At 39.3% G+C, this 72089-nt stretch overlaps 1 protein-coding gene across 1 annotated transcript; it reads right to left on the bottom strand.

Moving 5' to 3' along the window:
- Positions 1-33327: 33327 nt before the first annotated feature.
- On the bottom strand, positions 33328-60383 carry LOC128588614 (dehydrogenase/reductase SDR family member 2, mitochondrial-like). Its single transcript, XM_053595513.1, has 7 exons — positions 60120-60383; positions 40531-40724; positions 39663-39843; positions 38595-38696; positions 37849-37919; positions 33877-33922; positions 33328-33576 (listed from the first exon to the last, which is right to left on the bottom strand). The coding sequence occupies exons 1-7, from the start codon at positions 60381-60383 to the stop codon at positions 33328-33330; spliced, it is 1107 nt and encodes a 368-aa protein (XP_053451488.1).
- Between the last annotated feature and the right edge of the window lie 11706 nt (positions 60384-72089).

Here is a 72089-nt window from a genome sequence, read left to right as displayed (position 1 = left end):
TCTTGGGACTGTAGAGAGTTTATACCAACCAGAAGCTCTCAATAGATGCAGCCCTTGACCTTAGACTTCTCAGCCTCCATAACTGTAAGACACAAATTCCTTTTCTTTATAAGTTACTCAGTACCTGCCATTAGCACCAGAAAGTAAAGGAAGACAGAGTAACAGCTTATTTCTCATCAAAGACAATGAAAGAACCTATCCAGAGTCCTGAAAGGAAAAATAATGGCTATCAAGCTAGAGTTTTTATTCCGTAAAAATATTCTTAAAAATTGATGGTGGAATGAAGACATTCAGATAATCAAAAGCTGAGACAATTCATCACTAGGAAATTTGTACAATAAGAAATGGTAAGGGAAAGTTTGGCTGAAGGCAAATGATATGTGATGGAAACTTTGAACTACAGGAAGAAATGTAGAACATTGGAAATTATGGATACGTGAACAAATATAAAATATTATTTTTCTTACTTTTATTCAGTTCTTTATGAACTAGTTGACTGCTTTAAGTAAAAATAGCAATATATTATTGGGTTTATAATTTTATAAAAGTAAATATATGATGACAATTGCACAAAGAGTAGGAATATGGGTTCAATAAAATTAAACAGTTGGAATCTTTTAATATTACATACATGAGAAGTGTTACAATATTATATCAGGTTAGACAATAGTAAGTTGATGGTGTAACATTATATAAAAGAAAGATTTAGCTAAAAGGCCAATAGAAGAGAGAGAATGAAAGAGTTAAAATACAGGAATGTCAACATTACTTAATAAATATTTGTAAGTAAGTGTTAATAATGTAAAAATGAAAATAGAGATTATAAATTTCATTAAAAGATTATTTTATTTCTTGTACTTTAGAGTAAAAAAATTTTTCATTTTTAAAAAATAGTAGCTTTAATGAGGCTTAAGGTCTATGGTCATATGCTTTTTGTCAAAATATCAAAACTAACATACTCTAAAATATGATTTATCTAACAGAAGTTTGTGCTATTGTCTTCAAAACTCTATTTCTTTTAGAGTTATTGATTTGACTTGTCTACCTAAAAGTAAGGTGTTAATAATGAAGTTAGTTTTGCATTTTGTTTTTTTGTTCCAGTTTCTTTTTTTTTTTTGGTCAGGGTTTGAACCCAACACCTCCGGTGTATGGGGCCAGTGCCCTACTCCTGGAGCCACAGGCACCACCCATTAGTTTTGCATTGTGAAGTATTTAAAGCTGTTTTGTCATTTTTTTGATGAGAAGATAATTAAGTGATTTGGCAAGTGATAGCATTTGAGGATGTCTATAGCTTTGTGGCTTTTTTTTATTGTTTAGTGTATATTTCAAAAGTAACAATACATTTTCATGGTCCAGTTTTTTTTTTTTTTTTTGAGACAGAGTCTCACTCTGTCGCCCTTGGTAGAATACTGTGTCATCACAGCTCACAGCAACCTCCAGCTCTTGGGCTTAGGTGATTCTTTTGCCTCAGCCTCCCAAGTAGCTGGCACTACAGGAGCCTGCCACAATACCTGGCTATTTTTTGTTGCAGTTTGGCCAGGGCCAGGTTCGAACCTGCCACCCTCAGTATATGGGGCTGGCACCCTACACACTGAACTACAGGTGCCGCCCCTCAGTTTTTTTTTTAATGCCATGTAGTTAGTTGTATTCATTAAGATTTTTATCACAAATAAATTTTTAAAAGGTAGCAAATTTCTCATTACATAGAAAAATATAATAAATTTTATTAACAAAGTAATATTTTGGTTAAAAAAATACCTGACTAACCCAAAAGAAGGCAGGAACAGAGGAAGGAACAGAGAGGACAAGCAGTAGCAAGATGGTGGATTTGAAATAAGTCATACCTGTAAGTGTATGTATTACATTAAATGTCCTTGGATTGAACATACCATTTAAAAAGTCGAGATAGTCAGATGGATAAAAGCAAGAAAGAACTATATGCTGTTTATAAAAGATAATTTAAATATAAAGTCACTGATAGGCTGAAAGAAAGAGATCTATTTTGAACATGCTAAGTCTAAGAAAGTTGGTGTGGCCCAAAACATGAATGGATTAATAAAGTGTGTTATATAAGGCCAGGCATTGTGGCTCACACCATCCACTCTCATGAATGAATTAATGTCACTATAAACAAGGGCTTTCAGAAGTGAGTTTGCCGCTTCTGCCCTCTGCTATGTGAGAACATAGTGTTCCTCCTCTCCAGAGGACACAGAAACAAGGGGTCACCTTGAAACCAGAGACTGAACCTGCCAGCACCTTGATCTTGGCCTTCCAAGGTTCCAGTGAGAAATAAATCTGTCTTCTTTATAAATTACCCAGTCAGGGGTATTCTGTTATAGCAGCACAAAATGGCTGGAACCCAGGGGCTGGACCAGATGCTGGTGTTGACACTCTCATAACTATTATGGGACATGGTTAACACTGAGTGCAATGAATAACTTTGAAGAGATGTGTATAAATTTAAAAAGGAGGTACACTATCAATACAAGCATATGTTATGCTTTAGTCTTCTTTTTTCCTCCATTCATTCTCTTATCCCTGGGGACCCTGTGAAGCAAAGACCTCCTGCCATTTGGGCTTATGACTTTCAATGACCATTTCTGAGATGATTAGCTTCTTTCTAACTAGCTATCTGTAGTGTTCACATGAGCAAAAATCCTCATGTCATTCCAGCTACAATGTAATACTAAATCAAGAAAAATTTTTTTCTCACTTTTCCTTACGTTTTCTTGAGTCTGCAGCTCCTTTAGTTATGTGGCATAAATATGTTTCTGAAAATGTGGCAACTTGTGAATCTTTTCTTTAGATATATAGAAATGTAGGGAGAATGTACAAATACAGAAATGTGAACTGAAGTGGAGAATGAGCAATTCACAGAAGAAGACACTGAAATAGTAAATAAAAATATAAATGACCAAACTGCTAGTGATCGTGGAAAATAAAATTAAAACTAATTTTTTTTTTTTTTGTGGTTTTTGGCCGGGGCTGGGTTTGAACCCACCACCTCCGGCACATGGGACAAGCACCCTACTCCTTGAGCCACAGGCGCCGCCCAAATTAAAACTAATTTATGTATCTTTTTCCACTAATCAGAATGACAAAAATTTAAAACCTTGCTACTTTAAATGTTGATAAAATATAGCAATTATGGGCTACAAATTCATAAAGTATTTTAGGACAAAAATTGACATCAATTAAAATTTTTAATGTTCCCACCCTTTAATCCTCAGCAGAAATTATGCATTCCACAGTTTCTATTTGCTTCTTATCCAAATCAGAACTTTCTTGAAGGACTGCTGTCTCTCCTCTCTCAATTTCTGTGACATACTTCAGGCCCACAGTACTTGACAACACTATTCCTCACCAGTTTCTGCCCTTGCCTAAAGCCTTGGAAAGCATAAACTTTTTCTGACCTTTTAACCCACATGCAAAACACTTTTTGTCTGCAAGACTGCCATTTCCTAATAGCTTGGGAGACTTCTGATGTTTGCTACTCAGAATAAGGCCTGAGTTCACTCTTTTTTTTTTTTTTAATACTTCAGTTAGACTTTATTATTTTCTTCATAAATTTTTTTTATTATTTTTTATTAAATCATAAATGCATAGACCATTATACATTAATGCATTTATAGGGTACAATGTGCTGATTTCATATAGAATTAGGAGCATTTCCATCACACTGGTCAATATATACCTCATCTCATTTACTTAGTTATTGTGTTAAGACATTTATACTTTGTACTTAATAGATCCCACATGTACCCTTACATTATACACCATAGATGTGATCCCACGATTCATCCTCCCTCTATCTGACCTACTGACCCTCCCCTCCTGTCCCCACTCCTCCGTCCTTCATCCTGGACCATAGTTGTGATTTATTCTTCATATGATAGTGTGAGTGATTGTAAATTGGTTTCATAATTGTACTGAGAACATTGGATATTTTTTCTTCCATTCTTGAGATACTTTACTAAGTGGGATATGTTCCAGCTCCCTGAGTTCACTTTTATCAGGCCTTACTTAAGGGGAATTTTATCAGGCCTTTAGCTACCCTAGCTCCAGGCTAGGAAAGGGCAGGGGATTTTTGCCACTAGAACTCTGCATCTCCACTCCAAATTCTTTTCTTTCGTCAGTTTAGAGGAATTTTATTTTGGCTTACCTTTTTTCCCTAATTTTGTTGTTGTTGTTGTTGTCTAAGACCTGTATCATGCCTCTTGAACCTAGAGGCTAAAAAGGTGATGTATTATTTACTGAACCATCCCAGCTACTTTCTCACAGGGTGCTATGGTTTTAAAATATGTTTCCAATGTCACTGACACACCTTCAAGTAGTAGAACCAAATTCCTATCCCTTAGAGTGTGGCCTGGGCTGAGTATTTTGCTTCCAATGACTAGAATAAAGAGGAAGTGGCATTGTACAACTTGGGAGATGCTGTAGTCTGCTTTGATTTACTATAATAGAATGCCCGAGACTGGGTAATTTATAAAGAACAGAAATTTATTTCTCACAGTTCTAGAGGCTGGGCAGTTAAGACACCAGTAGGTTTGGTGTCTCTTAAGGGCCCAGTGCCTGCTTCCAAGATGGCACATTGAAAGCTTCATCCTCTGGAGGGAAGGAATGCTGTTCCTCACATGGCAGAACAGAAAAGTGAAGGAGAGAGAACTTCTACAAGCCCTTTTAAGAGCAGCATTAATCCGGCTTAGTGTCTGTAACTTAGCAGCTAGGGCACTAGCCACGTACACTGGAGTTGTCAGGTTTGAATCCAGCCCAGGCCTGCCAAACAACAATGACAACTACAATCAAAATATAGCCAGGTGTTGTGGCAGGCGCCTGTAGTCCCAGGTACTTGGGAGGCTGAGGCAAAAGAATCACTTAAGCCCAAGAGTTTGAGGTTGCTGTGAGCTGTGATACCATAGCACTCTACTGAGGGTGGCCATAGTGAGATTCTGTCTCAAAAAAAAGAAAGAAAGAAAGAAAAGAGCAGCATTAATCCATTCATGAGCATGGGGCCTTCATGACCCAAACACCTCCCAAAAGGCCTCATCTACCAACACTGTTGCCTTAGAAATGAAATATCCATACATGAATTTGAGGGGACATATTCAAACTATAGCAGGAGAGTAGGTCATAAAAAGTACTGCAAGTCCCACTTTCCTTTGGATCATTCATGCTGGACCAAGCCAGCATATATAGCTTGAAGTCACCCAAGCAGAATATGGTAAGGCCTATAAGATGAGGAACTGAGATCCACTGCCAACAGGCAAGTGAGTGAGCCATCGGGAGGCAGTTCCTCCAACCACTCAGCCCTGGATGATGTCTTGATTGTAACAATGTGAGAGACTCTGAGCTAGAACAACTCACATGGTGGGTGGCAGTGTCAGTAACCAGTCCCACCACGGAGATTGCAGTTCCCAGTTTGTGGGGAAACTAGGTATTGTGTGGAAGGATTGGTGAAGTGTGGACTCCTGAGTCGAATTTAGGCGGCCAGAGCAGAGTGCCGTCTGGTGCGGCACCACTGCTGTTAGGTGGTGGGAGAGAGACTCAGAAGGGAAAGATCCCAGATAGAGGCCATTGTTCTGGAATTTGGGAGATGGTGGTCACCCCAGCCAGGCACAGCAATTTGAGTCTCACCTGCAGATAGTCATCCCACACTCAAAACTGGCCAAGGATATCCTGCACTTCACAGGAACTGTTGCAGTGAGAATTTGAGAAACATGCCTATGAAGATTTTTTGAGATGGGTGGAATCATCAGTTTGGCCCGATCTAGGTGCCAAGTGGGTAATCAGGCAACACCAAGAACAATTTAACCTGGGAGATAGGTATGAGCCTGGAACCACTCACGGTGCCACCTGGTGTCCAGAAAGTATATTGCAACATAAATATATTCCTACTAAAGTTGATCCCTACAGCATATATATAGTTCTATGTATATGCATATATTATTGTATAAAGTTGATCCCTACAGCATATATATAGTTCTATGTATATGTATATATATATGTATATGTGTATATGTATATATATATAATTTTGTTGCCTTTTTTCTGTCTGTGCTCATTCTTTTTGCTTTTTTTCCTTTCTTCTTCCCTGTAGGAGTTATTGTTAATTTTTTTTTTTTAAACAGAGTCTCACTATGTTGCTTTTGGTGGAGTGCTGTGGCATCACAGCTCATGGCAACCTCTAACTCTCTTGGGTGGAGCGGTTCTCTTGCCTCAACTTCGCAGGGGGCTGGGGCTGCAGGGACCCACCATAGTGGGTTTTTGGTTGTGGTTGTTGTCATTAGGCAGGCCCTGGGCCAGGTTGGAGCCCGCCAGCTCTGGTGTGTGTGGCTGGTGCCCTGGCTGCTAGGCTATGGGGCACCGAGCCCTCTCCTTCCTCTTATGGTTGCTGAGATTGCTTACATCAGGCTATTCAATTTTTTTCCTGTTTTTGTTTTTAATTGTGTGTCTGATTGTTTGTTCATTTTGTTTCAATGTGCCTTGTGTTCTGCTAAAACCTCAGGTTGGCTATTTTCCCTAACTCCAATTTTTATATTTAACAAGAGCAAAGGGGGCAGGGGATGATAGCCAACTGAAGCCAGCTTTCAACAGAAGCTCCTGTCCAGAGGGAGAGATAATGGCCAGAAAGAACCCAACAAAGCTGAAGGATGGGAGCTAAGCTGAGAGAAGAGATTGATAATTGCACATCTTCTCTGCTGAGGCAAGCTGCAACTCCAAGGAAACAAATTTCAGGTACAAAATCCATCCCAAAGAGGGCACATGTTTGTCCCCTCTCCCAAGAGAGTTGCTTGCATGCTTACTGTGAGATCTCTACTAGTGAGCAGTGAACAGTGGTCCTCTTCTCTCACCCCACAAGACCGAGTTGCTGGAAGCTGGGACTCCTTCTCCAGAGAGTCACTGCTGTGAGCCTGGGCATTCTCTTGTCTGGCATGAAGGTTGAACAAATATTTTCCCTGCCACTTTGAACTCCCAGTCTACCCTCCCTCCTGGCCTGATGGTCTAGAAGCTCAACCCTTGCAGCTGAGAGCAGAATGTTTGAGGTTCTTTGTTAAGACTGGGTATTGCATGGTCTGAGGTAGTGCAGCTACTATGAATCCAGTAACAGTGCAGAAAGGCATGGAGGGAACGTGGCTGGCTTGGTTCTGAGAAAGAGCAACTCAGCAGCAGGCAGAGGCTTGGGTCTCTTTACGATGGGTGGAGGCTCTGACTCTAGCAGGCCCAAATCCCTGACACATTTGCTCGTTGGAGGGAACTGGGCCACAGCCCCATGGGGCTACCAGTGCCTGGGTAAGACAGAGGTGCAAGGTGGGGAAGGAGGTACTAGCCCCCTTGGACTATTTTGCTGGGCGGGCCTTTCTGACTGAGTTACATTTGATCTGCCAGTGGACCCCTGCTGCCTAGATGCTGAAGACCTTTTGAACTCTCCCACCTGATCAGTGTTTGTGTTGACCAGGACAATTGGTTTGGAACTCTTGACCTGGGCTGATGACCCAGGGACCCACCATGGTTGTACCCTGGTTGTGTTATTGTTGGAGTGTGAGATTCTCCCCTTCCAGGTGTCACCTTTGGGGATGGGGTGGGTGTCTTGCTTACATATCTCCACAGCTGAGATTTGAGCCCAAAGCCACTGATTCACTAGGATTGGACAGAGAATAGCTGAATATAGGTCAGAGCCCTCTAGGCCCACCACACCAAGCAGGTTCCCAGAGTTTCAGGCTGTAGTACTGAATGGGACCTTTGTAAAGCTCTAAGGGAAAAGTCGCAATCACCAGTACCAGTTCTCTGGTAAAGGGCTGGTTAATTACAACTCCAAGAGCCCTCAATTCAATTATGCCTTGTCAGCTTCTCTAGCCAAAAGGTGAAAAATAATCATGGGGCAGAATCAGTTGAATAATCAGAGTAGATCAACTCCCCCAAGGAATGACAAAGGAGACACAATAGAAAATCCCATTCATAAACAAATGGCTGAGATGTCAGAAATGGAATTCAGAATTTTGATTGCAAATAAGATTAACAGAATGGAGGTAAAGATGGAATTAGAAATTCAAGGAGCAATTCAAAAGTTGTCTCAAGAATTCAATGAATTCACAGACAAAATCACCAAAGATTTTGACACATTGAGGCAAGAACTTGCAGCCCTCAAAGATCTGAGAAATACAGTAGAATCCCTCAGTAACAGAATGGAGCAGGCAGAAGAAAGGATCTCTGACATTGAAGACAAAGCTTTTGGATGCTCCCAAACACTCAAAGAGGAAGAGAAGTGGAGAGCAAAAATAGATCATTCCCTGAGAGAATTGTGGGACCACTCCAAAAGATCAAACATTCGCCTCATAAGAATCCTTGAAGGAGAAGAGGATGATCCAAATGGCACAGATACTCTACTCCAAAAGATAATTGAGGAGAACTTCCCAAGCATGGAAAGAGATACTGAAATTCAGATAGCAGACAGTTTCACAACCCCAGCATGACTCAACACAAATAAAGCATCTTCTAGACACATTGTAATTAACTTCACCAAAGTTAATATGAAGGAGAAAATCCTGCAAGCAGCCAGATGTAAGAAAATCATAACTTACAAGGGGAAGAATATTAGAATGACGGAGATCTCTCGGCTGAAACTTCAAGCCAGAAGAGGATGGTCATTGACCTTAAATCTCCTAAAACAAAATAACTTTCAGCCCAGGATCCTGTATCCAGGTAAATTGACCTTCATTTACGGCAGAGAAGTGAAATATTTAATGACATACACATGTTGAAGAAATTTGCCAAACCCAAACCAGTTCTTCAGGATATCCTCAGACCCACCCTCCATAATGACCAGCACAATGCTCTACCCCAAAGTAAACTCATTCTGAAATTCTTTTTCTTTTTTTTTGAAGGTGTTTGCCTTATTTTTATTATTATTTTTTTTTATTGTTGGGGATTCATTGAGGGTACAATAAGCCAGGTTACACTGATTGCAATTGTTAGGTAAAGTCCCTCTTGCAATCATGTCTTGCACCCATAAAGTGTAACACACACCAAGGCCCCACCCACCTCCCTCCTTCCCTCTTTCTGTCCCCCCATAACCATAATTGTCATTAATTGTCCTCATATCAAAATTGAGTACATAGGATTCATGCTTCTCCATTCTTGTGATGCTTTACTAAGAATAATGTCTTCCACGTCCATCCAGGTTAATACGAAGGATGTAAAGTCTCCATATTTTTTTTAATGGCTGAATAGTATTCCATGGTATACATATACCACAGCTTGTTAATCCATTCCTGGGTTGGTGGGCATTTAGGCTGTTTCCACATTTTGGCGATTGTAAATTGAGCTGCAATAAACAGTACAAGTGTCCTTAGGATAAAAGGATTTCTTTCCTTCTGGGTAGATGCCCAGTAATGGGATTGCAGGATCAAATGGGAGGTCTAGCTTGAATGCTTTGAGGTTTCTCCATACTTCCTTCCAGAAAGGTTGTACTAGTTTGCAGTCCCACCAGCAGTGTAAAAGTATTCCCTTCTCTCCACATCCATGCCAGCATTTGCAGTTTTGAGATTTTGTGGTGTGGGCCATTCTCACTGGGGTTAGATAATATATCAGGGTTGTTTTGATTTGCATTTCTCTAATATATAGAGATGATGAACATTTTTTCATGTGTTTGTTACCCATTCGTCTGTCATCTTTAGAGAAAGTTCTATTCATGTCTCTTGCCCATTGATATAAGGGATTGTTGGCTTTTTTCATGTGGATTAATTTGAGTTCTCTATAGATCCTAGTTATCAAGCTTTTGTCTGATTGAAAATATGCAAATATCCTTTCCCATTGTGTAGGTTGTCTCTTTGCTTTGGTTATTGTCTCCTTAGCTGTACAGAAGCTTTTCAGTTTAATGAAGTCCCATTTGTTTATTTTTGTTGTTGTTGCAATTGCCATGGCAGTCTTCTTCATGAAGTCTTTCTCCAGGCCAATATCTTCCAGTGTTTTTCCTATGCTTTCTTTGAGGATTTTTATTGTTTCATGCCTTAAATTTAAGTCCTTTATCCATCTTGAATCAATTTTTGTGAGTGGGGAAAGGTGTGGGTCCAGTTTCAGTCTTTTACATGTAGACATCCAGTTCTCCCAACACCATTTATTGAATAGGGAGTCTTTCCCCCAAGGTATGTTCTTGTTTGGTTTATCAAAGCTTAGGTGGTTGTAAAATGTTAGTTTCATTTCTTGGTTTTCAATTCGATTCCAACTGTCTATGTCTCTGTTTTTGTGCCAGTACCATGCTGTCTTGAGCACTATGGCTTTGTAGTACAGACTGAAATCTGGTATGCTGATACCCCCAGCTTTATTTTTGTTACAGAGAACTGCCTTAGCTATACGGGGTTTTTTCTGGTTCCATACAAAATGCAGAATCATTTTTTCCAAATCTTGAAAGTACGATGTTGGTATTTTGATAGGAATGGCATTGAATAGGTAGATTGCTTTGGGAAGTATAGAGATTTTAACAATGTTGATTCTTCCCATCCATGAGCATGGTATGTTCTTCCATTTGTTAATATCCTCTGCTATTTCCTTTCTGAGGATTTCATAGTTTTCTTTATAGAGGTCCTTCACCTCCTTCGTTAGGTATATTCCTAGGTATTTCATTTTCTTTGAAACTATGGTGAAGGGAGTTGTGTCCTTATAGCTTCTCATCTTGACTGTTATTGGTGTATACAAAGGCTACTGACTTGTGGACAATGATTTTATATCCTGAAACATTACTGTATTTTTTGATGACTTCTAGGAGTCTTGTGGTTGAGTCTTTGGGGTTCTCTAAGTATAAGATCATGTCGTCAGCAAAGAGGGAGAGTTTGACCTCCTCTGCTCTCATTTGGATTCCCTTTATTTCCTTGTCTTGCCTAATTGTATTGGCTAGAACTTCCAGCACTACGTTGAATAGTAAAGGTGACAGAGGACAACCTTGTCTGGTTCCAGTTCTAAGAGGAAAAGCTTTGAGTTTTACTCCATTCAGTAAAATATTGGCTGTGGGTTTGTCATAGATAGCTTCAATCAGTTTTAGAAATGTGCCACCTATGCCTATACTCTTCAGTGTTCTAATTAGAAAAGGATGCTGGATTTTATCAAATGCTTTTTCTGCATCTATTGAGAGGATCATGTGATCTTTATTTTTGCCTCTGTTAATATGGTGGATAACGTTTATGGACTTGCGTATGTTAAACCAGCCTTGCATACCTGGGTTGAAGCCTACTTGATCATGATGAATGACTTTTTTGATGATAAGCTGTAATCTACTGGCTAGGATTTTGTTGAGAATTTTTGCATCTATATTCATGAGTGAGATTGGTCTGAAATTCTCCTTTTTATTTGGGTCTTTTCCTGGTTTTGGTATCAGGGTGATGTTTGCTTCATAGAATGTGTTGGGGAAGATTCCTTCTTCCTCAATTTTTTGGAATAATTTCTGCAGTACAGGAATAAGCTCTTCCTTGAAGGTTTGATAGAATTCTGGAGTGAAGCCATCTGGACCAGGGCATTTTTTGGTTGGAAGCTTTTTTATTGTTTCTTTGATCTCAGTGCTTGAAATTGGTCTGTTCAGGAGCTCTATTTCTTCCTGGCTGAGTCTAGGGAGAGGGTGTGATTCCAAATATTGATCCATTTCTTTCACATTGTCAAATTTCTGGGCATAGAGTTTCTGGTAGTATTCAGAAATGATCTCTTGTATCTCTGTGGGATCAGTTGTTATTTCCCCTTTATCATTTCTGATTGAGGTTACTAGAGATTTTACTTTTCCATTCCTTGTTAGTCTGGCCAATGGTTTATCTATTTTATTTATTTTTTCAAAAAACCAACTCCTTATTTCATTAATTATCTGAATGATTCTTTTGTTTTCAATGTCATTGATCTCTGATTTGATTTTGGATATTTCTTTTCTTCTACTGAGTTTAGGCTTAGATTGTTCTTCTTTTTCCAATTCCATAAGATCTCTTGTGAGATTGTTGATGTGCTCTCTTTCTGTTTTTCGAATGTAGGCATCTAAAGTGATGAATTTTCCTCTCAAAACTGCTTTTGCAGTATCCCACAGGTTTTGGTAGCTTGTGTCTTCATTGTTGCTATGCTCAAGGAAGTTAATGATTTCCTGTTTTATTTCTTCCTGCACCCATCTGTTATTGAACAGAAAATTGTTTAATTTCCATGCCTTTGGGTGGGGTCGAGCATTTTTGTTAGAGTAGAGTTCCACCTTTAGTGCCTTATGGTCTGAGAAGATACAAGGTAAAATTTCAATTCTTTTGATTTTGTTGATATTTGTTTTGTGTCCCAGGATATGATCAATTTTGGAGAATGTTCCATGGGGTGATGAGAAGAATGTATATTCTTTATCTTTGGGATGGAGTGTTCTATATGCGTCTATCAAGCACAGTTGTTCTAGGGTCTCATTTAAATCTCTTATATCCTTGTTTAATTTCTGTTTAGAGGATCTGTCCGGCTCTGTAAGAGGAGTGCTAAGGTCCCCTGTTATTATGGTATTATCAGATATCATATTGCTCAGACTGAGTAAGGTCTGTTTCAAGAATCTGGGAGCATTTAAATTGGGTGCATAGATATTTAGAATTGAAATGTCTTCTTGTTGTATTTTTCCCTTGACCAATATAAAGTGACCATCTTTGTCTTTTTTGACTTTAGTTGCTTTAAATCCACATGTATCTGAAAATAAGATTGCAACTCCTCTTTTCTTCTGAATTCCATTTGTCCGAAAAATTGTCTTCCAACCTTTGACTCGGAGCTTTAATTTGTCTTTTGAAGCCAGGTGTGTTTCTTGCAGACAGCAAATGGATGGCTTGTGTTTTTTAATCCAGTGAACCAATCTATGTCTCTTCAGTGGGAAATTCAAGCCATTAACATTTATTGAGATAATTGATAAGTGTGGTAGTATTCTATTCGTCTTATTTGGTGACAGTCCATTGCTTAGTTTTATCTTTTGCATCAGTGTGGAGGTTAGGTTCTGTCCTTTAATTTCTGAGTTCTTACTTTGCTGCTGATCCATTGTGGTGGTCAGTGTGCAGAACAGGTTGAAGTATTTCCTGTAGAGCTGGTCTTGTTGTGGCGAATTTTCTCAATGTTTGTATATCCGTAAATGATTTGATTTCTCCGTCAATTTTGAAGCTTAGCTTAGCAGGGTACAGAATTCTGGGCTGGAAATTGTTCTGTTTAAGTAGATTAAAGGTAGATGACCATTGTCTCCTTGCTTGGAAAGTTTCATTAGAGAAGTCTGCGGTCACTCTGATGGATTTGCCCCTGTAGGTCAACTGGCGCTTACTCCTGGCAGCTTGCAGAATCTTTTCTTTGGTCTTGACTTTGGACAGGTTCATCACAATGTGTCTTGGAGAAGCTCGGTTAGAGTTGAGGTGACCTGGGGTCCGATATCCCTCTGAAAGCAGTGTGTCAGAATCTTTGGTGATATTTGGGAAATTTTCTTTTATAATATTCTCTAGTATGGCTTCCATTCCTCTGGGGCATTCTTCTTCCCCTTCTGGAATTCCTATAACTCGTAAGTTGGAACGCTTCATAAAGTCCCATAATTCTGACAGTGAACATTCTGCTTTCTCTCTCTTCTTTTCTGCCTCTTTAACTATCTGAGTTATCTCAAAAACTTTGTCTTCTACCTCTGAAATTCTTTCTTCTGCATGGTCTAACCTGTTGCTGATACTTTCCATTGCATCTTTAAGTTCCCTGATGGACTGTTTCATTTCCTTCAGCTCTGCTATATCCTTTTTATATTCTTCATATCGTTCATCTCTTATTTGATTCTGTTTTTGAATTTCCTTTTGGTTATTTTCCACTTTATTAGCAGTTTCCTTCATTGTTTCCATCATTTCTTTCATTGTTTTCCACATATGTATTCTAAATTCCCTCTCTGTCATTCCTAACATTTCTGTATAGGTGGACTCCTCTGCAGTAGCTACCTCATGGTCCCTTGGCGGGGTTGTTCTGGACTGGTTCTTCACGTTGCCTGGAGTTTTCTGCTGATTCTTCCTCATGAGTGATTTCTTTTATCTGTTTCCTTGCCCTAATTTTCCTTTCACTTCCTCTTGCTCTTTGAGTTCTCGTGCCTGTGGACTAAGGATTACAGGACCAGAAGGGTGAGAAGGTTGAAGAGCAAAAAAGGGATGAAAGAAAGGAGGACCAAGTGATAAGAAAAAAAAAAAAAGAAAAATAAAGAAAGGAGAGGGGGTGGGTAAAAGGAATATTGACAAAAAGAAGAGAGGCACAGAAAGAGGGAGACAGAGCAATATAGGTGTAAGTAGGGTACTTTGATACAACCTTAAAAAACAAACCACCTTCTGGGGGTGCCCAGTTGGGTGGTTCCCTTGAGGTCAGCAGCTCTTTGCTAACCTGATCAGACACAGTACCCCACTTCCACCAAGTAGAGAGGGAAGACAAAAATGCTATAAATCAAACCAAAACAAGCAAACAGAAAACTTTACGGGATAAAATTGGGTGGAAAACCAAATAATAGCGGTAGAAACACTAACAAAAATGAAGTTCTAATTATTGAAATAAGCAGCAATGGGAAATTATAATTAAACTAGAAAAATTGAGAAAGAAAAAGGATCTGTATGGAAAAGGTTGAACTTAAAAAACAAAACAATAATCCACAAGATCAAAATAAAGAAAAAAAACAACCAAGCCAAAAAAAAGAAAAAAAAAAAACACAACCAAAAACAAAGCAGTATGTATACGTTATTGAATACTGTCTGGGCAACACGTGGTCTTCTGGGGTATGAGATGTTAATCACGGTTCTGATACGACGGGAGGCTGCTAGTTTCTCAAACCCCAGCAGGTAGACACCCTAAATCTCTCTTCAGCCCACTTAAAAGGCACTTTGAGCTTGTTCACTTGCTGAGCAGAAGCTTTCCCAGGGAAGTGCTTGTCGCTGGAATCACTGCTGAAGTGGCTATCCACTTACTCTGTGTGCCAAAACTGGTCTCCCTCTGCCCCCGAGGGTTAGGGCTGCAAGGCGGCTCAGACCCCGCCCTGAGGCTACTTGGTCACTGAGTTACCAGCTCCCACCCAATTCCAGCTCTTCGACCCTGAGGGCAGAGCTTGCCAGGGCAGATCGCTCACAATGTCTGCCTGTGACCCAGAGCCAAACACTATTAGCTCTGTCTGGCTCAGTGGGTCAGACTGGGGCCCTAGACAAAGGCCAAAGTTCTTCACACTCCCACTCAGGCTCTCCCCAAGGCAGTTCAGCTGAGTGCCAAGTCCAAAGACACCAAAACAGTTCACAGGTAAGGCCTTTCCGGTTTGCAGTCTTGCTGCTACTGAACTTACAGTTGCGGGCAGGTTTAGACGGATTGAACACACGCGACCACTTGCCGATTTTCCACTGTTTTAGTCCTCCTCTTGGGGTCCAGAAATCTCTCGCTGACTTCCTGTATCCTCTTAGGGGTGATGATAGGCAGATCCCACCAGCCAGAGATGCCTGGAGTCCTATCTCCCCAGACTCATGGTGCCCAGATGCAAGGAAGCTGTTACTCGGCTGCCATCTTGCTCCGCCTCCCTCAATGGAGAGATATTCTGATTGGTGTTTGTGTCAACTGGGACAATTGGTTTGGAACTCTTGACCTCGGCCGATCGCCTGGAGACCCAACAAGGTTATACCTTCGTTGTGTTATTGTGGGAGGGTGGAATTCTCCCCTTCCAGTTGTCACCATCTTGGAACGTCAAGAGGCCTCAGACCAGCTACTAGGGGCTCCCTTGGGAGGAAAGGACTCCTGGTTGCGGAGGCGAGGTGCCAGGGTTGCCCATTCTGAAATTCTTGACCAAAACCAAATTTCCACAGTGGTGAAAAGATTCAAAATGTCCACTGGACTTTTGAAAAATTTGGCACCCAAAGTATTACCAGGCTTATCCATACTCTCAATTAATGCAAACAGCTTAAACAGTCCTCTTAAAAGGCGCAGGTTGTCTGACTGGATACAAAAATTCAGGCCAGATATCTGCTGCATACAAGAGTCTCATCTTACCTTAAAGGATAAATATAGACTCGGGGTGAAGAGATGGACATCTGTAATCCAGGCAAAGGAAAATCAGAAAAAAAGCAGGGATGGCAATTTTACTTTCAGATACACTAGTTTAAACCAACAAAAGTGAGGAAAGACGAGGATGGTCACTTCAGATTTGTTAAGGGAAACACTCAACATGATGAGATGTCAATTATTAACATTTATCCACCCAACCAAAATGCTCCTCAATTTTAAGGGAGACCCTAACAGACATGAGCAATTTAATATCTTCCAGCACCACATTAGTTGGAGAATTTAACACCCCTTTGGCAGTGTAGGATAGATCCTCCAATAAGAAACTAAGCAAAGCAATTTTGGATGTAAACTTCACCATACAACAATTGGATTTAATAGACATCTACAGAACATTTCATCCTAACAAAACTGAATACACATTCTTCTCATCAGCCCATGGAACATCCTCCAAAATTGATCACATCTTAGGTCACAAGTCTAACCTCAGCAAATTTAAAAGCATTGAAATTATTCCTTGTATTTTCTCGGATCATCACACAATAAAAGTTGAACTCACCAATAACAGGTATCTGCATACTCATACAAAGACATGGAAACCTTATGCTGAATGATAGCTGGGTCATACATGAGATTAAGAAGGAAATTGCCAAATTTTTGGAACAAAACAATAATGAAGACACAAGTTATCAGATCCTGTGGGGTACTGCAAAGGCAGTCCTAAGAGTGAAATTTACAGCATTGCAAGCCTTCCTCAAGAGAATAGAAAGAGAGGAAGTCAATAGCATAATGGGACATCTTAAGCAACTGGAAAAGGAAGAAGATTCCAACCCCAAACTCAGCAGAAGAAAAGAAATAACTAAAATTAGAGCAGAATTAAATGAAATTGAAAACAAAAGAATTACTCAAATTATCCAATGAATCAAAAAGTTGGGTTTTTGAAAAATTCAACAAAATTGATAAACCTTTGGCCAACCTAACCAAAAAGAAAAAATTAAAGTCCTTAATATCAATCAGAAATGACAAAGGTGAAATAACAACAGACACCTCAGAAATTCAAAGAATCCTTAATGAATAGTACAAAAACCTTTATTCTCAGAAATATGAAAATCTGAAAGAAATTGACCAATACTTGGGAGCACACCAACTTCCTAGACTTAATCAGAAAGAATTGGAAATGCTGAACAGACCTATTTCAAGTACTGAAATAGAATCAACTATATGAAATCTCCCAAAAAAGAAGAGCCCAGGACCAGATGGCTTCACATCAGAAGTCTACCAAACCTTTAAAGAGGAACTAATACTTATATTACTTAACTTTTTCCAAAACATCAAAAACAAAGGAATACTTCCCAACACATTCTATGAAGCAAATATCACCCTAATCCCCAAACCAGGAAAAGACTCAACAAGAAAAGAAAACTATAGACCAATATCTTTAATGAACATAGATGCAAAAATATTCATAGTATCCTAGCACACAAAATCCAGCAACACATCAAACAAATTATACACCATGACCAAGTGGGTTTCATCCCAGGGTCTCAAGGTTGGTTCAATATACATAAATCTATAAATATAATACATCACATAAACAAAATAAAAAACAAAGACCATATGATTCTCTCAATAGATGCAAAAAAGGCTTTTGACAATATCCAGCATCCTTTCATAATCAGAACATTTAAGAAAATAGATATAGAAGGGACTTTTCTTAAACTGATAGAGGCCATCTACAGCAAAACCATGGCCAATATCATGTTGAATGGAGTAAAATTGAAAAATTTCCACTCAGATCAGGAACCAGACAAGGTTGCCCATTGTCTCCACAGCTTTTTAACATTGTAATGGAAGTCCTAGCCATCACAATCAGGTAAGAGAAGGCGATCAAGGGCATACAAATAGGGTTAGAGGAGATCAAACTTTCACTCTTCACAGATGATATGATTTTATACCTGGAAAACCCCAGGGACTCACCCACAAAACTCTTAGAAGTGATCAAGGAATATAGTCATGTCTAAGGATACAAAATCAATACTCACAAATCAGTAGTTTTTATATATACCAATAATGGTCAAGCTGAAAAAACAGTCGAGGAAAGAAGAAGATGAAATATTTGGGAATTTACCTAACAAAGAATGTGAATGATCTCTATAAAGAGAATTATGAAACTCTGAGAAAAGAAATAGCTGAAGATGTTAACAAATGGAAAAACATACCATGCTTATGGCTAAGAAGAATCAACATTGTTAAAATGTCCATATTACCCAAAGCAATTTACATATTTAATGCAATCCCCATCAAAGTACCACCATCATACTTTAAAGATCTGGAAAAAATAGTATTTCATTTTATATGGAACCAGAAAAAGCCTCTAATAGCCAAGACATTACTCAGAAATAAAAACAAATCAGGAGGAATCATGCTACCAGACTTCAAACTGTACTATAAATCTATAGTGATCAAAACAGCATGGTATTGGCACAAAAATAGAGAGTTAGATGTATGAAAAAGAATTGAGAACCAAGTGATGAACCCAGACACTTATTGCCATTTGATCTTTGATAAGCCCATCAAAAATTGGGGGAAAGATTCCCTATTTAAGAAATTTTAAGATTCCCTATTCCCTATTTAAGAAATGGTGCTGGGAGAATTGGCTGGCAACTTGTAGAAGACTGAAACTGGACCCACACCTTTCACCATTAACAAAAATTGACTCTAACTGGATAAAAGATTTAAATTTAAGACATGAAACTATAAAGATTCTTGGAGAGAGTGCAGGAGAAACACTTGAAGAAATTGGCTTGGGAGAATACTTTATGAGGAGGACCCCGGGCAATTGAAGCAACACCAAAAATATATTATAGGGATGTGATCAAACTAAAAAGTTTCTGCACAGCCAAGAACACAGTAAGTAAAGCAAGCAGACAGCCCTCAGAATGGGAGAGGATATTTGTAGATTATGCTTCTGACAAGGGTTTGGTAACCGTAATCCACAGAGAACTCAAACTTATTAATAAGAAAAGAACAAGTAATCCCATTTCATTGTGGGCAAGGGACTTGAAGAGAAACTTCTCTGAAGAAAAAATGCTCATCACAAGGGTATATGTGAAACTTAGTAATGTAGAATGTAAATGTTTTAACACAATAACTAAGAAAATGCCAGGAAGGCTATGTTAACCAGAGTGGTGAAAATGTGTCAAACGGTCTATAAAACCAGTGTATGGTGCCCCATGATCGCATTAATGTACACAGCTATGATTTACTAATTAAAAAAAAAAAAGAAAAAATGCTCATCATCTTTAATCATCAGAGAAATGCAAATCAAAACCACTTTGAGATATCAGCTAACTCCAGTAAGAGTGGCTCACATAACAAAATCCCCAAACTACAGATGCTGGTGTGGATGTGGAGAAAAGGGAACACTTTTGCACTGCTGGTGGGAGTGCAAGCTAATACGTCCCTTTTGGAAAGAAGTATGGAGAATACTCAGAGATCTAAAAGTAGACCTGCCATTTGATCCTGCAATTCCTCTACTAGGTGTATATCCAAAAGACCAAAAATCACTTTATAACAAAGATATTTGCACCAGATTGTTCATTGCAGCTCAGTTCATAATAGCCAAGTCATGGAAGAAGCCCAAGTGCCCATAGACCTATGAATGTATTAATAAATTGTGGAATATCATGGAATATTATGCAGCCTTAAAAAAAGATGGAGACTTTACCTCTTTTACATTTACATGGATGGAGCTGGAACATATCCTACTTAGTAAAGTATCTCAAGAATGGAAGAAAAAATATCCAATGTACTCAGTACTATTACGAAACCAATTTACAATCACTCACACTCTCATATGAAGAATAGATCAACAAGTATGGCCCAAGATGGAGGGAGGAGTGGGGATGGGCAGGGAGGGGGAGATCAGATTGAGGGATGGTGAATGGTGGGATCATATCTATGGTGCATAATGCAAGGGTACATGTCAGATCTATTTGTATAGAGTATAATGTCTTAACACAATAATTAAGTAAACAAGATGAAGTATATATTACCAGTGTGATGTAAGCGTTCCTCATTCTATATGAAATCAGCACATTGTACCCCATAAATGCATTAATATATACATCATCTATGCGGTTTATGATTTAATAAAAATAAATAAATAAAAAAATAGAACTACTCACATAAGCTAACATATAGCAACAGTGAACTAATAAATCTTTGTTGTTTAAGCCCCTAAGTTTGGGGATAACTTATTATACAGAAATAAGCAGATAATTTCAAAAAAAAGAAAAAAACAGATCATGCCAAATCTTATAGACAATTGAAAAAGAAGAAATACTTCAAAATTATTCTACTTAATCTGGATACACCTGATATTAATATTGGAGAAAATATATTATTATAAAGAGGAAATTAATTACAAATATATTTCACTTATAAATGAGGATGCAATATCTTTTACTTTTATTTATAAATATTAGTTGTCTATTTTTTGAGACTTTGGGGAAAAAATAATAAGAAGAAGTTAACTGATGACTCCATGCCGAACCTCAGAGTCAAAGCATTCTATAATAGACATACTCTTATTTGACAATGTGAATGTTACTTTCTTTGCATTATTATTATTATTATTATTCTTGCTTAATACTTCAATGCACCAATCATCTGATTTCTTTTCTGAATGTATTTATCTTCATTCGTTCTTTACGAGGTTTTTGTTTCTAGTCCTTATCTTAAACATTGTTATTGTTATTAAATTTTAAGCCTTTTTAATTTTGTGAAGGCAAAAAGTGAAAACATAATAAAAACATGTATATGTAAAAAAAAAAAACTGGAGGAAAGAAATAAGCAGATACTATATTAAGTGAATTGGTAACATCTTGTCTCACAACCAGAAAGGGGGCAGCCAAAGAGAGAAGGAAAAGACACCCAGATTAATCTTTGCTAGGGACTGAATTGTGTCCCCACAAAATTGATGTGTTGAAGTCCTAATCCCTGGTACCTCATAATGTTATTGTATTTAGAGATAAAGTTTTTTAAAAGATAATTAAGATTAAATGTGGTCATTGGTGGTGGGGCCTACTCCAAAATGGCTGATGTCTTTGTAAGAAGAAATTAGGACATAGGAACAGAGGGAAGACCATGGGAAGACACAGGGAGAAGGTAGCCATGTATAAGCAAAGGAAAGAGACCCTCAGAGCAAAACCAAACCTTGATCTTGGACTTCTAGCCTCCAGAACTGTGAGGAAATAAATTTTTATCATTTAAGCCACCCAGTCTATGGTATTTGTTATGGTGGACCTAGCAAACTAATTTATTTCAAATTGTTATTGTATCACATTTTCCCTTTAACAAAGATTTGTCTTCCAGTCCAGTGAACATACTCTTATATTCTTATATAGATCCAAACTCTGAATTTTAAGATAGTCCCAGAAGGAGATTAGAAATAGTGTGGTGCTGAAAATAAAAGCTCAAAGAAATAATGTCAAAAAAATTCACAATTCAACCAAAGTCATAAATTTAGAGATTCAAGAAAGTGAGAAAATCCACAACAAAAACAGACATATACCCAAGCACATCAGAAGCCAATTGCTGTAAACTAAAGACAAAGAAACCACCTTGAAATCGGTCAGAAGAAAATAATCCCTCATTACTTAGAGGAGACAATTCAAGACAGAATCTGTGGCACCAGAAGGAAGTGACATAAGCATTTTTAAAGTGCTAAAGAAAAAAACTATCAACCTAGAAGTCTATATTCAGTAAAAATATTCCTTGGCAATGAAGGTGAAATAAAGATAGTCTCCGATGAAGGAAAAGTAAAAGAATTTAGAGGCAGTAGATGTGTTCTAAGAGAACTGCTAAAAGAAGTCCTTCTGGCAGAAAAGAAATGATACAAAAAGGAGACTTGAAATAACAGGAATGAAGTAAGGGCAACAGAAATAATTAATGCTAGGTAAATTTAACAGACCATTTTTCTTTTAAGTTCTTCAAAATATGTTTGATAATTGAAAGCATAGGTCATAATACTGGTGGAATTTTCAATGTGTGTACAAATACTTATGACAATTATAGCATAAAGTTGGGAGGGTAAGGGATCTGATATAATGGTTAAGTTTTCTATATTCCATTTAAGGTGGTAAAATAATGATTCTAAGCAGACAGTGAAAAATTGTGTATTTTTTAATCCCTAGAGCAACCACCAGAGAAAAATTATACAAAGAGATAAATCAAAATCACTATTGGTAAATTAAAATGTAACTTTTAAAAAATATTCAAATGACTCAAAAGAAGGCAGGAAAGGAAAAACAGGAGCAAAGCACAGAGGGAACACACAAAAACAAATTTATAAAGTGGTATACCTAAAGCCAAATATGCCAGGACTGTAATTATATTAAAAAGAATGAGCTCTATCAATATGCACTAATGTAGAAAAATCTTTGTGACATATTGTTATGTAAAAAGCAAGTTACAGAACAAAATATCCATTACAATAATAGCTAAGTTTAAATTTATTTTTGCATGTTCATGTACACTTGATTTCCAGCTTGGTATAAATACATTAGGAAAAATCTGGAAGTATACTTAAAGATAAAATAGTTCCTGAAATGTCACTGAAATTAGAAAGAAGAAACAGTGTCAAGAGGAACTTTTTTCTGTATGATTTTCATTTTTACGACAAGAATGTATTTTGTGTATTACTTTGTCATCAAAAATAAGTGAAATCAAGCCGGGCGTTGTGGTGGGCGCCTGTAGTCCCAGCTGCTTGGGAGGCTGAGGCAAGAGAATCGAGTAAGCCCAAGAGTGAGAGGTTGCTGTGAGCCGTGTGACGCCACCGCACTCTACCCGAGGGCGGTATAGTGAGACTCTGTCTCTCCAAAAAAAAAAAAAAAAAATTAAGTGAAATCAAAGTTCTTTTACAAGAACATATTGTTCAGAATGTGCTGGTGATACTACCATCTGGGAATTAGACATTTTTAGGTCCCCTGACTCAAGCCTGTACCCAACTCTTTTCAGCAGAATTTGTTAAATGAAGTTATTAGTGTTTCAATTGGTTTCCTATCTGTCTCATTTATCTTCTATTCCCATTTTTCTTCCCCTTCCCAAATTTAAATCCTCAGGTTTGGAGTCCTTTAATGCCACAGGTTATGGATCTGATCTCTTTCCTTTACCTACCCCATGTTGTACTACTTTTTGAGAATTTAATATTTGTTAAACTTTTTTTTTTTTTTTAGACAGGAGTCTCATCTGTGGCCTTGGGTAGAGTGCTGTGGTGTTGAAGCTCACAGCAACCTCAGACTCTTGGGCTCAAGTGACCCTCTTTCCTGAGCCTTCCAAATAGCTGGGACTACAGGAGCCACAATGCCCAGCTAGTTCCTTTTTCTAGTAGAGACAGGGCTCTCCCTCTTGCTTGAGGCCTGACCTCAAGCAACCCACCAGCCTCAGTCTCCCAGAGTGCTAGGATTACAGGATAGGGTGACTGTGCCCAGCCTTAAAACTTTTAAATATTCCCAGGTATAACTTTTATGTTAAATACATTAAACAGTTTGCTACCATTTGAAAAAGTAGCTTTGGAGTAATGTTTTTCAACCTGTAGTGTTTAATTGTTAGTAGATCATAAAACTAATGTAGTGGATCTCAACTTACATTTTTTCTTAATGTGTTCTAAGCATTTTTTAAAAAATAAAGACTTTTTTTTCAGAGCAGTTTCAGATTCAAAGCAAAATTGAGAGAAAGGTGCAGAGATTTCCCATAAACTCCCAGGCCTCACACGCATAGATTCTCCCATTATTGACATCCTCCATCAGAGATATATTTAGGAGTGTGCCCAACTGTTTTCAGCATAACTTGTCAAACACAGTTATTAGTGTTTCAATCTGTTTCCTCTCTGTACCATTTATCTTCTGCTCTCGTTTTTTTCTCTTGCTCCAAATTTAATATCCTAAAGTCTATAGTTTACATTAGGGTTCATTCTTGGGGTGGTATGTTCCATGGATTTCCTAAGTGTGTAGCAACGTGTATTCATCATTGAAGTTCTGGCAAACCTTGCTTTACTTACTGCTCTTCCCTTTTTTGTTCTTTGCAGATATTATATTTTTCACAAATTGAAGTTTTGTGGCAACCCTGCATCTAGCAAATTTATTGGCACCATTTTTTCCAATGGCATGCACTCACTCTGTGTCTCTGTGTCACATTTTGGTAATTTTCACAATAGTTCAAAATTTTTCATTATTATTATATCTGTTACTGTGATCTGTGAAGAGTGATCTTTTATGTTATTATTGTGATTATTTTGAGGCACCACAAATCACCCATAAGACAGCAAACTGCATCAATAAATGTTGTATATGTTCTGACTGCTCCACTGATTGGCCAGTCCCCTGTCTCCTTCCCCTCAGACCTCCCTATTCCCTGAGACACAATAATATTGAAATTAGGCCAGTTAATAACCCTGCAATGGCCTCTAAGTGTTGAAGTGAAAGGAAGAGTCAACACTTTAAATCAAAAGCTAGAAATGAACTAGCTTAGTTAGAAAGGCATGTCAAAAGGCAAGACAGCCTAAAAGGTAGACCTCTTGTTGCCAAATAGTTAGCCAAGTTGTAAATGCAGAGAAAAAGTTCTTTTCCTTTAGAGAGAATTGAAAATGCTACCCCAGGGAACACACAAATTATGAGTAAATGAAACAGCCATATTATCAATAGGGAGAAAGTTTGAGTGGTCTGGACAGAAGATCAAAGCAGGCACAACATCCTTAAGCCAAAAGCTAATCCAGATAAATGTCCTAACTCTGTTCAATTCTGTGACAACTCAGAGAGGTGAGGAAACTGCAGAAGAAAAGTTGGAAGCTAGCAGATGTTGGTTCATAAGGTTTAAGAAAAAACTTCTCTGTAACATACACATGCAAGGTGAAGCAGTAAGTTCTGATGTAAAAGCTACCTCAAGTTATCCAGAAACCTAGTTAAGATGAAGGTGGCAACACCAAAAAAAAACCCAAAAAAACAAACAAAGCAGAATTTCAATAAGAACATTTGTGATTCATGGGAAAAGGTCAAAAATATCAACATTAACAGGAGTTTGGAAGAAGTGATTCCAATCCACATGGATGACTTTGAGGGGTTAAAAACTTTGATGAAGAGACATAACTGCTATTATGGTGGGAAAAGTAAGAGAACAAGAATTAGAGCCTAAAGATATGACTGAATTGCTGTAATTTTACAATGACACTTCAACAGATGAGCAGTTGCTTCTTATGGATGAGCAGAGAAAGTGTTATCTTGTGATGGAATGTACTCCAGGTGAAGATGCTATGAACATCATTGAAATGCAACAGAGGAGTTAGAATATTAGAAACTTGGATTGGAGAGAATTTACTCCAATTTTGTTTTTTTATTTCAAATTAATATGAGAGTACAAATTTTTATATTACATTGTTCTCACTTCCAGGGTAATGTTCCTGTTATAGAAGAGCCCCTCATCCAGGGGATGTGTTATACACCCTCACGATGTGCACAATAGGTGAGACCCCACCACATGCCCTCCCTCCTTCTGCCAATCATCCTCCCCCTTCTCCCTTTTCTCCTCCTTCCTCCCCCTGTCCTCATACTAGACTATATTTGTGTTTTATTGTTCATATGAGCATGTAATTGTTTATATATTAGTTTCATATTAGTTTTGAGTACACTGGATATTTATTTTACCATTCTTGCAACACTTTACTAAGAAGAATGTGTTTCAGCTCTATCTAGGTCAATGTAAAAGATGTAAAGTCTCCATCTTTTTTAATGGCTGTATAATATTCCATGGTATCCATATACCACAGTTTGTTGATCCATTCATGAGTGGATGGGCATTTGGGTTGCTTCCATGACTTGACAATTATGAATTGAGCCACAGTAAACATTCTGGTGCAAATGTCTTTCTGGTAAAATGATCTTTGTTCTTCTGAGTAGATACCTAGTAATGGGATTGCAGGATCAAATGGAAGGTCTACTTTACGTTCTTTGAGGATTCTCCATACTTCTTTCCAAAGATTTACTCCAATTTTGGAAGAAGTTATATTGAGGGCAAAATGCTATCAAAGAACATCACATGCTACAGAGGAATCTTTCATGAAAGGAAGAGTTAATCAATGTGACAAACTTCATCATTGTCTTGTTTGAAGAAATTGTCATAGCCACCCCAACCTTCAGCAAACACCACTGTTGTCAGTCAGCAGCCATCAACATTGAGGCAAGACTCTCCACCAGCAAAGATTATGACTTAGTGAAGTCTCAGATGATCATTAGCATTTTTTAGCACTAAATTATTATTATTATTTTATTTTTATTACTATTATTTTTTTTTGAGACAAAGCCTCAAGCTGTTGCCCTGGGTAGAGTGCCGTGGCATCACAGCTCACAGCAACCTCCAACTCCTGGGCTCAAGCGATTCTCCTGCCTCCGCCTCCCAAGTAGCTGGGACTACAGGCGCCCACCACAAAGCCCAGCTATTTTTTGGTTGCAGCCACCATTGTTTGGCAGGCCTGGGATGGATTCGAACCTGTCAGCTCAGATGTATGTGGCTGGCGCCTTAGCCACTTGAGCCACAGGTGCCAAGCCAACACTAAATTATTTTTTAATCAAGGTATGTACATTGTCTTTTTAGAACATAGTGCTATTTCACATTTGACAGACTATATTATAGTGTAAATATAACTTTTATATGCACATATGCACTGGGAGACCAAAAAATTCATGGGACTTTCTTTATTGTGATATTTGCTTTATTGCAGTGAAGCTGCACAGCCAATATCTCTGAGGTATACTTGTACACACACTGTGACTTTGCTTCACTGTTCTTTGCTCCTGTCATGCTTGACAGAGTAATGTGTGCGGTATTTTGAAGATTTCCTTTACATTTTGGACAATTTTGTTCTAAAAAAGTTTTATTCCTAGAAAGTCATTTAGGAGATATTGCATCTACAGACAACTAAGATAAAAGTAGTTTTTTTTGTTTGTTGTTTCAGGAGAACAGAGTATGCCTATAAATTTGGCAGGTGGTAGGTATATGGGCTCTGCTTTTCTGCCAGCATAACGCTGCTTAAAAGCAGTTTTGGTTCATTTCACCCATTTTGAATTACTTCAGTATTCTGGCTCTTGTTCTGATCTGATCCTTGAGATTGTTCTGACATTTCCTGCAAGTTAATCCTTATATTCGTCTCTGGATGAGAAACCTAAATAAAGAATCAGAGACTTCTTGGTGTGGAAGGTGTGGATCATTTACTTAAAACCCTATCTGACTTTCATTCTCTCTTGAAAAGATCTGGTATGGGAATCCCTCTTGCTATGGTTGTATATTTCCTCTTTGGGTGTTTGTGAACTTTGTAAAAGCAGAAACCTATCTCTCCCCTACAGCTTCTATCTATTGGTCTTAGGTGCATCTCTTGGACTTGCACCATTGAGCGTTGTTGAGCAAATCAATTCTCTCTTTCCTATGATGGCCCTTCAACTATAAACAAGGTTATATTGTCTCCGCCTATCCCAGTTTTACCTGGCCTTCCCTCTGCTAAACATTTCCAGTTCCTTCTCAGTCACTTTTAGTCTCAATTTTATGCAAAGTGCCTTACAAATATAGTTTAAAGCCCCTCCACACCAGAGCAGTGTGCAGCTCCCAAACTAGCCCTGATATTTGTACCAGAATGTTTATTGCAGCCCAATTCATAATTGCTAAGTCATGGAAAAAGCCCAAGTGCCCATTGATCCACAAATGGATTAATAAATTGTGGTATATGTACACCATGGAATATTATGCAGCCTTAAAAAAGATGGAGACTTTACCTCTTTCATGTTTACATGGATGGAGCTGGAACATATTCTTCTTAGTAAAGTGTCTCAAGAATGGAAGAAAAAGTACCCAATGTACTCACCCTTATTATGAAACTAATGTAGGACCCTCGCATGAAAGCTATAACCCAGTTACAACCTAAGAATAGGGAGAAGGGGGAAAGGGAGGGGAGGGAGGGGGGAGGAAGGTGGAGGGAGGGGAATTAATGGGATTACACTTGCGGTGCATCTTACAAGGGTATAGGTGAATCCTAGTAAATGTGGAATGTAAAGGTCTTAGCTAAATAACTAAGAAAATGCTATGAAAGCTATGCTAACTAGTGTGATGAAAATGTGTCAAATGATCTATGAACCAAGTGTATGGTGCCCCATGATCATATTAATGTACACAGCTATGATTTAATAAAAATAAAAAAAAAGAAGAAAAAAAAAAAAAACTAGCCCTGAATACAAACTCTGGAGCCACTGGTGAGAATCTATGTATTGTCTAGAACTTTACTAGATTCTTCATGCAATTATTACTAATAAAGGTAAACTTGTTGAATGCTTAACATGTGTCAGTCACATCATATCATTAAATCCTCAGTTTTACAGATAAGGAAAAAAATGGGGACTTTATCCCATTTGATCCTGCAATCCCATTACTGGGCATCTATCCAGAAGGAAAAAAAAACCTTTTATTATAAAGACACTTGTACTAGGCTGTTTATCGCAGCCCAATTTATAATCACCAAAATGTGGAAACAACCTAAATGTCCTTCAACCCAGGAATGGATGGGCAAGCTGTGGTATATGTATACAATGGAATATTATTCAGCCATAAAAAATGGAGATTTTTCAGTATTTGTACTAACCCGGATGGAGGTGGAACACATTATTATTAGTGAAGCATCACAGGAGTGGAGAAGTATGAATTCTATGTACTCAATTTTGATTTGAAGACAATTAATGACAATTAATGACATGGTGGAGCATGGGGGAAGGGGAGAGCAGACAGAGAAAGAGGGAAGGGCTGAGGGAGAGGAAAAGAAAAAAAAGAAAATAGTGACTGATTTTCACATAAATTGGTTTTGATTTTGATCAAAGTATATTACTTAAACATTAATTCTTAACTCACCATGTTAATATGTTGTTTAGGATATTGTATCCTCATTTGTAAGTGACATATGTTTGTAATTTCTCCTGTATAATAATATATTTTCTCCAACTTTAATATCAAGTGTACCTATATCAAGTAGAATGATTTTTGATGTATTTCTTCTTTTTCTATTGTCTATAAAATTTAGCATGATCTGTTTTTTGAAATTATTTTTTACTTTTATTTATTTATTTATTTATTTATTAAATCATAGCTGTGTACATTAATGTGATCATGGGGCACCATACACTGGTTTTATAGACCATTTGACACATTTTCATCATACTGGTTAACATAGCCTTCCTGGCATTTTCTTAGTTATTGTGTTAAGACATTTACATTCTACATTTGATACCTAAAAAATAATAAGAAGAAGTTAACTGATGACTCCATACTGAATCTCAGAGTCAAAGCATTCCATAATAGACATACTCTTATTTGACAATGTGAATGTTACTTTCTTTGCATTATTATTATTATTGCTCAATATTTCGATGAAGCAACTGTCTGATTCCTTTTCTGAATTTATTTAGGTTCCTTCGTTCTTTACAAGGTTTTTGTTTCTAATCCTTATCTTAAACATTGTTATTGTTATTAAATTTTAAGTCTTTTTAATTTTGTGAAGGCAAAAAATGAAAACCTAATTAACACATGTATATGTAAAAATAAAAATTAAAAAAAATGGGGACTTTAACTTTCCCAAAGTTGCTCACACAGAAAGCAGAGAGAGAAGATCCAACTCCAAGCCACCAATTTCAAAGCCCATGTTCTTAATTATTAAGCTACACTCCAAGTTGAGGCATGGCTTCTGTTTTTGTTTGTTTGTTTTTTAGGTGAGATACAGCCTCATGCCCTCCCTTGTTCTTCCTCTCCCCCCTCTCCCCTTCCAGGCTCCTGTTGTTCTCATTTTTTTAAAATCCTGTTCCTTTCTAAATTTTGTATGCCTCCAGTATCCACAATGACAAAGTTGATATTTTTTATTTCTTTTCTTTTCTTTTTCTAGACAGAGTCTCACTCTATTGCCCAGTTACAGTGCAATGGAATCAGCCTAGCACATAGTAACCTCAAACTCTTGGGTTCAGGTGATCCTTCTGCCTCAGCCTTCCAAGTAGCTGGGACTACAGGTACCTGCTGCAACACCCAGCTGCAGATTTTTAATTTTTAGTAGAGACAGTCTCACTGTTGCTCAGGTTGGTCTCAAACCCCTTATCTCAAGCAATCCTCCCGTCTCAACATCCTTGAGTGCTAGAGTTATAGGCATGAGCCACTGCATCCAGTCAGATGGTTTCTCTTTCAAAACCTAATTCCAGATTCTACCCAACTCCAGTCACTGTCAGATGGTTAACAAACCATTATGGTCCCACAACCTCAGCTGGGCCAGGAAGTATCTTCATCTGAAAGGAGCAGCAAGCTATAGCTCACTGCCTTTCTAGTGAAGTTGGCTCTGACCCTTACAGAAAAACATGAGTGATAAGAGAACAAAAAGAAAATGGGTAAATAAGAAGAAAGGTCAGCAAAGGAAGAAATCAGGGCTCAGGACAAGAGTGTGTGGAGACCACACCTGAAAGGGGAAACGAATTGCACAAACTAAATCTCAGAAAACACCTATCCCCAAATGCTAAACCGCAGAGTGGGCCTGCTGGTATGAAATTTTTAAAGGATCAGAGAGTGCATTAGTTGCCTTTGATCCCTGGAAGGCCTCAAAGGATACTCCCTTTGCTACAGGAATAAGAAATTCACTAGTGAGGGGAGACTTACATCATTGAAAAGCTCAAGGGTCTTTGTAATCAAAGAATGACAAAAGGGAAAGCACGTCTGAATCTTGAGTCTTAATGTCTGTATGGTAATAGAAACCTAAAACAGTAAGGCCAGATAGATGTAATTATTCTATGCAGCAGCAAAGCTAGAATGGTAGCCCAGGGACGCTGAATTACTGGGATATATGGCAATGGTTAATGGACTATGGTATTAAGAATAATAGGATAGCTAATTGGAAGGGTGATGTCAGCTAAGAAAATGAAAAATAACAATTCTTTACTCACCTTGCTTATTTCCTCCCTATGCCTAGAATCAGACATGTTTCTAAGAACTTTGGGGTCTTGCAGAGGGAAATGGTCTTCTAAGAGCTCAATCTGGATATCTGGATGCTAAGTGTGCAACCCCTTTGAGTTGGTTGTTCCGCACTTTTTCAGTGAACAAAACTGACAAAAAAAAAAAATACATGTACAATGAGCTCAATGACTTTTTAGTCAAATTTAGAACCACGCAAAGCTCTGAGGAATATAATACTATCCTTTTACCAATATTTCTGAAAACAGCTTAAATTTTTTGAATATGCCATCTTCGAACTTCCCTCGTTTTTAATAGTTGTGCTGTCTCTACACAAACAAGTCATATAGCCATTGCCTTGAACCTGTGGCTCAAGGAGTAGGGCACCGGCCCCATATACTGGAGGTGGTAGGTTCAAACTTTGCCTGGCCAAAAAAAAGAAAAACCCAACAAAACCCTGCATATAGCCATTGCACCTCAGCCATATAGTTGTGCTATATCTATACCATCAAAGCAGAAAGCCATGACATTTCATACCACCATCCTTTGGTGATAATTTTCACCATCAGTCTCTGTGTCAATGTCCCTCTAGTTATGATGATTGCCCAAAGCTTGTCCTCTAGGGGATTTCTTAGGAAGGGCTTATGACAGCAACAGTCTCCTGTTCTTACATGTTTTTCTGGTTTCTGCCCTTTTGTACAAGCATAACCTCCCTCTGGGAGAGGGGCACAGGGCTGGAGGAAGGAAGCCTTCCATGGGTATGGGGATTGTCTACCAAAGATGCCTGTGACTCCAATGTGGGCCAAGCAGATACAAGCAGGCGGGCGCTCACAGGGTGCCAAAGGTTAAATTCATTGCATGAGAGATAGTTACTTGTCTGGCCCTGTCTGTGGAGGTTGAGTTGTGTGAATGCAGGTGAACCAGCTGCAGTCTTTCAGGGCAGGGATCTGAGGGAAGAATGAGGAGCTGGGGGACTGGCCTTTCCCCACAGACATGGGTTCCATGCTGATGCCTCTCTGTTATACAAACTGGGCTTCAATTTCTGCTCACAGACTTGCTATGTGCCCTCATGTTCCTTTCCTCAACTATAGAATTCAAGATTAAAACATCAGGCTCCCAGAGATGTTTAGGAGACAAACCATGTGAGAGCATTTAGTAGCATGTCCAAAAAGCCATTTTCCTTTCTTTCCTTCCCACCGACTCCCTGCCTAACTTTACCTCCTTCCTTTTGTCTAAGATACCCAATCACACATTTTGTCTTATGGCGGAGCTGACCTTATTTTGGCTGGTTTTAGTGATAGTTTCATAGCACAAGCCCTCTTTTCTGATATTCTTTATTATTTCTGATAGTGAAGGTTTTGAACCAAAGTGTATATTTGGAGCACAGACTCTTTCTCAATAATGTATGGCAGCATGGTGGCCCCAGGGACACACAGGGCTCCCGTACGGAGAGGCAAGCCCGGGCTCTGCCTTCAGTGATGTAGCTGGCATCTGGAGAGCACAGGAAGGACATGAAGCCCGCACACTCCTCAGGACAAGCTACTCTGCAGGGAAAGAAGAGGTGGGGCTGAGACTGATGGTGCTTTCCCCATAAGCCCTGGGCTCTGTGGGACACTGGAAAGTCAAGACCCCTGTAGGGATATGTGAAGAGTTGCAAGGAAAGAGGTGTGGTTTTGGCTCGGTGCCTATAGCACAGTGATTATGGCACCAACCACATACACCAAGGCTGGCAGGTTCGAACCCAGCCAGGACCAGCTAAAAAACAATGACAGCTGCAAAAAAAAAAATAGCTGGGCATTGTGGCAGGTGCCTGTGGTCCTAGCTGTTTGGGAGGCTGAGGCAAGAGAATCGCTTAAGCCCAAGAGTTTGAGATTGCTGTGAGCTGTGACACTACAGCACTCTACCAAGAGTAACATAATGAGACTGTCTCAAAAAAAGAAAAAAAGAGGTGTGGGCCTTAGCAGACCATCAGATCCCAGAAAGGGGAATGAGTAACAGCCTGCGAGTGATAGTGTACAATCTTTTATCCACCATGAAGGTTCTGAGGTCATGTTATTCCAGATCCACAAGGGACATTGCCTCACCACAACTTACCTCTGTGCTCCGTAGAGTCTCTTCACATGGTCCCCAAAGGCTGTTTCCTGAATGAGCTAAAGGAAAGGCCAAAGGTTAGTGCTGCTCATACACATGAAGTCACACGGGCTCTACATGGCACAAGGTGTGTCTTTGTGGAAGGGCTGCTGGTGGACACTCTGGGCTGACCCCTGACAGAGGATGGATTCTGACTCCAATGGTCATGGGCCATCAGAGCATCAGAGCATCAGACCTCAGGTCCAGGTCTCTGTGGAGCATGGCTTGGAAGGAGAAGGTAGCCCAGTGCTCAGTTGGGTAGGAGCGGGAGCTGCCCTTCATCCTTACCACTTGGCTGAATTTTGTGTTGATCATTCCTGGTACTGAGCAGTTCACTCGAATGTTCTTTGGTGCCAGCGCCACGGCAAGGGTCTTAGTGAGGCCCAGCAGGGCTGTTTTACTAACGTTATAGACCCCCAGATTCTGTGGAAAGAATGAGAGATACGTTAATAGACTAAAATTGGGGACAAGGGAGAATCACTTGGATTTCCTGGTTCTGTCCAGGAAATCCATCCCAATAACACGCCCAGATCAAGTCTGAAAGACAATGCCTGAAAAACATGGCAAGAAGCTCCCACCAAGTGCATTTATGTGCAAGGCACATGAGTTAGCCCGAGAGAGGAATTGTCAAATCTTGCATATTTCCATGGACCCAGTTTTCCAGATGAAATGGGAGTTCCCTCATACCTAACCTGGATCCAGAGACAGTCATACTTACACTACTGGAATATAGGCTGCAACTGACGGCACCAGGACCACTGAACCTTGCCTGGGAGGATAAAGAGGACGTGGTGTGTGAGAGCTGAAGACAGTTATCTTAAGTGTGTACGGGAGAAGGGTGGGCCCTCTGTGCAAGTGAATGAAAATAGCTTGGGCCTGGTGAAAGTATTCATCCCCATTTTCTTTTCTTTCTTTCTTTTTTTTTTTTTTTTGGTTGCAATTCAGCCAGGGCCGGGTTTGAACCTGCCACCCTCAGTATATGGGGCCGGCGCCCTAACGACTGAGCCACAGGTGCCGCCCATCCCCATTTTCTTTCAGGCATTCAATTATATTTCTCAAATTATATTGCCAGAGAAGCCATCTGTGTTTGGATTTTGTTTTTGTTGGATAAATTCTGACTACAGACTACATTTATTCGATAGTTATTGGGGTGGTGAGTCAAATTTTTAAAAATTTGTCCATTTCATTGCAATTTCAGTACAAACATAAGTTTGGCATAAGATTTTCTCTTTGGGATTATGATTCTCTTACTGCCTTTTTATTGTCTTCAGGACATCTTTTTTTTTTTTTTTTTTTGTAGAGACAGAGTCTCACTATACTGCCCTGGGGTAAAGTGCCGTGGCTCACACGGCTCACAGCAACCTCTAACTCTTGGGCTTACGCGATTCTCTTGCCTCAGCCTCCCAAGCAGCTGGGACTACAGGCGCCCGCCACAACGCCTGGCTATTTTTTGTTGCAGTTTGGCCGGGGCTGGGTTTGAACCCGCCACCCTCGGCATATGGGGCCGGCGCCCTACTCACTGAGCCACAGGCGCATCTTTTGTTTTTATTTCTGATATTGGTTATTTGTGCCTTTCCTCTTTTTTTCTTGATCAGTCCCACCAGAAATTTGCCAAAAGCCTTAATGGTTTTTTTTTGTTTGTTTTTTTTTTTTTTAATAAAAGCTTGGTTTTCTTCATCTTTTGTATCTATTTTTCTTCCCCCTTTCCATTGATTTCCCTTCTGCATTATTTTCTTTCTTCTTTCTGTGAGTTTACTTCTTCCCCTCCACATTACAGTTTTGGCTTTTATTTAATTTTGACAAAATAATACTCTGGTAAGTACTATTGTTATATTCCAGAAAGATATGCTTTTACTTCAACTGTCTAAAAAGGAGGATTGAAATGTGCATTTGAAATGCAGTAGATGAGCTGAGTACATTTTGTATAATGTGCTGAGGTTTATCTGTCCTACTTCAAGTCCTTGATTCCTAGACTGTCCTAGAACTAGAACTTTCTTAGAACTATTTCTGTAAATAAATTTGTATGAACTCAGTTAACAAAAATGAAAAACTTGATAAAACATGTCATTACTGTCTAAATAATCAGATTTAAAATTTTTAACTTGATTAAAAGTCCTAGCTTGACAGTCTTTATATTTGAACTGCAATTACAGATATACTAGGATTAATGTCTAATATCCAATTTTATGCTTTTAAAAAATTCTTTGCTTTCTTTCCTGTCCTTTCTCACTTTCTTTTGGATTTTTTATTTCTTCTTCCCTCTCTATTAGTTTGAAACTATACTGAATTCTCTGTGGTCATTCTTATAGCTGTTCACGCTAGAAAGTAAAATAGGGCTGTTTAACTTATCAAAGTTCAAAATTAATGTTTTTACCCTCTCTCTAACAAACATGAAAACCTTACAACATAACTTCGTTTCTATATTCCTGACTTTAATCTTTTACAGTTTTTAATTTTTTAATTCCACAAAATGTCATTATTGCTTTTTCCTATATGTATTTACATTTATTCATATTACTATATTCTGTGTTTTCCATTCTTACTTTCATCTTAGATTTTCCATGTAAGATAATTTTTTCCTTTTTTCTAGAATACATCACTTAGAATTCCCTTTACTGAAGGTCTTCTGGTAGCAAACCCTGTTTTTATTTGTCTGAAAATATTATAGATTAGCCTTAACTTTTGAAAAATATATTTAGTAAGTATAAAATTCTAGGTCAATAGTTATTTTCTTTCAGCACATGGGAACCTCCATTTAAATTGAGTTGCGAAGGGATTTTGGCAAATAGATAAGAATGAACAGAAACAATTGAAGTGCTTGCTCAATTTTACTGGCACAGCTTCCGTAACTAATAATGGTAGTAGTAATAAAACATTAATAATGTTTATTATAAATGTTAAAATTGATTTAATTATTATTACATTATATTTATATTACTTATATGATAATTTGTGCTATGGATAATATTAATTTTCAAATGTTTATTATTTACTCTAATAAACAGATATATTATAAATAGTCTTTACTATGTGCACTTTGCTTGATAATCAATCTATTTCATCATACCAATTAATATTCAGAATAGGTCTGCTGAGCATCATTATTCCTACTTCATAGGTAAGGAAATGAAGGCCCAGAAAATTCAACTGCCAAGGATCTGTAGCTAGTGACTGAGTAGGGATCTAAAGGTATGTCTATCTGACTCCCAAGCCTATGCTGTCTTCATTGCACTGGTAATTTACAGCCAGTTTTGTGAAGCCTGACTCTGCAGGGTTGATCAGGCCCAGCAACAGGGGATTAGGCAGAGACCAAAAGGTTGAGCACCTGGTCCACATTTCAATATAGGCACCTCTAATTTTGTCTGTTTTATATATTGGGCTCTCATGGAGGTTATTCTTTGCTGTTTAAAAAAAAAAGTCTGAAACCATTGTATTGGATCAAGCCACATAGAGTACTTTGGCCATTTTCTACCTATAAAAACTACTTTTTTTGGTAAGTGGTGTTCAATTTAATACCACATCATGCCTGTGTTAGGGCTGGAAGAGGCCTTCGAAGTCATTATCAGTTAGAAATCCTGGTTGTGTTTCACAGATGGTCACATGGTCCAGAAAAGCGGCCGGGCCTATACTAGGAGCTCGGTATGTGGTTGTTGAATTCAGCAGTTCCAGAATAACAACACAGAAAGAACAGAAGGGAAGTAGTCCAGCTGGAAGAGGTGCCTTACAGCTATGTCTGCAAAGCACTTTACCTGAGTTTGAGAACACCTCCACTGACCATTTTAATGAGAGAGCGGAACTGAGTGGCTCTGACCTTCAGGCATTATTAAGCAGGAGGGAGGCCTGAAGGGCTGGGATATGCCCAGAGGGATCTCTTTTGGAACAGGAATGAGGCTGGCCTGGTCAGACAGCTGGAATGGGGATGGCTAGAGTACCTTCAGGAGAAGGTGTGTTCTGGTGATCAGACAGTGGAACCTTCTAGTAATTGGGCCTGAAGTTCAATTAGTGAAAAGAAGCTCCCTGGACTATGGACAGGCTGTTCTTCCTCCAAGCCAAATACTGATCACCAGGAGACTATCTGGGAGTATCCCAAGTCTTTGAGATGTGGGAAATAAGGCGCAAGAGATAGCCCCAGGTGAGGATGGGGCTGGTCAGGCAGCGTCTACCAGGGAATGTGGAGAAAAGCAGGGAAGCCAGCTTTATAATTTGGAAATTGATTGGCAGGGTCTTGGGAAAGGTAAGGAAGAACAGGGCCAGCGAAATAGGAAGTAGAAGGGACAACGATTGAATGGGACTGAGAAACATGTTGCTCTGGTTATGGGCAGACTTTAGGGTGCCCACAGGGTAATTAGTCTGGGCCCCTGTGGCCTGATGTCCTGCAGCCCAAAGGAGGACACTTGCATTGTGAGGTCTCTAAAACCTTCTGTTTGTGAATCCCTCCTTCTTCCAATAAAGTTATTGCCAGACTCCCTGAGTACTCTAGATATGAGAGAATGAGACTAATAGATAAAAATCTTTTGATTTTTTTTTTTTTTTTTTTAGTTCACCCAGAGTCTGAAAGTCAAGCTGTCAAATTATGAGTTCAGCTAAGCCTGTTTTCCAGTGTAAAGGTCTAACTCAAATCTGGCCTCTCTCACTCTAGTTCCCTTGCTCCCTGTTTGATATCAATCACCTACCTTCCCCCCGCCCCACCCTCACCCACTCTTCTCCAAGTGGGGCAGCAGCTGGCTCAGGAGCAGGGCTGGGGCCTTCACATTCACACCTAGAATCTGAAATCAGAGCAAATGAGGAACAGAGGAGGAAAGACAAAGTTAGTTCAGTTTTCCCTCATTGTATTAGAATATGTACCACATTAGGATGTGGGTGTGATGACCTCTGACAAGGGAAGTGGCAGAGTGTGGGCTTTCTTGGGCATGCATGGAAATGGATACCCAGGAAAGATTCAGAAATAAAGGCTGAGGACTCTTCAGGCAGAAGACCCTAGAGTCTGCATAATGTCTTATCGTGTCTCCTAGGCCATCAGTTCCATCTGGAACAGAGGAAGCACCAACAGCTGAATCTGGGGAAGACTGGAAGTGCCAGTATTGGGAATTAAGCATCCCTGGACAAGGAAGGAAGTCATTCTCTTCTTCAAGCCCCATGTTTTTTATGACTGTTCGGTTTTATGTTGGAGACTTCCTGCACACTGGGAGCTCCTGAACATTGGAGATAGCAGACCAGAACTGCAATTTAGACATTCTTAATCTTCATCTCACAGATGGGGAAATTGAAGCTTAGCAAGTTCAGGCACATGACCTCACTCTGTACAGTGAATTTGTGATGGTAGAGTGAATGTGTGGGAGGTAAGAACCATCTCTGGGTGTGTGAGCTGAGATGAAGAGAAGGTTACACAGAAGGTAAGCATGAAGTTCAACCTGTCCATTACTGGCTCCCCTGGATCTCACCTTGTCCCAAACTTGTTCACTGCTCTCCAAGGTACTTCCTACCAAAGGATTGACCCCTGCCACACACACCAGGAAATCCACACTCCCACAGTGCTCCAGGGCCTGTGGGTAAGAAGGGTCATAGAAGACCAGGTTCAGGGAGTGAAAGAAGATCCCTTATGCAGTGGGAGATGTCCCCTGTTTGATGTCCCTGGGGGCTATGCCTGCATAATTTCAGAGAACAGGAGGATACTGTGTGAGAATGAAGAACCATTTTTTCTCTTTTAGGAACAAAGCACTGAACTTCTGGACAAAAGCGGGTAGACTGTCACCCCAGTTACTTACTCATTTTTTTTTTTTTTTGAGACAGAGTCTCACTATGTCGCCCTCAGTAGAGTGCCATGGCATCACAGATCACAGCAACCTCAAACTCTTGGGCTTAAGCTAAGCTATCCTCTTGCCTTAGCCTCCCAAGTAGCTGGGACTACGGGTGCCTACCACAACACCCGGCTATTTTTTGGTTGTAGTTGTCATTGTTGTTTGGCAGGCCTGTGCTGGGTTCAACCCCACCAGCTCTGATGTAGTGGCAGATGCCCTAGCCTCTGAGCTACAGGCGTGGAGTCTGCAGTTACTCTTTCATGTCCTCCTTCTAGTCCCAAGTACTATTGTTTAATAGTCTTTAAACACTTTTCTCACCTGCATTGTTACCTAAAATTTCGCTATCCCTTTATCCTTGCCCTGAACACTGTATGTCTGACTATATAATCAGGATTTCCTTCTCTACCTCTCTGTCCCCTCAGATCCCTCTTCAGGGATTTTCCAGGCTGATAGTCAATATGGAGAGGGTGAAGAAGTAGACTTCTCCTTTCTCACCAGAATATTTCCAGCCCCAGCATCTACATGAATCCTGGGCTATATGCACTCAACAGGCATATCCTTTCTCTGCCCAGGTCTATTCAGGAGAGCCTGGGCCTCCTGGGCAAGATTTGAGTGACCCAAATTGAATTGACTGGATTTGCATGATGGTGGCTTTAGCCCTCTCCCCTAGAGTGGGTCATTGCAGCAGAATCCTTCAGTCTCTGTTTGCACCTCCTTGGCCACCAGTCGCTCCTGGTCCTCTTCTTTCCCCACTTGGCAGACTGTACCCATCACACTCAGCCCCTCCCTCTGCAGCATGGCCACAGCCTGGTCCACGTTCTCCTGCTTCTGGCTACTGACCACCACGTGGGCCCCATCCTGGGCCAGGCGCCGAGCAATGGCAAAGCTGATCCTTAGAGCAGAAGTGTAGAAGATGTGACAATTCAGCCTTGGACTGACTGAGCCCTTTCTTGCTGCATTTCTCATCCTGAGGCACCAAATGAATTCTTTCCACTAACCCAGAACAGTTAACCTCATGCCCTACTTATGGCAGAAGTAAAGAGGAAATCCCCTCAGTCTGCAGGTGTATATATATTGAACCTCCTACGTCCACACTAGATCTTCTTGGTCTCACCTCCTACTAGAACTACTACTGTGACAAACTGTTCTTGGGTCATTGAGGATTTGGTTTGCTTTGCAGCTGCAACCTTCATGTTCCCTGTCTTGGCCTACCAAACCACTGAATGCTCACAAACATGCAACTTGGAAGTGTGTGGCATTGACCTATATAGAGAGAGCAACTCTGGACCAGTTGAGGAGGATGAAGTGGAAGAATTCCCTCTGTCTTCTTCTGATGGATGCCTCTGAGATACTACAGGTTTTCTAGAGGAGTTGTTGAACTTATCACCCAGTGGCCTATAGTGGGCCAACATTATAGGACATGCTGTACCAGTTTTGTTCCCTTTCCTAATTTCCTCTCCTGTTCCTTTTTGGTTTTCCTTAGGATCACATTCTAAAAAAACTACTAGCACTTGAGCTTAGTAGACTTTACTTTGTGGGGATGAATTCAGTTCCCAAATTCCCAAAGAGTTGTTCTTACCCGTTAGTGGATCCTGTGATCACAGCAACTTTGTTGGCTAGTTTGAGCCTATCCTTGGTGCCACTTCTGGCACTTCTCATGGAGAATGGAACCACAGGGAATAGGAGGTCCTTCCAATTCCTGGTCAAGAGCCTCAACATGTTGTTTTCTGTTTGATCTTCCCCTTGGTGAGCTTGTTCTAGGGAAGGAGGCCTCTAGAAAGACAATCACAATTCCAACAAGCAGTTCTCACAAGCAGAGAGATGATCATTTCCTTTGTTGAATTAGAACTGGGCTGATATAAGAATCTCTCCTGGAGCTCAGGCTAGAGCCTGCTTTTCTCTCATGGTTTTAGAAACACAGAATTTTCTATATTAAATCTCTTCTCTTTAAACTAACTAAAGTGGTTTTTGTTATCTGGAATCAATTCCTGACATGTACACATATAGTTTCAATAAATATTTATTTTTTGAGAATGCCTAGAATAATGTACCTATCCTTCACAGGTTTATTGTGAGAGGACCAAATAAGTTAAGAGATAGACACAACAAATAAAGAAAACCACAGACCAATAGCTCTTATAAACATAGATGCAAAAATCCTCAACAAAAGACTAGCAAACCAAATTTGATCGCACAATAGCACATTGAAAAAAATATTATAATTCACCAAGACCAACTGGGCTTCATCTCAGGGATGTAAGGATGGTTCAATATGCAAATCAATAATACGATTCACACATAAACAGAAACAAAAAAATAAAATAAAATAAAGACCACATGGTCATCTTAATAGTTGCAGAAAAAGCATTTGATAAAATCCAGCATAGTTTCATGATTAAAAGCCTTCAACAAACTAGGCAGGAACATACCTCAAAATTATAAAAGCTAAATATGAGAAACCCACAGTCAACATCATGCTGAATGGGGGAGAGTTGAAATCATTTCCCCTAAGAATGGAACAAGACAGGGGTGCCCACTGTTACCACCTCTTTTTTTTTTTTAATTTTAAGTCATTATTTTATTGAACTCTTCTGTGTGAACACATTGAGGTAAAACTTGGTAGACTTGCATTCCCAGAAGCTCCTTGGGTACCACTTCTATTGAACATAATACTAGAAGTCCTGGCTAGATCAATCAAACATGAGAAAGAAATAAAGGGCATCCAAATTAGGAAAGGTGAGGTCTAATTATTCCTGTTTGTTGAAGATATATCTTGTATCCAGAAAACTCTAAAGTCTTCACCAAAAGACTCCTAGAATTGATAAATAAATTCAGCAAAGTCTCAGATTATAAAATCAATGCACACAAATCAGTAGCATTTCTACATACTAGGAACTGTCATGCTGAAAGTCAGATCAAGGATTCAATACCATTTACAACAGCTACAAAGAAAATACAATACTTACCCAAGGAGGTAAAAAAAATCTCTTCAAAGAGAACTACAAAACTCTGATAAAGAAATGTAGATGACACAAATAAATGGAAAAACATCTTATGTTCATGTATCAGTAGGATCAACACTGTTAAAATGTCAATACTGTGATTTACAGATTTAATGAAATTCTCATCAAAATACTAATGTCACCATTCACAGATATAGAAAAATATAATCCTAAATTTCATGTGGAACCAAAAAGAACCTGCATAGACAAAATTACCTCATTTCAAATTATACTACAAAGCCATGGTAACTAAAACAGCATGGTAGTGGTATAAAGGTAGAGACCTAGACAAATGGAACAAAATAGAGAATATAGAAATAAAACCATATAGCTACCAAAATAGAGAATATAGAAATAAAACCAATAAGCTAAGGAAGCCTTATTTAGTAAATGGTGCTGAGAAGATTGGATAGCCATATGCAGAAGAAATAAATAGTTTTATTTCTCAATATATACAAAAATTAATTCAAGACGGATTAAAGACTTAAATGTAAGTCATGAAATCACAAAAATTCTAAGATAAAACAGAAAAAAGTCTTTTAGACATAGGCCTAAGCAAAGAATTTATAACTAAGACCCCAAAGGCAAATACAGAAACAAAAAAAATAATAAGACTTGATTAAATAAAATAACCTTCTGTACAGCAAATGAAATATTCAACAGAATAAACACGTAACCTACAGAATGGGAGAAAATATTTGCAAACTATACATCAGACAAAGGACTAAAATCCAGAATCTATAAAGAACTCAAACAAATCAGCACGAAAAACAAACAAACAACCCCATCAAAAAGTGGTCAAAAGACACAAACAGACATTTTTCAAAAGAAGACAGACAAATGGCCAACAAACGTATGAAAGTATGTTCAACATAGATAACTATCAGAGGAATACAAACTAAAATCACAATGAGATGCCACCTAACCCTGTCAGAATAGCCACTATTAAAAAGTCACAAAATACTGGGCAGCGCCTGTGGCTCAAAGGAGTAGGGCACTGGCCCCATATGCTGGAGGTGGCGGGTTCAAACCCAGCCCCAGACAAAAACTGCAAAAAAAAAAAAAAAAAAAGTCACAAAATACTGATATGAGTACAATTGATGACTAGCACACTGTGGGGGGTGAGGAAGGAGGGTGCAGGGAGAGGGAAGGAGGGAGGCGGGTAATGGATCACAGGGTATGACATACCTCTTGGGGACGGGATTTTACCTAACAAATGCAATGAGTGTAACCTAATTCTTTGTGTCCTCAATGAATCCCCAACAATCAAAAAAAGAAGAAGAAGAAGAAAATAAGGCTGAGAAGAAGTCCTGGAGCAATCATACTTACTGATTTGAAAGAAAATAAATACCACTAATTCATGCCCAGGAAATGAAAAAGTATAGGAACTCTCACAAAATAACATGCTGGCATGGATACAGAAAAAAAGGAATGCTTATACACTGATGTTGCGACTGCACACTAGTACTACCACCACGAAAAATGGCATGGAGATTACTCAAAGAGCTAAAAATAGATCTATCATTTGATTCAGCAATCCTACTACTGTGTATCTACCCAAGGAAAATAAGTCATTTTTTCAAAAAGACACCTGCAAACAAATATTTAATTGCAGCCCAATTCACAATTGCAAAGATACGGAATCAACCCAAACGCCCATCAGTTTGTGAGTGGGTAAAGAAAATGTTACACACACACATACCCACACACACACCAGGGAGTATTACTCAGAGATAAAAAGGAGTGAAATAATGTCTTTTGCAGCAACTTGTATGGAACTGAAGACCATTATCCTAAGTGAAGTATCTCAGAAGTGAAAAACAAGTATCACATGTTCTTGAGACCAGAGCTGAACAGACACAACTGACAGCCCAGGAGAAGAGTAAATAAATGGGAGCTAAACAATGGATACACATGGGCACAAAGAGACATAAAAGATGTTAGAAACTACGAAGAGGAAGGATGGGAGAAGGTGAGGCACATAAACTGACCTGTCAAGGGCAATGAACACTGTCTCGACTGAACACATCGATAGCCCTGACAGCATTATACAGTGTATCCATGTGACAAAAGCCTTCGTGCAACCTTGACATTTTGAAATTTTAAAAAAAGATGGGAAAGAATTTTGCATACTGTAAATAAAAGTCGTTCTATGGCTTTTTACATTTTATACTCCCTGGGCATCTCACTTCAGCCTTGAGATACACACAGCTTCCTGCTTCTGGTGCTCTGCTCTGGCTGCTTTTCATACCATCGCCTCTTCTTCCAGACTTACCTTTGTTTGCAGCACATGGAGTCCTTTTGGAGTCCCCAGAGCTGATTTATTGTCTCCAAGTGACCAAGTGGCTTTCATGCTTATGTCTTTTCTAACATAAATCTCCCTAACCCTTCTGACCAGGCTCCATTTGTCACTTCTAGCAGGGTGCCCAGCACCTAGTAATTGTTGCATGAATGAGTAAGTGAATAAATGAAGCTTTAACTAGAGTGATAACAGCGGTTTCTTAGGGGCCTCACTGGACCCCTGGGTCAAATCCCTTGGTCACTGCATGTCAGACTCTTCCCCTGGGCTGTCAGTTGTGTCAGTTTAACTCTGGTCTCAAAGCATTTTCTTAAAGTAGACATTCTTGATTTTTAGGTTCCCAACCTTTGAGTGGCATCAGGCTTTGTGTACACTGTAAATTTCTGTTCTTGATATTTAGGATATTGACTCTCTGTTCAAATCTCCACAAATTTATAGCTCAGAACTTATTTACATGAAGCCAACTCTCTTATTTAAGAACCACCACCTTCGTAAACCTTAGGCAAATATCAAAGCAGATAAATGCCTTTCAAGCAAACATTGAAGACAAATTCATAATCTTTTTGCACAGCAATTTAGCTCCTACAATCCTTACTTGTTCATCATTGTTTTTACTTCCCTTATAGCCTAGGATTCAAAATGGAATATCAGATTTTCTTCTCTACCTACTTAACTTTTTGTGATTGTCACTCCAGACAGTTTATTCTTTTTTTTTTTTTTTTTCAGGAATTTTTGGATCAATTTTTATTTGGGTTTCTCACAGTGGTTAAAGCCACTCTGTCTTCAGAACAATCACAGCACAGGAAATGCGTCACTGGGACTGCCCAGAAAAGTCTGACCAGCTGAATCTTATTGCTTAAAATACACAAATCACAATAACTGACAAATGGTGATGTGCCTCACACATGAATGTGTTAGCATTTGCAAATCTTCTGACTGTAGCACCAAACCCTGGACCAACCCCTTCCTTCTCATTCACCTGGAAAACCAGACTCCCGCAAATCTCCTTGGCTCCCTAACTCTTCCTTCCATCCTATTTCCATCTTTTTGAGCAGGGTAGCCTCTTCTGGCAGAGCCAGACTGTGCCCTCAGGAATCAAGGCCAGCTCTGCAGCTGGCATGTTCATCTCCTCGTGCCTTCAGGGTAGGATGCTGCAGTGAATCCAATGGTTAAACTCAGGCTGGTTCCCCACTTTAATTGGGGAAAGAAACTTGAGAGGGTCAGAGTTCATCCATTTGATAGTTAACTGAAGAAAGATTCATTTTGGTAAAACTTGTTCTCCTCTGAGACACTTCAGTGAGTTATTTGCATTTTCTTTTAAAAAGCTGGAAGGAAAGGCATCTGAGGACCGCTGACACCAGACAGTTTATTCTTAAATCTCTTGGGACTTCATCTTGCCCAAGCACAGAATTATTTTCTCTCCATGCCCCAAACCATTCTCAGTCTTTTTGACAAAGAAGAGTCTACTTGGGAGAAGCAAAAGCTAAGCATCTCTCTTTTTCTCCCCTCCCCACCATGTCCTCCTCACCCCTTTCTGTCTCCTTTTCTGCTACAACCATATGTATGTTTTCATTTTGGAAAAAGATACAGAACCTATGAATACAGTAGTTTCTTCATTCATTCAGTGAACATTTACTGGGACCCTACTATGAGGTAGGCATTCAGACTACAAAGGTGACTCTCGTAATTTTGGTACTCAAGGCATTCACAGTCTGAGCTGGACCTACAGAAAAATAAATCATTATAATGCATCATGGTTGAAGAAACATGATTAACACAGTTTTATTAGTGCTCAGGGGACCGAAGGGCACCTAACTTCATCTTGGAGTGGGGGTGGTTACGTAAAATATCCTAGGGAAAGTAATGCCTAAGTTGACTCAGGAAAAGGAGCTTCCAATATTATGGGTATTTTTAAAGGATACATACTTTAAAAAAAAAATGGATCCATGTTCATTATAAAATATTTTTAAATATTTGGAAAAATTTATAAGAGAGTTGGGGGGAAAGTTGCAAAGAGTTCACAACAGACTTAAATTTACAATGGACTGTTTTTAGTTTTTGTCTTCAATGAAAAACTAGAGTTTGTTTAGCATATTCTTTTAGGTGACCTGATTTTGTGAGATCTCTGCATCTTTCATCTTTGAGCTATTTATTATTCTGTGAGTTTTCAATAACTAATAGAAATGCAAATGATGCCTGTCCGTAAATGCAAATACATTTTATCTAGAGGAAATTCAACTGATTTTCCTCCTACATTGTGCAAGAAATCAGCTTTGCACCTCCACGTCATCCTTCCCTTGGCCTATATATGTGGTTGTTTTAATTTACCTTTGAATAGGTTGTAGTATCTTAGTGGCTCCCCTCATTAATTAATGAGTTAACAAAATTTTTGGCACTTGCTTATTTTATATCTGTGTGAGAGCCATGATTTTACCTTTAAAAAGTATCCTATATGGAAGTGGAAGACATTATTCTTAGTAAAGCATCACGAGAATGGAGACGCATGAATCCTATGTACTCAATTTTGATATGAGGACAATTAATGACAATTAAGGACACAGTGGGGGTGGGGGGAGGGGAGAGCAGAGAGAGAAAGAGGGAGGAGGGTGGGGAAAGGAAGAGCAGAGAGAGGGAAGGAGGGAGGGGGGTGGGGCCTTGGTGTGTGCCACACCTTTTGGGGGCAAGACACAATTGTAAGAGGGACTTTATCTAACAAATGCAATCAGTGTAACCTGGTTTCTTGTACCCTCAATGAATCCCCAACAATTAAAAAAAAATTATTCTGTAACAAAAGAAAGTTAAAGTTTGATGTTTTGCTAAGTTAATTACTACTATTATTATTTCCACTCTGTTAGTCACCTCTTCACATATCCATTCTCTTATAATATCTATATACTTGATTTTACATAAATGGGACCACAGTACACATGATTTTTTTTTTAATTTCCTGAACTGATTCTTAAAGGATCAATTAAGGAGTAAGGAGTTTGAAAATACTGAAAAGGGTACTTGTGAAACCTAGTAAATGTAGAATATAAATGTCTTAGCACAATAACTAAGAAAATGCCAGGAAGGCTATATTAACCAGTGTGATGAAAATATGTCAAATGGTCTATAAAACCAGTGTATGGTGCCCCATGATCGCATTAATGTACACAGCTATGATTTAATAATAAAATAAAAATTAAAAAAAAGAATACTGAAAAGCATATCAAGCAAAAAATGTAACATGAGTATAGGCAAGGAGGAGAGAAATAACACAGAGTAGGAGAAACTACTGAGACCTTGGTATTCCTGGAACACAAAGTCGGTGGTGGGAGCGTCTAGAATTGGTTGAGGGCCAGATGGTGGTGGTTACCGCATGTCAAGACAGAGAGCTTGGACTTTATCTAGAGGGCAGACAGGAGTCACTGAAATTTAGTAAGAAAATGGTCAAACTTTTGCCATATAGAGACAACTCCAGCTTGTGTGTGTATGAGTGTGTGCGTACATACACATATTTGATCTGGTAGCTGGGAGATACCATCCTGACAGGGATACTGTCAGGAATTAGATGACATGCTTAAATTCAGTAAGTTAAAGAGTTCCATGAAGAGGCTGTTTACAAAGGCAAGGTATGGGGAAACCACAAGAAATGGCACAGCATCCTGGAGCTAGCAACAGGGAGGTTTTGCCACCATCCAGGCCTAGAGGGGCAAGAGAAGGAAGTGAGTTACCCCAATAAATAGAGAGAAGGCTGCCTGTCGAGCCTCTGACCTATGGTCAAGTGTCATAGTGAGCCAGAGACAGCCCTGCAGGAGGAAGTCATAAGAATAAATACCACAACCTCATTCCTCTGACCTACTGTTAGTGTTCTCTATTAGCAAAACCCTTCTGGGTAGCAAAACTTCCAGAAGCAAGATGTAATCTACACAGGTCAGCCTCCAGAGCATGGGACAGAGAGGAGTATGAGCCTGGAGGGGCAGGTGGAAGACACTCAGCTGAAGCCTGAGCTAGTTAGAAATAGTCCAGATGCAGAGGAGAAGTCAGACTCTGGAAATAGTTATTAGTTAAAATTATCAGGTCTTGGTGAGAGATTGGTAACCCTGAAAGCAGGAGGAGCTAGAAATGAGGCCGTTTCGGGCTTGGGCACCTGGTACTTGAAATGTGAATTTCCCGTTGGCCCATTACATTGACGACATGATGTTGATTGAACCTGAGGAGCAGGAAGTGTCAAGAACTCTAAATGTCTTCAGTGGGTACAAGGTAAAACCTGCAAGGATCCGGAAACCTATCACATGGGTGGTTTTCAGGATTCCCGTGATGTGAGCTATGTTGAAACATTCACTCAAAGGTGAAGGACAATTAAAATTTGGTAGCTCTTTTCAGGTTTGGAGGACAGTATACACTACTCTCTCAGAAATTCTTCTTCAACCTATTCATTGGGTGATTAGGAAGTCTGCCAGTTTCGAGGGGGGCACAGATTAAGAGAAGACTTGGCAGCAGGCTAAGATCTTGTATAACTAGCCCTGCCACTTAGGCCACAGGACCTGACAGATGTCATGGAGTCAGCAGTATCTCTGCAGATAAAGATTTATGAGGAATCTTTATCCCCAAAGGGGAGTCTTAAAGCAGAACCCTAGGTTTCTAGAGCAAAGCCATGCTAAATGCAGCAGAGAACAATACAGCATTTGAAAAGTATCACATAATCTGGGTGACACCTGTGGCTCAAAGGAGTAGGGCACCAGCCCCACATGCTGGAGGTGGAGGGTTCAAACCCAGCCTAAAAAAAAAAAAAAAAGAAAAGTATCACATAATCCTTGGTGGAGACAGTGCATCTGACCATGGAATATTAAAGGATGGAGTGACTAGAGATGTCAGTCAGTCATAGAAAAGCAGCAATCTAGCACATAAAGGAAGTGGTACAACAGGAACTAGGGCTAAGCAGGCCCAACCTAAGTTACCCAATTAGTAAGTTACATGAGCAGACGGCCCAGACTCCCATGGTACCTGCCATCTCAATTGCATAGATGCCTCTCAGCTTTTACCTGTGATTTTAGATCAATAGCCCCTGTGACCACATAGCAGAAGAGAAAGTAAATTGGTCCTAGTTTACCCTAGTTTATGGGTAATGGATTAGCAGATATGATAGGCATGAAGTGTGTGTAAAGATACAATAATTGCTGCTACATTATAGCTCCACTCCAGGAGTGGCCCTCAACGTCAGTAGTCAGGGGAATTCCTTCCAAAGGGTACAGATTTGAGAAGTAGACCTGGTTAGCCACTTTGTAGAGAGAAAAATAGCCTGTGTGAAGGATATTATGTGGGTTTTTTCAACACCAACAACCAGTTCTCTATCACCAACTGTGTGTCCTACAATTGAATTCAATTTTGACATGAACTACTCAGAGTTAGTGCAAACCCCACAAGTTAAGTGGTAAGTTCCACTAGATTGCCCCTCTTTCAGACACCAGTCACAAGTCCTCAGGCCACTCAAGTTCTGACCAACAAGCCCTTTCCTCAGGTTTGATAATTTGCTAGAATGACTCAGAGAACTCAGGAAAGCCTAATAGTTCATTATAAGGGATACAACTCAGAAACAGCCAAATGGAAAAGAGGCATACAGCAAGGTGGGGGTTCATGGACTATCTATGTTCTCTCCCTCCCAGCACCTTGAAGTTTTCATCTACCTGGAAGTTCTATAATCCTGTTGTTTGGGAGTTTCTATGTAGATTTCATTACATAGGAATGATTTATTAAATAATCTTTGGCCATTGGTAACTGAACTCAATCTCTAGCTTGTCTCCTCTCCACAGAGGTTGGAAGGTATGGCTGAATGTTTCGCCCCTGTAATCTTGACTAGCTTTTGGTGACCAGATCCCATCCTGAAGCTGTCTAGGGATCCCTCAAGGCACTAGTTACCTTATTAGCATATGAAAGACCCTCATGTCACTCAGGAGATTCTAAGGGTTTTAGGAGCTCTGTGCCAGGAGCTAGAAACAAAAACTAGATCTGTTTTTTGTTTTCCTTTTTTAAAATTGCACGCAGATTTCTGGCAGTAACAGATAGTTTAGCTGGTTGTTCAGAGGCCTGTAAGATGTACAAGTTGGGAGATCAGGTACAAAGAGGCTTGGGGAAGAGACTTATAGATGGGTTATGGGAGACAGCACAAAGTATATCAACCAATGTATTGTACATTAACACCCATCAGAGAGTGCCTGCCACAGAGAAGTCACCAGACACCAGGTGGATAGGATGACTTGGCCTGTAAAGGTCAGCTAGCCTTTGTTTTAAGCCTCCTCAGTACTTGCACAATGGGCCTATGAATAAAGTAGGGATGGTGGAGGGGCTAGATGGGATGCATGTACCCAGCAGGATTGCTCCCTCCACTAAGGCCAATCCATCTACTGCTGCTGCTAATTGTCCATTGCTGGGCCATCATGACAATGACTGTCAATATGGTAACGTCTTAGTAAGTCAGGGCTGCTATAACAAAGTATCACAGACTGGGTGGCTTATAAACAACAGAAATTTATTTCTCACAGTCCTGGAGGCTGGAAGTCTGAAATCAGAGTGAGGTTTTAGACTGCTGACTTATTATATTCTCACGTGCCAGACCTTTTAAAATAAAGGTACTAATCTCATTCATGAGGGTCCTATCCTCATGACCTAATTACTTTCCAAAGGCCTCATCTTCAAATATCATTACTTTGAGGTTAAGGTTTCAAGATGTGAATTTTAGGGGGACACAAACCTTCAGTCTATTGCAGATAGATTCCTGGAGCAGACCTCATGAAGAGGTAGGGTACTGATACTGACAGAAGAAGAGAGGAATATACCTGGAATTTAGGGGATCCATTGGAGCATCTTTTGGTGATTCCATGCCTTTTATTAACCACGAGGAGATAGTTTAAGTTCATCATGGCTTGGCAAAGGGAAGTATGGCCTCAGGTCCATTTAGGACAAAGTTCTGGATCTCCTTGTCAGCAAGAAAGCCTTGTGACATTGAATTTAAGGGACTTGCTAGACCATAAAAATAGAGATGTAGAGCAAGCAATTGGATATGCAAGTCGAAAGTCAGTGAGAGGTCCTGGTTAGAGCTCATCATCATCTTATACATAGTAGAGTCTACCTGGTGAATGAGTCTACCTAGTAGGTGAGTGTTAAAAAAAAAGAAAAGAAAAGTTCTCAGCTCTGTGCCACATGAACATTTAGAAGAAATGACCTATCAATTCTTTCATTTATTTATTTATTTATTTATTTATTTATTTATTTATTTGTTTGTTTTGCAGAGGTGAAAGGTGGGAGAAAAACCAGACACTGGGCATTCTCAAAGCTAAGTGAAGATAATTTTTCAAGGAGGAGAGTTATCAGCTGTGCCAACTGCTGTAACAGCTCAAGTAAAATGAGAACTAAGTATTGACCATTGAATTTTGCAATATGGAATTTATTGGTGACCATGAAAGAAAGGTTTCAGTGAAGTGTTGGAAGCACAAAATCTGATTGAGTGGTTTTAAGAGTGGATAGAAAAAGATAAGTCATTTTGATAATCCTTTCAAAGAGTTTAGTTTTGTTTTGTTTTAAGACAGAGTCTCAAGCTGTTGCCCTCGGTAGAGTGTTGGGGCATCATAGCTCACAGCAACTGCAGACTCCTGGGCTTAAGTGATTCTCTTGCCTCCGCCTCCCAAGTAGCTGGGATCTCAGGCACCCACTGCAAAGCCTGGCTATCTTTTTGTCGTTGTTGTTGCAATTCTCATTGTTGTCTAGCTGGCCTGGGCTGGGCTCAACCTGTCGGCCTTAATACATGTGGCTGGCACCATAACCACTGTGCTACAGGTGCCAAGCACAAAGAGTTTTGTTGTTAAAAAAAAAATGGGAGGACAGTGGGCTAGTGAGGGTGATCATGCTGGTGCAGGTGAGAGGGTAAGCGGGTCAATGTAGGGAAGAGGTGGAGACCAGTGAGACGCATCCTGGCACAGGCAGAAGGAGACGGGACCAGAACATGAGGAGGGTTGCTTTTAGCCAGGAGCACTCACAATGCACCCAAAGAAATAGGAGAGAAGATGGAGGAAAGGGAAAGAAATGAGGGTGAGAGGAGAGGTATGTTGTAGGAGCTTGTGGAAGGTCTCATCCAACTGTCTAATTTCTTAGGGAAATGGGAGTCAGCTGAGAGTAGGGAGTTGGAGGTTTGAGCACAGAGGAGAGAGAATCAAACAGTTGTCAAGAGATTGGGAGAGTAAATGCAAATAGAGTATGAGTCTGGGCAGCACATGGGCTCCTTCCAAGCTGGGTTGTATATTCCAGAGTGCGGCTGGATGAAATAAGCACTCACATTCTTGACTTATTTATACAGACTCTGAAGATGTCATGTGAAGTTTTTATTCATGGTTTTTATCTAATATATCTTGAAAACTTTGGTAGTGTCACTGAATACCTCAGCTTCCTCTGTTAAAAGAGATTGTTTCCTCTAGCTAATAACACAACCTGTGGATTAATCTTGAGAAGAGTTGTAAGAATTGCACACATTTAATTTTTTTTTTTAATTGCACACATTTAAATACCTAGAAAATGTTTTGCATCAATCCCATTGCTGCCTGGTTCTTGTAGAACTCTCCTCCAAATGTGTTTCTTGACAGGAGCTGAGGCGTGGAAGTGGGAGGTCCTCCAAGGAAAACTGTCAATACATGCACTGCCCATTTCACGGGATATCCGAATGCAGAACTCTCAACACAGGTTAAATACTGTTAAATACTAGGCCACAGTGTGGCCTAGTATTGTTTCTAATACTAGGCCACACTCGCAACCAAATTAAAAAGAAGAGAAAGATGGGAACCCCCGAGGTCTTAATCATTCATTAAAAGAGACAACTTAGTAACTAATATTCAGGATGGCCTACTTGTTGGCAACTAGGAGGATTTTTATGTCATAATAAAAATGAAAAATAGGATAAGAACACAACTTTCTTCCTTTTTGGCTAACTAAAAGGGGAGATAGCAAAGCAAATTTTATATAACCTTGAACATAGGTGCTTTCTCATAGCCTTGAAAGACCATGCATAAAAGTTGAAAATCAAATCTGAAAATTGATTTCCTTTTATAAAACACAACTTTAAGCCAGATGTGATGGCTCGTGCCTGGAATCCTAACACTCTGGGAGGCCAAGGCGGGAGGATTGCTTGAAGACAGGAATTTGAGAGCAGCCTGAGCAAAAGCAAGACCCCGTCACTACAAAAAATTAGAAAAATTAGCCCAGTGTAGTGGTGCAGGTCTGTAGTCCCAGCTACTCCAGAGGCTGAGACTAGATCACGTAAGCCCAGTATTCTGAGGTTGCAGTGAGCTATGACACCACTGCATTCCAGCTGGTGCTACAGAGCAAGACCTTGTCTCAAAAAATATACAAAATAAAATAAATTTTATTGAAGTATGTTTTACATGTCATTAAATTCAAGTCTACAATTCAGTGATTTTTAGTAGCTTTACCAAGTGATGTGACCATCACATTAAGTGAGGTGTAGAATATTTTCATTGCTCTAGTACAATCTCTTATCCCTTTCCCAGTTAATCCCTGATCCAACTCTGGGCCCCATGCCTTGATCTATTTCCTGTGTCTATACATTTTATAGATTTTCCTTTTCTAAACCTTTCATATGAAAGAAGACATTGATTTCTTAAAAGTATATGTGCCTACTGATCTCTTTGTGTATATGCTGTTCTGTAGCATTCTCTTGCCCAAGGAATGGGACACCTGTCTCAGGCATGTGGTGTGTTTGGGGGAATATATGCACATCTAGACAAAATAGTCAAAGTATACTCTTACCTTGGTGGAGAGTCCTGGTTGCTTTGTCTGAAGCCTTGAAAAAAATCACAGTGACAGGAATGGTTCTCAAGATGGGCAGACCTTCGGGTGTGTGGGCAGCTGCTGTTCTCTCTGCTCTTTAAGTCAGGCCTCCTTCCCTTTTTCCTCCTCTCAGGACACACCTTCTTTCCACCCATCACTTTGTGGAGTCATCCAAGACCCAAATCAGGACTGAATTTTCTACTGAAAGACATCAAATCACATTCTGTCATCACATAAGGGCCTCTTTCACACCTTTGCTGATCACCACAGAGCTCAGTGATCTCTCTGAATCTCTGTAGACTGTACTCATCAGCTCCTAGAACCTCCTATGCTTTTACTTAGGTTTTCTGTTTTGGAACTATTATCCATTTTGTTGTCCCAGCCAGAAACTTCAATTAGCCAAGACCCTTCTCACATCCTCCACATTCAATTATCAAGCCCTGCTAATGTTATGCCTGTTACTTTCTAGTTGAACATCTCCTGATTCCACTGTGGCTGTGTTTTGTTAGCATGATCCCTGTCTTGCCTGGAGTATAGCCATAGATTCTCTTGTGGTCTTACTTCTTTTTTTTTAATTTTTTAATTTTAATTTTTATTTTTTTTTATTGTTGGGGATTCATTGAGGGTACAATAAGCCAGGTTACACTGATTGCAATTGTTAGGTAAAGTCCCTCTTGCAATCATGTCTTGCCCCCATAAAGTGTGACACACACCAAGGCCCCACCCACCTCCCTCCTTCCCTCTTTCTGTTTCCCCCCCATAACCATAATTGTCATTAATTGTCCTCATATCAAAATTGAGTACGTAGGATTCATGCTTCTCCATTCTTGTCATGCTTTACTAAGAATAATGTCTTCCACGTCCATCCAGGTTAATACGAAGGATGTAAAGTCTCCATTTTTTTTAATGGCTGAATAGTATTCCATGGTATACATATACCACAGCTTGTTAATCCATTCCTGGGTTGGTGGGCATTTAGGCTGTTTCCACATTTTGGCAATTGTAAATTGAGCTGCAATAAACAGTCTAGTACAAGTGTCCTTATGATAAAAGGATTTCTTTCCTTCTGGGTAGATGCCCAGTAATGGAATTGCAGGATCAAATGGGAGGTCTAGCTTGAGTGCTTTGATGTTTCTCCATACTTCCTTCCAGAAAGGTTGTACTAGTTTGCAGTCCCACCAGCAGTGTAAAAGTGTTCCCTTCTCTCCACATCCACGCCAGCATCTGTAGTTTTGAGATTTTGTGATGTGGGCCATTCTCACTGGGGTTAGATGATATCTCAGGGTTGTTTTGATTTGCATTTCTCTAATATATAGAGATGATGAACATTTTTTCATGTGTTTGTTAGCCATTTGTCTGTCGTCTTTAGAGAAAGTTCTATTCATGTCTCTTGCCCATTGATATAAGGGATTATTGGCTTTTTTCATGTGGATTAATTTGAGTTCTCTATAGATCCTAGTTATCAAGCTTTTGTCTGATTGAAAATATGCAAATATCCTTTCCCATTGTGTAGGTTGTCTCTTTGCTTTGGTTATTGTCTCCTTAGCTGTACAGAAGCTTTTCAGTTTAATGAAGTCCCATGTGTTTATTTTTGTTGTTGTTGCAAATGCCATGGCAGTCTTCTTCATGAAGTCTTCCCCCAGGCCAATATCTTCCAGTGTTTTTCCTATGCTTTCTTGGAGGATTTTTATTGTTTCATGCCTTAAGTTTAAGTCCTTTATCCATCTTGAATCAATTTTTGTGAGTGGGGAAAGGTGTGTGTCCAGTTTCAGTCTTTTACATGTAGACATCCAGTTCTCCCAACACCATTTATTGAATAGGGAGTCTTTCCCCCAAGGTATGTTCTTGTTTGGTTTATCAAAGATTAAGTGGTTGTAAAATGTTAGTTTCATTTCTTGGTTTTCAATTCGATTCCAAGTGTCTATGTCTCTGTTTTTGTGCCAGTACCATGCTGTCTTGAGCACTATGGCTTTGTAGTACAGACTAAAATCTGGTATGCTGATGCCCCCAGCTTTATTTTTGTTACAGAGAACTGCCTTAGCTATACGGGTTTTTTTCCGGTTCCATACAAAACGCAGAATCATTTTTTCCAAATCTTGAAAGTACGATATAGGTACTGTGATAGGAATGGCATTGAATAGGTAGATTGCTTTGGGAAGTATAGACATTTTAACAATGTTGATTCTTCCCATCCATGAGCATGGTATGTTCTTCCATTTGTTAATATCCTCTGCTATTTCCTTTTTGAGGATTTCATAGTTTTCTTTATAGAGGTCCTTCACCTCCTTCGTTAGGTATATTCCTAGGTATTTCATTTTCTTTGAGACTATGGTGAAGGGAGTTGTGTCCTTAATTAGCTTCTCATCTTGACTGTTATTGGTGTATACAAAGGCTACTGACTTGTGGACATTGATTTTATATCCTGAAACATTACTGTATTTTTTGATGACTTCTAGGAGTCTTGTGGTTGAGTCTTTGGGGTTCTCTAAGTATAAGATCATGTCGTCAGCAAAGAGGGAGAGTTTGACCTCCTCTGCTCCCATTTGGATTCCCTTTATTTCCTTGTCTTGCCTAATTGTATTGGCTAGAACTTCCAGCACTATGTTGAATAGTAAAGGTGACAGAGGACAACCTTGTCTGGTTCCAGTTCTAAGAAGAAAAGCTTTGAGTTTTACTCCATTCAGTAAAATATTGGCTGTGGGTTTGTCATAGATAGCTTCAATCAGTTTTAGAAATGTGCCACCTATGCCTATACTCATCAGTGTTCTAATTAGAAAAGGATGCTGGATTTTATCAAATGCTTTTTCTGCATCTATTGAGAGGATCATGTAATCTTTATTTTTGCCTCTGTTAATATGGTGGATTACGTTTATAGACTTGCGTATGTTAAACCAGCCTTGCATGCCTGGGATGAAGCCTACTTGATCATGATGAATGACTTTTTTGATGATAAGCTGTAATCTATTGGCTAGGATTTTGTTGAGAATTTTTGCATCTATTTTCATGAGTGAGATTGGTCTGAAATTCTCCTTTTTGTTTGGGTCTTTTCCTGGTTTTGGTATTAGGTTGATGTTTGCTTCATAGAATGTGTTGGGGAAGATTCCTTCTTCCTCAATTTTTTGGAATAATTTCTGCAGTACAGGAATAAGCTCTTCCTTGAAGGTTTGATAGAATTCTGGAGTGAAGCAATCTGGACCAGGGCATTTTTTGGTTGGAAGATTTTTTATTGTTTCTTTGATCTCAGTGCTTGAAATTGGTCTGTTCAGGAGGTCTATTTCTTCCTGCCTGAGTCTAGGGAGAGGGTGTGATTCCAAATATTGATCCATTTCTTTCACATTGTCAAATTTCTGGGCATAGAGTTTCTGGTAGTATTCAGAGATGATCTCTTGTATCTCTGTGGGATCAGTTATTTCCCCTTTATCATTTCTGATTGAGGTTACTAGAGATTTTACTTTTCTGTTCCTCATTAGTCTGGCCAATGGTTTATCTATTTTATTTATTTTTTCAAAAAAACAACTCCTTGTTTCATTAATTTTCTGAATGATTCTTTTGTTTTCAATTTCATTGATCTCTGATTTGATTTTGGATATTTCTTTTCTTCTACTGAGTTTAGGCTTAGATTGTTCTTCTTTTTCCAATTCCATAAGATCTCTTGTGAGATTGTTGATGTGCTCTCTTTCTGTTTTTTGAATGTAGGCATCTAAAGCGATGAATTTTCCTCTCAAAACTGCTTTTGCAGTATCCCACAGGTTTTGGTAGCTTGTGTCTTCATTGTTGTTATGCTCAAGGAAGTTAATGATTTCCTGTTTTATTTCTTCCTTCACCCATCTGTTATTCAACAGAAGATTGTTTAGTTTCCATGCCTTTGGGTGGGGTCGAGCATTTTTGTTAGAGTTGAGTTCCACCTTTAGTGCCTTATGGTCTGAGAAGATACAAGGTAAAATTTCAATTCTTTTGATTCTGTTGATATTTGTTTTGTGTCCCAGGATATGATCAATTTTGGAGAATGTTCCATGGGATGATGAGAAGTATGTATATTCTTCATCTTTGGGATGGAGTGTTCTATATGCGTCTATCAAGCACAGTTGTTCTAGGGTCTCATTTAAGTCTCTTATATCCTTGTTTAATTTCTGTTTAGAGGATCTGTCCGGCTCTGTAAGAGGAGTGTTAAGGTCCCCTGTTATGATGGTATTATCAGATATCATATTGCTCAGACTGAGTAAGGTCTGTTTCAAGAATCTGGGAGCATTTAAATTGGGTGCATAGATATTTAGAATTGAAATGTCTTCTTGTTGTATTTTTCCCTTGACCAATATAAAGTGACCATCTTTGTCTTTTTTGACTTTAGTTGCTTTAAATCCACATGTATCTGAAAATAAGATTGCAACTCCTCTTTTCTTCTGAATTCCATTTGCCTGAAAAATTGTCTTCCAACCCTTGACTCAGAGCTTTAATTTGTATTTTGAAGCCAGGTGTGTTTCTTGCAGACAGCAAATGGATGGCTTGTGTTTTTTAATCCAGTCAACCAATCTATGTCTCTTCAGTGGGGAATTCAAGCCATTAACATTTATTGAGATAATTGATAAGTGTGGTAGTATTCTATTCGTCTTATTTGGTGACAGTCCATTGCTTAGTTTTATCTTTTGCATCAGTGTGGAGGTTAGGTTCTGTCCTTTAATTTCTGAGTTCTTACTTTGCTGCTGATCCATTGTGGTGGTTAGTGTGCAGAACAGGTTGAAGTATTTCCTGTAGAGCTGGTCTTGTTGTGGCGAATTTCCTCAATGTTTGTATATCCGTAAATGATTTGATTTCTCCATCAATTTTGAAGCTTAGCTTAGCAGGGTACAGAATTCTGGGCTGGAGATTGTTCTGTTTAAGTAGATTAAAGGTAGATGACCATTGTCTTCTTGCTTGGAAAGTTTCATTAGAGAAGTCTGCGGTCAATCTGATGGATTTGCCCCTGTAGGTCAACTGGCGCTTACTCCTGGCAACTTGCAGAATCTTTTCTTTTGTCTTGACTTTGGACACGTTCATCACAATGTGTCTTGGAGAAGCTCGGTTAGAGTTGAGGCGACCTGGGGTCCGATAGCCCTCTGAAAGCAGTGTGTCAGAATCTTTGGTGATATTTGGGAAATTTTCTTTTATAATATTCTCTAGTATGGCTTCCATTCCTCTGGGGCATTCTTCTTCCCCTTCTGGAATTCCTATAACTCGTATGTTGGAACGCTTCATAAAGTTCCATAATTCTGACAGTGAACGTTCTGCTTTCTCTCTCTTCTTTTCTGCCTCTTTTACTATCTGAGTTATCTCAAAAACTTTGTCTTCTACCTCTGAAATTCTTTCTTCTGCATGGTCTAACCTGTTGCTGATACTTTCCATTGCATCTTTAAGTTCCCTGATTGACTGTTTCATTTCCTTCAGCTCTGCTATATCCTTTTTATATTCTTCATATCGTTCATCTCTGATTTGATTCTGTTTTTGGATTTCCTTTTGGTTATTTTCCACTTTATTAGCAGTTTCCTTCATTGTTTCCATCATTTCTTTCATTGTTTTCAACATGTGTATTCTAAATTCCCTTTCTGTCATTCCTAACATTTCTGTATGGGTGGAATCCTCTGCAGTAGCTACCTCATGGTCCCTTGGCGGGGTTGTTCTGGACTGGTTCTTCATGTTGCCTGGAGTTTTCTGCTGATTCTTCCTCATGGGTGATTTCTTTTATCTGTTTCCTTGCCCTAATTTTCCTTTCACTTCCTCTTGCTCTTTAAGTTCTCGTGCCTGTGGAAGTTGCGGGCGGGTTTAGACGGATTGAACAAACGCAACCACTTGCCGGTTTTCCACTGTTTTAGTCTTCCTCTTGGGGTCCAGAAGTCTCTCACTGACTCCCTGTATCCTCTCAGGGGTGATGATAGGCAGATCCCACCAGCCAGAGATGCCTGGAATCCTATATCCCCAGACTCACAGTGCCCAGATGCAAGGAAGCTGTTACTTGGCTGCCATCTTGCTCCGCCTCCTCATTTATGCAGTTTTTTATAGCTGGGCACAGTGACTCACTCTGGAAGGCCTGAGCTCACCCTCAGTGCAGTGCAGTCCCAGACGCCAGAGCCCCACGGCCAGATCATTGACACACAGGCCGCGGTCCCGGTTGACGTGGAGAGTCTGGAAGAGGCTCCACAGGCGCAGCCTGTGGTCCGGGCCCCCGCAGATGGCGCCGCTGCACGGGTCCCCCACGGACGCCGGCGACGAGGCTGATGACGAGGCGGCGGCGGCGTCCAGCGGCGGGGAAGCCACGCAGCGGCACAACACACTGCTCACCATCGGGCGCCGGGCGGGGGCTACGGGCCAGCGGGAAGAGCGCGGAAGTCACGCCGGGTGTTATCTCACTGAGAACCCAGACTCCACTTGTGGTCTTACTTCTAAACCAAGCTAGAGTGGTCTTTCCAAGGTGAAAAACTTATCAAGTCCATCTCATTGCAAAGATTTAACAATGGCTCTCCCTAAGCTTTGATGGTTAAGTATAAATCCCTTGGCTTCCTGCAATGGAATCATGTTTATTTGTCCCTGACTTACCTCTCTAGCTTCATCTCCCTTTGCCTTCACAAGTGGCTTTTACTACAAACGTAACATTTTTTTCTTTGCATTTCTCATCTGCATCTTCTCATCACCTATATTGTTCCTACTCTTCCATCAGACTCAGCAAAGTCATCACCTTCTCTGGAAATAACCACTTCTACAGGGAAGCCTCAGAAATGCACATACTTTGTTTTGCATGTGTCTTTCCAACTGAACTCTAAGTATCTCCCCTACCCCTCCTCCCACACCCATCAGGCTGATAGTACCTTAAGGGCAGAGTCAATATTTGTGCTTTTCCAGAGTCAAGTTTGCACATGATAGATTGTCATTTTTAGAGATTCTTGGACTCATAAACTGACACCTCTGTCTTAATATCTGTCCTCTGTAAATGCCTTGAGCATCTTGTAGAATCATTAAGATTGTGTCATGAGATCTAGAGAGACAAAGACAAGATTCAGCTGGACAAAAAGAGTGTGCAGCCCAGCTGATGTTTGTTGTCTGTTAAAAGCTGACTTTTTTCTTAAGGAAGGTTCTAGAGCAGTTGCTTCTACTTTTAATGGGTCCATGGAGTGTTTACTGTGTACCAAACTAAGACTCATTAGGTGTTTTCATCTTTACAAAAACCTGCTGAAGCAGGTGGTGCTACTCCCATTCTACACATAAGGAAACTCAGTCATAGAGAAGTTAACTTGCCCAACCTATACAAACACTATTCATCAGCCCTGAGATTTGTCTTCTCTTGCTTTTGCTCTTTTTTTCTAAGCCATAATGTTTTATTAAATTGGTAATGTATAGAATGTATGAACTAGAACTTAAATAATTTTGCATACTGACCCAACATGCATGTTGAAGTCAGGAGGGGGGCTGTCTAAATGCAGGCTGATGGTGGGCAACCACATTAATTACAGAGCCTCTTAATTACCTTACCTGGCCCTACCTACAGGTGCATCTCTGAGTCTCAGCCTGGGCTGCTCTGCAAGGAATGTCTTGGTTACCATTTTCCAGCTCTCCATTCCAAAATCCTTGGGACAGTATGAACTTGTTTTTTCTTTCCCCCAAATATTACACATTCTATGATTTGGTTAGATACAGGCTCTCACACCAGTTTTGGAGTCAGGCTTAAATGTATGGAAATATTAATCCCGGAACACCGACCAGTTTCTTTCTGAAGTATGCCTACTATTATCTAGCTTTCACAACTGTAAGTCCAAGTATGCATTTGAGAGGAAAAGTGGTTTGCATCTTTGACAAGTTAGCTGGCATTAGAACCTAGTCTTTCAAGTATTTGTTTGATTTTTGATGTTTTAAATTCAAAACAAACAGTAATATGACTTAGTAATATACTTGAAGGTATAACACAATGTTCTTGCACTGGGAAAGAAGCAGTTTGTTCTATCTTATATACACATACATGTTTATATTCTCTATACATATACACATCCACATATATATGAAAATGTTTTGATAACTTCAAGTTGCTATTTAGATGATTAGTTCATTAACTTGTTAATTTTGTCATTTTGTATACAGCAGCACTCACCCCATTTGCTATATTTAGCAGTTTTATTCCTCTTAAAATTATTTTTCTTGGCTTGGTGCCTGTAGCACATTGTTTATGGCATCAGCCACATACATCAAGGTTGGTGAGTTCCAACCTGGCCCGGGCCCAGCGTTGTGGTGGGCACCTATAGTCCCAGCTACTTGGGAGGCAATCTGAAGAATTGCTTCAGACCAAGAGTTTGAGGTTGCTGTGAGCTGTGACACCACAGCACTCTACCAAAGGTGATGTAGTGAGACTCTGTCTCAAAAAAAAAAAAATTTTCCTTTATTCTCCCCTCATACCTCCTCCAAGTTTACCTTAAAGAAGAAAACAGTTTGTTTCTATTACACTCAACACTTCCAGCATTTCTGTGACCAAATATGTGGTCACTTACCAATTTTCCTATTCTGGGATACCAACTAAGTGTCCTATGGTTCAATGATGACTCAAACTATCTAGAATTCAGAGAGGGTCCTGTAGGCTAAGGGCTGAGTCCCACAGGACTACCCCACATAAGGTGCCAATTGTATGTGGTGGTGTTTTCAAAACAGCAAGGGGGTTTCCATCTAGGTCCAGTTGCTCTTTGTGTGAAGATCCAATTATTGAAACAATAAGGATTGCCCAAAAAAGACAGGAATTTTTAATATGACAAATGTCTTATAGGGAGAATGAAGAGAAACTGCCCCAAATCTGTCTCTCTGACTAACAGAGATTATGGCCTTTTAAAGGAGGAGCCATGTGCCTTGGAGAATATCATGGTGTAACTAACAAGGGACCAGGTGCACTGGGGGCAGGTTGTGGGGGGTGTTCTGCCCAGGGGCTTTCAGAATCTCTTCTTCTTTATCTTGCACAAAATCCACCATTTTTGGAAACAACACAAGAGGTCAAGTGAAAGGAAAGGATTAAATAGGGGCCACTGAAATTTGTTCAATGGGTCACCAACTTCAATGGGTCCTCAGGTTACCCACACTTCTGTCTACCTTAGCTAAAAAGTGAGGGGTCCCTCAACACCCTTCCTCAGGTATGATAATTTGCTCTGTTGATTCAGAGCACTTGGAAAACACTTTTCCCCATTTATTATTAAGGATATGATAAAGGACATAGATGAACAGCCAGGGTAAAAGGTATATAGAGCAAGGTGTGGAAGGGTCCTGAAAGCAGAAGCTCTGTCCCTGTGGAGTTGGGGTGTACCACCCTCCCAGCACAGGAATGTGTTCACCAAGACAGAAGCTCCCTGAACTCTATCTCTTAGGGATTTTTATGGAGGCTTCATCATATAGGTATAATTGATTATTATAACTCAATCTCCAGCATCTCTCCCCTCCCTGATGGTGGTGGTGGTGGTGGTGGAGCTGAATGTTCCAAGCTGCTTATCAGGGCTTGGTCTTCCTGGTGACCAGCCCCGTTAAGGTGGCCAGCCCCTGTCAAGATGCCCAATAAGAGTCACCTCATTAGGAGAAAAGATGCTCATAGCACCCAGGAGATTCTAAGGGATTTAGGAGCTCTGTGTAAGGAAGTGGGGCCGAAAACCACATATTAGAACAAAAGATGTGCTTAGACCTTTACAGCTCGGGAAATTACAAAGGTTTTAGGAGGTATAGCCACAGACCCAAGAAAGAAGACTAAAATATATATTTCTTATATTTCTATAGTTTCATCTCTATGTCTCTGAACTGCACTCCCTAACCCCTGGGCCATGGACAGCTATTTGTCCATGCCCTGTCAGGAACCAGGTCACACATCAGGAGTTGAGTGGGGGGCAAGCAAACAAAACTTTATCTGTATTTACAGCCACTCTCCATCACTGGTGTCACATCCTGAGCTCTGCCTCCTATCAGATCAAGGGTAGCATTAGATTCTCAGAGGAGCCCAAACCCTACTGTAAACTGCACATGTGAGGGATCTAGGTTGCTTCTTATGAGAACCTAATGTCTGATGATCTAAGCTGGAGTTGAGGCAGTGATGCTAGTGCTGGGGAGTGGCTGAAAATATAGATTATCACTAGCAGGCAGATAGGTTGGACTGCACAGAGACAATGATAAATCAATTCCTTGCAGACTCATATCAAAACCTTCTAACCCTCTGACCCTAGTCTGGGGAAAAATTTTCTTCCATGAAACTGACCTCTGATGCCAAAAAGCTTGGGGATCACTGTCTTTGAACACATAGTTAGCCAGGAACTAATATAAATATATAACAATACACTGATATAAATGCACTTACATACTTTATACCATATTGTAACTTATTTTTTATGTTAATATGACTCAGACAACTTTTCAAATCAACAAATAGCATATTTACCTCGTTTGATAACAATTCTGCACTTAGCAAAGGAGCTCATGAGAATTTAGGGAGACTAGCAGCCATGTTTCAGCCCTGCAGCTGATGCCCAGCTGGGCACATGTGCAAAAGGATATTGTTTTCAGACAGAGTGTCGCTATGTTCCCCTAGCGTGCCGTAGTGTCACAGCTCACAGGAACCTCAAACTCCTGGGCTTAAGCAATTCTCTTGCCTCAGCCTCCCAAGTAGCTGGGACTACAGGTGCCCGCCACAATGCCTGGCTATTTTTTTTTTTTTTTTTTTTGTCGCAGTTGTCATTGTTGTTTAGCAGGCCTGGGCCAGGTTTGAACTCACCTGCTTCGTTGTATATGGCTGGTGCCCTAACCACTGACCGACAGGCGCCAAGCCAGGATCCTGCCTTTTAAGTGGCAGGTTCCCACAGAAATCCAAGTCTCTCTGACACAATGTCCATAGACTCTAGATATAGAGAGTCCATTCTCAATCTTCCTACCTAAGATTTTTTAAGACAATTATCAGGTCTCAAAGAATCCTTGCATTAACTCAGTTACATCTAAAGTATCTATTACTATGACAGTAAGTGATGGAAGTCATGTCCCAGGATTGTCAGTGTTGTTTTGAAAATGGAATGACATTTTTCTGTGGATCTGTTCAAGGTGGACTGTTTTTTAGTCTACCCTTCTACTGCAAGTCCATGTAGGTGAGGAGATTTTGATTTTTCCTTTTAAAAAATATCTTACTTAATTTTCAAGAAATCTTCTGCAAAATAACTAAGAAAATGCTACAAAAGCTATGTTAACTAGTGTGATGAAAATGTGTCAAACGATCTATGAACCAAGTGTATGGTGCCCCATGATCATACTAATGTACACGGCTATGATTTAATAAAAATAAATAAATAAAATAAAAAAAAAGAAATCTTCTGTAAGTAGGCTTCAAAGTTTTATCACACATTCATACTATGAGACATGCTAATGAGGTATAGGACACGGTACTTTATATATGCAAGAGCAATTATTTCTTCTATTTAAAGCTAACAAGTTTTTTTGAGCCAATCTATCTTGAAAAGAATCAGGTAGCTAAAGATTAGATAGCCTTGGGCGGCACCTGTGGCTCAGTCGGTAAGGTGCCGGCCCCATATACCGAGGGTGGCTGGTTCAAACCCGGCCCCGGCTGAACTGCAACCAAAAAAAAATAGCTGGGCGTTGTGGCAGGCGCCTGTAGTCCCAGCTACTCAGGAGGCTGAGGCAAGAGAATTGCTTAAACCCAGGAGTTGGAGGTTGCTGTGAGCTGTGTGATGCCATGGCACTCTACTAAGGGCCATAAAGTGAGACTCTGTCTCTACAAAAAAAAAAAAAAAAAAAAGATTAGATAGCCTTATTTGAAATTAATCTCTTTCTTACCTTTTCATAAATTTCACAGACTCTTCCAGCAAACGTAATACATTTCCCTGAAATAACTGGCTTAAACCAAAGTGGAATTGGATTTTTAGAAGGTCAACTTGGTAGATTTATTTAAATTAATCTTATAAGATATGATTTATCTTGGAAAATGTTCCACATGCTGATAAAAAGGATGTTTTCTGCATCAGTTGGGTGAAATGTTCTATAAATGTCAGTTAGGCCTATTAGATCTAGTGCACAGTTTAACTTTGACATTTCTTTGTTGATATTCTGCCTGGAGGATCTGTCCATCACTGAGAGTAAGGTATTAAAGTTTCCTACTATTATTGCACTGTAGTCTACCTCTCCCTCTTTAGGTCTATTAATATTTTTTTTATATACATGAGAACTCCAAGGTTGGGTGCATAGATATTTATAATTGTTATATCCTCTTGCTGAATGGATCCTTTACCATTAGATAGTGACCTTTCTTGTCTGTTTTTATAGTCTATTTGTAGTCTGCTTTATTCAGTATGAGTATAGCCACTTCTACTTCTTTTTAGTTTCCAGTTGCATACCATATCTTTTTCCACCCATTCAGCTTCAGTCTACGTCTTAGTAGGTGGAGTCAGTTTCTTAAAGGTAGCACACACTGGGTCCTTGGTTAAAATCCATTCCTCCATTCTATGCTGCTTATTTGGAGAATTGAGACTGTTTGCATTTAGTATTATTATTGATAATAAGAAAGACTTTAATATTAGCATTTTGTTGCTTGCTTTCTGGTTGTTTTGTGACTCCTCTCTTCCTTTCTTACTATATTCCCTTGTAGTTAGGGAAATATCTCTGGTAGTACATTTTAATTTGTTCTTTTTATTTTTAGTGAATCTATTATACACTTTTGTGCTGTGGTCACCATGAGGCTTACAAAGAAACATTTTATGGATGTAACATGATATTTTAAAGAGATGACAAGTTATCTTAGAACACAAATAAAAGAGTAGAGACAACGGCAAAAATACAAAAACTTATATACTTTTATCCCATTCCCCCACCCCTCCCTTTGACTGTCAGTTGTTTCAATTTCCATATAGTTAAATTACCTATTTCTTCACTCATTGCTTTAGCTACTATTGTTTCTGATAGGTTTGTCTGTTGGGCTTTGTACTAGAATTATGAGTGGATTGCACACCACAAATTCAACAATAGAGTATTCTGGCTTTGACCATGTACTTAATTTTACCACATAATTCTATACTTTGAAAAGTTTTCTTTTGCACATTAGTGTTTGTCTTTTTTTCAGATTAAAAAAAGCAGTTCATGCAAGATATTTATAATTGTTATATCCTCTTGCTGAATTCATCTGGTGGTGATCAATTCTCTCAGCATTTCCTTGTTTGAGAAATTCTCTCCTCTTAGAAAATGTTGTTCCACTCCCTCCTGGCCAATGGGGTTTCAGTTGAGAAGCCCATTACCAGACAAATTGGAGCTACTTTGTTATTTGCTGCTTATCTCTCACTGTTTTTAAGATCTTCTCTTTGGGGCGGCGCCTGTGGCTCAGTCGGTAAGGCACCAGCCCCATATACTGAGGGTGGCGCGTTCAAACCCGGCCCAGGCCAAACTGCAACCAAAAAATATCCGGGCGTTGTGGCGGGCGCCTATAGTCCCAGCTACTCAGGAGGCTGGGGCAAGAGAATCACTTAAGCCCAGGAAGTTGGAGGTTGCTGTGAGCTGTGTGAGGCCACGGCACTCTACCTAGGGCCATAAAGTGAGACTCTGTCTCTACAAAAAAAAAAGATCTTCTCTTTGTCTTTGACTTGGGAACATGTGATTATTGGGTGCCTTGGGGTAGCCTTATTTAGGTTGAATTTGTTTGGTGCCCTAAGATCTTCCTGTATTGGGTATTTATTTATTTCTCAAGTTTTTGAAAGTTTTACACTATTATTTCTTTCTGTTTTTTAAATTTCAGAACATTATGGGGATGCAAATGTTTTCGTTACATGGATTAGTTTTATACTGTTTCAGTCAAAGTTATAAGTGTGCTCATCACCCAGATAGTACACATTGTACCCACTAGGTATAATTTGACCAATCCCTTCCTACCTGCTTAGACCTGTTTGATTTCTGTAGGGTTTTACTTCTATCTGTCTACATGAGTGCTGATAAGTGAGTGTATGTGGTGTTTGTTTTTCCATTCCTGTGATACTTTATTTAGGAGAATGGTCTCCATTTCCATCCAAATTGTTGCAAAAGACATCATTTCATTCCCTTTATGGCTGAGTAGTACTCCATGTACACATACACATGCATATATACTTACCATATTTTATTAATCCACTCATGAATCTATGGGCACTTGGGTTGATTCCATATCTTTTCAATTATGAATTGTACTGCAATACACATTTGAGTGCAAATGTCTTTCTGATAAAATGACTTTTTGTCCTTTGGGTAAACACCCACTAATGGGATTGCTAGATGAAATGGTAGGTCTACTTTTAGTTCTTCGAGAAACCTCCATACTATTTTTGATAGAGGTTGTACTAGTTTGTAGTCCCACAAATAGTGTATAAGTGTTCCTTTCTCCTCACATCCATATCAACATCTATTGTTTTGGAACTTTTTTTTTTTTATAAAAGCCATTCTCATTGGGATTAGGTGATATCTCATTGTTTTGATTTGCATCTCTCTGGCGGTTAGTGACATTGACCATTTTTTCATATGTTTATTTGCCATTAGTTTATCTTCTTTTGAAAAGCTTCTGTTCATATCTTCTGCCCATGTCTTAATGAGGTTATTTTATTATTATTATTTTTTTTTGCTAATTCACTTATGTTCTTTGTAGCTGGTTATTAGCCCTTTATCTGATGTATAGCATGCAAACATTTTCTTTCATTCTGTAGATTGTTTATTTGGTCAATTGATTGTTTCCTTGGGTGTGCAAAAGATCTTTTAATTTGATCAAGTGCCATTTATTTATTTTTGTTATTGCCATGATTGCCCTTAGGGTCTTCTTCATAAATTTGTTGCCTAGGAAGATATCCAGAAGAGTTTTTCCAAGATTTTCTTTTAGAATTCTTACGGTTTCATGTCTTAGATTTAAGTCTATAACTCATCTTGAATTAATTTTAGTGAGTGGTGAGAGATATGGATCCTGTTTCAATCTTCCACATTTGGCTATCCAATTTTCCCACCACCATTTATTAAATAGGGATTCTTTTCCCCAGTGTATATTGCCATCTACTTTGTTAAAGATCAGATGGCAATATACGTATGGTCTGATATCTTGGTTCTCTGCTCTGGTCCATTGGTCTATGTCTTTATGTTTTGTGGCAGTACCATGCTGTTTTGGTTACTATAACTTTGTCGTATAGTTAAAAGTCTGATAAAGTGATACCTCTGGATTTATTCCTTTTGCTTAAGATTGCTTTGGATATTTAAGCTCTCTTCTGGTTCCAGATGATGCATAGAATTATTTTTTCCAGATCTATGAAAAATGATACTAGTATTTTGAATTGGTTTGTACTGAATCTATTTATTACTTTGGATAGTATGAACATTTAAAAATATTGATTCTGCTGATACATGAGCATGATATGTTTTTCTATGTGCTTATATCATCTGAAATTTCCTTCCTTAGTGATTCATCATTCTCTTTGTAGAGATCTTTTACCTCCTTGATTAAAAGGATCTCTAGGTTTTATTTTCTTTGTAGTTATTGTAAAAGGTATTGAATCTTTGATTTGATCTTCCCTTGACTGTTATTGTTGTATAGAACTACTACTGATTTGTGTACATTGATTTTGTACTTTAGACTTTGCTTAGGGTAATATTTGCCTTGAATGTAAGTTGATTTAATAACCCAATAAAAACTCATAGGGTGGCTAAATGGAGATTAAAAACAAGACTGAACTAACGCTTCCTGTAGGGGATTCTCCTTGCCTTTAAGAACACACATAGACTGAAAGTGAAGGGAAAGAAAAAGATATTCCTTTTACATAAAGACAAGAATAGGCTGTTCAATAAATGGTATTGGGAAAACAAGATATCCACATGAAAAATTGTACCCTTATTTCACACCATATAAAAAATAAACTTCAAAATTTAAGACTTAAACATAATACTTTTAACTGTAAACCTGCTGGAAGTAAATGGGGGGAAATTACATTACATTGGTCTGGGCAATAATTTTTGGGAATCTGATCCCCAAAAGTCACTCAGTTAAAAAAAATAAAAATAGGATTACATCAAATTTACAAACTTCTGCACAGAAAAGGAAACAATTAACAGAATGAAGAGACAAACTATGGATCCAGAGAGAACATTTATGAGGCACCCATCTGATAAAGGATTGATATACAAAATATATAAGGAACCCAAACAACTCAATAGTAAGAAAATAAATAACCCAATTGTAAAATGGGGAAAGGATCTGAACACACATTTCCCTAAAGAAGACATACCAATGACTAAAAGGTGTATGAAACAATGCTTGGCATCACTGATTGATATCAGAGAAATGCAAATTACACCACAATGTGATACCACTTCACCCCAGTCATAATGGCTATTATAAAAAGATAAGACATCGCTAGTGTTTGCAAGGATATAAGGTAAAGGGAACCCTTGTACACTGCTGATTGAAATGTAAATTAGTATAGCCATTATGAAAGACAGTATGGAGCTTCCTCAAAAAAATTTTTAAAACTTACTATAAGATTCCGAATTCTCATTTCTGAGATATATCCAAAGGACTTGAGAGCACTATGCTGAAGAGATGTCTACACTCCCATGTTCATTGCAGCCAATATATGAAATCAACCCAAGTGTCCATCAGTGAATGAATGGATGAAGAAAATATGGTGTTTTTACACAATGCACAATGAAATTCAGCCTTGAAAAGAAGGAAACTTTGCTATTTGAATAAATGGATGAATCTGAAGAACATTCTGCTAAGTAACATAAGCCAGGCACAGAGAGCCACACACCACATGATCTTGCTTATTATGTGGAATCCAAAGCATTCATATTCCTAGAAGCAGGGGGTATAAGGGTGGTTACCAGAGACTGGGAGGTGGGGAAATGGAGAGATATTAGTCAAGGGTACAAAGTTTCAGTGAGGCAGTAAGAATAAGTTTTTTTGAGGTCTATTGCACAGCATAGTAGTTGCAGTTAAAAATAATATAGTGTTTATTTCAAAATTGTAAGAGATTAAATTTCAAATGCTCTCACTACAGAAAATTCTACGTATTTGAGGTGATGGGTATGTTATTCAGATTGACTTACATTCCACATTGCATACATATATCATAACATCATTTTGTACCACATAATATATACAATAAAAAATTAAAATAATTTAAAACTATCTTTGACAGCAGACTTATCTTTTGTAAATGTATAAACCATGGTATGGGAGAAATAGCAAAGGGAGAGACAAAGGGAGTTCATGTTTATTTATTCCTTACTATGATCTAGAGAACATGCCAGCTATCTGTATGAACTATTAAAAATTATGTTTGGGAGCAGATATTACCACTTTTAAAGAACAATTAACACTTTTTAAGAACAATATGGAGAGTGGGAACCAGCAACACACATTCACATCAAAATACAAACTTCATTCATATCAAAATACGAACTTTCAGAGAACAATCCAAGATGGCGGCCAAGTAACAGCTTCCCTGCAACAGGGCACGGTGAGTCTGGGCAGATAAGACTCCAGGCATCTCTGGTGGGATCTCCAGGTGGGATCTGCCTATAATCATCCCTTTGAGGATACAGGGAGTCAGCAAGGGACTTCAGGACCCCAAGGGGAGGACAAAAACAGTGGAAAACTGGCAAGTGGTTGCGTGTGTTCGATCAATCTGATCCCGCCAGCAGCCGTAAGTACAAGCAGCAGTGAGACTACAAACCGGAAAGGCCTAACCTGTGAACTGTTTCAGTGTTTTTGGACTTGGCACTCAGTTGAACTGCCTTGGGGAGAGCTTGAGCAGGAGTGCAGAGAATTTTGGGCATTGTCTAGGGCCCCAGATTGAGCTGCTGAGCCGGACAGAGCTAATACTGTTCGGCTGTGGGTCACAGGGAGCCATTGTGAGAGAACTGCCCCGGCAAGCTCCACCGTCAGGGTGGCAGAGCAAGGATCGGGCGGAAGTTAGTAACCTAGTGACTGAGCAGCCTAAAGGCGGGGACTGAGCTGCCTTACAGCCTTAATTCTCAGGAGCAGAGTGA

The sequence above is a fragment of the Nycticebus coucang genome, chromosome 6, assembly GCF_027406575.1.
Source record: "Nycticebus coucang isolate mNycCou1 chromosome 6, mNycCou1.pri, whole genome shotgun sequence".
Taxonomy (NCBI): domain Eukaryota; kingdom Metazoa; phylum Chordata; class Mammalia; order Primates; family Lorisidae; genus Nycticebus; species Nycticebus coucang.
This window is presented reverse-complemented; position numbering and strand designations above follow the sequence as displayed.

What these genes read in the sequence shown, in the direction of transcription:
- LOC128588614 (XM_053595513.1), bottom strand. Translation starts at nt 60,383, where the DNA reads ATGGTGAGCAGTGTGTTGTGCCGCTGCGTGGCTTCCCCGCCGCTGGAC. An exon ending in AGCGACTGGTGGCCAAGGAG is followed by an intron (nt 38,697 to 39,662) that starts GTGCAAACAGAG and finishes TCTTACCCACAG; the next exon opens with GCCCTGGAGCACTGTGGGAG. An exon ending in CAGTTGCAGCCTATATTCCA is followed by an intron (nt 33,577 to 33,876) that starts GTAGTGTAAGTA and finishes TTCTTTCCACAG; the next exon opens with AATCTGGGGGTCTATAACGT.